General features: G+C 44.9%; 1 protein-coding gene across 1 annotated transcript; it reads left to right on the top strand.

Moving 5' to 3' along the window:
* The first annotated feature begins 15,943 nt into the window (after window positions 1-15,943).
* Window positions 15,944-50,867, top strand: CLEC11A (C-type lectin domain containing 11A). Its single transcript, XM_082273924.1, has 4 exons — window positions 15,944-16,285; window positions 28,106-28,607; window positions 44,548-44,739; window positions 50,458-50,867. The coding sequence occupies exons 1-4, from the start codon at window positions 16,124-16,126 to the stop codon at window positions 50,850-50,852; spliced, it is 1,251 nt and encodes a 416-aa protein (XP_082130050.1). The 5' UTR covers window positions 15,944-16,123; the 3' UTR covers window positions 50,853-50,867.
* Window positions 50,868-72,089: the final 21,222 nt, after the last annotated feature.

Raw genomic sequence — 72,089 nt, 5'->3', positions numbered from 1 at the left:
TGTGATTGACTGGGGGAAGATGCCATAGCCGCCATCGGGCTATCTAACGGTTGTTGAATTCGCACATCGCCACCCTCTGTCAATCACAACAGAGACAGATCTGATAGGGAATTCGTCCCAACTGGCTGCACTCTGACCAATTTGGGCTACATGTCATTGGTTGCTAGAACACTGACAGCCTGCATCCTAGCAACCAATGAAGGAAATACAAAACACAAATATAAAGCAAACCGCCTCCCCCCATCCCTGAGAACTTTGGCTTGTCTTTATATGCCAACCTAAAGTTGGTCTTAATTACCTCCAGTGTCATTACTAGCGGTAATTCTTTTTGAATTTTTTGCAGTCAAAGTCGCTGAAAAGGCAGACATCCTGTACCTCCCTACCTATTGTAAAGGGCCCAGACCTTATCAGTCCAAAAGGAGTGCACAAAACAAGATCCATAAAGACATGGATGAGCAAGTTTTGGGTGGAGGAACTTAACTGGCCTGCAAAGAGTCCTGAACTCAACCCAATAGAACACCTTTGGGATGAATTAGAGCGGAGGCTGCGAGCCAGACCTTCTTGTCCAACATGAGTGCCTGACCTCACAAATGCGCTTCTGGAAGAATGGTCAAACATTCCCATAGACACACTCCTAAACCTTGTGGACAGCTTTCCAATATACAGTAGTGTATTTGCCAGCACATCACAAATCTTCAAAAAACATTCAAGGATTTTATTGAAGTATGATCACACCACAGTGAAAAAAGTAACATTTTTAGGGCCATACAGGACCCCTTCGTCAGGAATGTGCAGAAATATTTAAAGTGTCATCCACCAATCAGAAGCAAGGAAAAAAGGAACATCCCTGCCCAGTATGATGTCACAGGGTGAGGGTGTTTCCTTTTTCTTTGCTCCTGATTGATGGATGACGCTTCAAATATTTCTACAGTACTGCATGCACTTATCAGTTATCACATGTCACAAAGGCCAGCACATCAATGGAACCTGCCTCAGTGACGTGGAACCTATTATCAATGTGGTTTATCGTCACTAAACCCAGCACTGCTGGCTATGCTTGACTGTGTGACAGACAGCGGCTGGGCAGTAGAGTGACCACGTGTCCCAGATTGCTTGGGACAGTCCCACATTTTTCAGGACCGCCCCGGGTCCCAGGCACCTTCAATCCGGGACAATACAATGTCCCGGAATAAAACCAACACAGCCATGGGGGGGCGGAAGCACCGCCACTTTACTAACTCATCATACTTGTCTTGGCCAGCCGAGACCCATTTTACCTTGTTCCACCACTGTCTCTGCACTGCCTGAAATGGTTGCTAGGACCACCTGCCATCTGGCGTCTAGAAACCAGTGATGTCACGTCACCACAGAGCGAGGCCAAGGCCCCAGAATTCAGAGTGGAGGAGGATTGAAACTTCCTCCTCCTCCGTGCCTAGTGCTTTACTCACCTCTTCCTCAATCTTCTCCGGCAGCATGCTCAGCGGAAAGGGAACTGACAGGATTTGAGAGCAACTCTCAATAATCAGAGGTGAGGCCGGACACCGGGGAAGGATGGAACACCATTTGTGTGATGAGGCACTGACTGCGGAGAGGAACTGGCAGCAGAGGACAGATGACACCCTCTGAGAAATAGGAGACATCCTGCTGCTGCGACCCCCCCCCCAAAAAAAAAGTAAAGGACTACAGGTCCCAGCACAAACACCTTAGAACTGAAGATGTACCACCCCCCTGCCCCCCCCCTTTCCCTCAACTAGTGAAGAACTACAGGTCCCAACATGAACCCATGAAATCTATGGGGGTCACACCCTTAGATCTCAGGGGTTCATACTGGGAATTGTAGTCCTTCATTTTTGGAGGGATGTGACCCCCAAAAAGTGAAGGACTACAGACTTGTACAGGTCCCAGCGTGAACCCCTCAGAGATGATTATTTAAGTGATTAGCTTACTGTAATTTTTTTTAAATATAACTTTCACAATATTACAAGCTTGCTCTTTTCATTTTTTTGTTACTGTATTGAATATAGTGATTTGTAGAATATCCACTAGAGCAAGTACCCAGTTGCTCAGCACAATTCAATGTTTTTCTTTCTCTCAGCAGCTCCTAAATTATCAGCCACATGGGGAGTGTATTGTTTTGAATAATTTGGTCGGCTCATAGACTTGCATTGTTTGAAGCAGAAGCAAAAGCACAGCCATTGTTTAAGCCTACAAAGCAGCAAGCAGAGATAATGAGCAAAAAATAAATGCCGCTTTACACATATTCAATTACAAAATATACACAGATACAAAGCTGATCTTTTAGTACATAGAAACCAATCAGTTTCCAGTTTTTTTTTGTTGTCAAAGCTTAACTGAACAAGTTGAAGTTACAAGCTGATTGGCTACCATGCAGAGCTGCACCAGATTTTGCACACTCCAGTTTTAGTAAATCAACCCCTGTGACTGCAACTAATTAGATGCAGACGTGGTACAGTAAAGAACTTTCTACCTGGCGCCTTGTAAAATAAATAATCAATTTTTGTTGAGCTGGGTGGTACCAAGAGGGCCACCCACAGAATGAATTTTGGCTTATTTAGCAGGAATTGGCCTAAATTCAATTTGTGAATAGCGTGCATTATCCACTAAAGAGTTTGCTCTGAGCCAGGGCTTGTTAGAAGGAGCCAATTTGATTCTCTGATGAATTTGATACACTCAAAAGACTATTAATTATTTAATTTCTGGTGCAGCATAGTGACAGGTGACCTATAAAAGAAGATGTAGTATACTGCCATTCTCAGAGGTACTATACTTTCTTATTAGTATGGTATCAAATAGGAATACTGCTTTCTTTTTAAGTTACTTAAAGGGGAACTTCACCCTAAAGGGGAAGTCCTGCTTTATGTCCTCCTCCCTCCTCCTCTAACACTTTTGGGCATTTTTTGGGGGGTTATATAGTTTTGGTAGGTACCCGCTTCCACTTCTAGTCGGATTGTCTAGGCGATTCCACCGGAAGTTTGCATAGGACAATTTAGGGGGTGTGAAGGTTTTTTCGAAAATTAGATGTATTACTCAGTACACAGTACATGCAGCTACAGAGGTCAATTAGTTATTTTACTACTTACTAAGAGTATGTAAATAAGGTAATTTGGGGAGTAGGAAAGGAAGGCTGGTGCAATTCTGAAAAAAATGCATTACCATGCATCCCATCACAGTTGAACTTTAAAAAGGGAGATAAAATGAGAAACAGGATCTACACAATATAAAGTATGTGGTAGGTTTAAAGTGTACAGTCAGGTCCATAAATATTGGGACAGGGACATCGAAACAATTCTAATCTTTTTGGCTCTATAATGGATTTTAAATGGAACAAACAAGATGTGCTTTAACTGCAGACTTTTAGCTTTAATTTGAGGGCATTTACATCCAAATCAGGATGAACGGTGTAGGAATTACAACAGTTTGTATATGTGCCTCCCACTTTTTAAGGGACCAAAAGTAGTGGGACAATTGGCTGCTCAGCTGTTACATGGCCAGGTGTGTGTTTTTCCCTCATTATCCCATTTACAAGGAGCAGGTAAAAGATCCAGAGTTCATTTCAAGTGTGCTATTTGCATTTGGAATCTGTTGCTGTCAACTCTCAATATGAGATCCAAAGAGCTGTCACTATCAGTGAAGCAAGCCACCATAAGGCTGAAAAAACAAAACAAACCCATCAGAGAGATAGCAAAAACATTAGGTGTGGCCAAATCAACTGTTTGGAACATCCTTAAAAAGAAAAAAAGCACCGGAAGACCACGAAAAATAACTGTGGTGGATGACCGAAGAATTCTTTACCTGGTGAAGAAAACACCCTTCACAACAGTTGGCCAGATCAAGAACACTCTCCAGGAGGTAGGTGTATATGTGTCAATGTCAACAATCAAGAGAATACTTCACCAGAGTGAATACAGAGGGCTCACCACAAGATGTAAACCATCGGTGAGCCTCAAAAACAGGAAGGACAGATTTCGAGTTTGCCAAACAACATCTAAAAAACCCTTCACAGTTCTGGAACAACATGCTATGGACAGATGAGACCAAAATCAACTTGTACCAGAGTGATGGGAAGAGTATGGAGAAGGAAAGGAATTGTTCATGATCCAAAGCATACCTGTCAGGTCACCTGTGGCCAGGTGACAACTGCACCCTGTTGGAGGCAGGGGCGCAGCGCAAGGTAGTGAACCCAATAGCAGACTGCTGAGGATGGACCGGAACGTGAGCCCAAGATTCCCCAGGGCGCGGAGTCTAAGACCCAGCAGGTGTTCACCAGGGCCTCTAGTGGTGAGGATGGACTTCGCTGCAGCTGGGGCCAGGTCGCGGCCCCTGGGGTCCCCCAGGTCACGCTCCGTAGGGAGAGAAGGGAAGCAGCCACTCAGGACACACAGAATGGTGATGGGTAAGCTGAGGTCAGGGTAACAGGCAGACAAGGGTAGTCAAGGGACAGGCCAAGGTCAGGGTAACAGGCAAACAGGAATGGTCGGAGACAAGCCAAAGTCGGTACACAGAAGAGTAGTTCAAACACACGGCAAACAGGAAACAGGAAACTAATACTGTTGAACAGCAAAGCAGACCTGCAGTGCATTGGTTAATATAGACTTCCTGTGATGACCTTGGCGGGGCAGGAACAGGAAGTAGAGGTGATAAAAAGGATCCAGAAATGCAGTCTGACCTCTAATACAGACATGAAGGTACAGGTAAGCTTGCCAAGCTCTATTGCAAGTCCATGACAATACCACCTCATCAGTGAAGCATGGTGGTGGTAGTGTCATGGTGTGGGCATGTATGGCTGCCAATGGAACTGGTTCTCTTGTATTTATTGATGATGTGACTGCTGACAAAAGCAGCAGGATGAATTTTGAAGTGTTTCGGGCAATATTATCTGCTCATATTCAGCCAAATGCTTCAGAACTCATTGGACGGCGCTTCACAGTGCAGATGGACAATGACCCAAAGCATACTGCGAAAGCAACCAAAGAGTTTTTTTAAAGGAAAGAAGTGGAATGTTATGCAATGGCCAAGTCAATCACCTGACCTAAATCCGATTGAGCATGCATTTCACTTGCTGAAGACAACACTGAAGGGAAAATGCCCCAAGAACAAGCAGGAACTGAAGACAGTTGCAGTAGAGGCCTGGCAGAGCATCACCAGGGATGAAACCCAGCGTCTGGTGATGTCTATGCATTCCAGACTTCAGGCTGTAATTGACTGCAAAGGATTTGCAACCAAGTATTAAAAAGTGAAAGTTTGATTTTTGATTATGAATCTGTCCCATTACTTTTGGTCCCTTAAAAGTGTGAGGCACATATACAAACTGTTGTAATTCCTACACCTTTCACCTGATTTGGATTTAAATACCCTCAAATTAAAGCTGAAAGTCTGCAGTTAAAGCACATCATGTTTGTTTCATTTAAAATCCACTGTGGTGGTGTATGGAGCCAAAAAGATTAGAATTGTGTCGATGTCCCAATATTTATGGACCTGACTGTGTATATAGGCACAGACAGCAATAAAAACATGACAGGGATCCTAAGTCTTTACTACTCTTTCAAGACCTTAAGAAAAACCTCTTGGCAATACATACACTTTAAGAATAGGTTCACACTAATGCGGTTCGGGAAATGCCACAATCTATGCATGCTTTCCGCACTGTATTCCAATACCACTGGTACGTGCTTGTTCACTAACAAGTGAACAAGCACGTAGCAGTCGTGTGAAACATGTCTACTGTCCTACCCTGCTGTACCTTGTAACACTTATGTGAATAAAGGAACTTTTCTTTATTGGATTCCGTGGTGGTGTGCGACCATTTTCTTTTATGCTTCTCCTGGTTGCGAGCCGAGGTTCAGCACCCACCTTGAATCGGGGACTTTGACTAGCCTGAGCGGTGTTATCTCTCTTCATTCTCCAATACCACTGCCCTAGCGATCTGTTGTGGGTATCAATACAAAGTTAACCACTTAAGCCCCGGAGGATTTGGTTGGTGAAAGACCAGGGGGTATTTTGCGATTCGTCACTGCGTGAGTTTAACGGACAATTGCGCGGTCATGCGACGCTATACCTAAACGAATTTGACGTCCTTTTTTTCCCATAAACAGAGCTTTCTTTTGGTGCCTCACAGGCTAGTGACGTACCGATACGTCACTCTGCTGTGAGGGGCTGACCGCCGCAGTATATGTACTTGCGGCGGTCGGCAAGCGGTTAATGACACTCTAAACACAAGGTTTAAATGCAGTGTGTCGCACTGGATTGCATGATACAAAACGAACATGGGATCCAGTTGTGGTGCGGTTCCCAAAAAGGTGCATGCAGATCTCTCGTGTGATGCGGCGCGATTTGAGGCCATTCAAAATGAATGGGCTCAAATCGCATAGCACTGAATCGCATGTGAATTGCACAGGAGTGCGGTGTGGTTCCTGTGCGATTCCTATTCTACAGTAAGACAATAAATGTTACAGCTGCTTTGAAATTTTTTATCTTTTAGTAATCATAGTGCTTTTTGAAATAAATGGATTACAAGTTGTTGATGAATAAAATATGTTGCACACCTATATAGAGGAGAAGATCGAAGCAGAACCAGAACAAGAACAAGAACAGAATGTTGTCTTTTAATAAAAGTTCCAAGCTGTTGGTTCTCCCTCCTCCACACTTTCTGGGACATGTTTAAGCATGAAAACATTTCTTTATGTGGATGTGCATGATCCTTCAGCTTCACTTATTAACAGCTGTGACTGTCTTCCCTCAAGTCACAAATACTGATCTGCCACTTTTTTGTCTTGAAAGCGGATATTTGTCTATTTGGCATTATGTAAGATATTACACAAGTGACCTGAATTTGCTGCATACTAAAAGGTGCGTTCCAAGCGTTTAAAGAGAGACACTCCAGATAAAAAGCACAGTGCAATTTATTTCATCAGCAAACCTTTTGTTGGTGCACCGTGCACTTTTTTATCACCTTACGTGACTTTGTGGCACTCGCTTTGTATACTTATTCTATTGTGTTGCCATGGTACTGAAACTAGTATCTCTTAATACAAAGGGGCTAAATAGCCCACACAAAAGGAGATCTCTTTGGAAAGACGCTGTCAACAAACGAGCAGATATTCTATGCGTACAAGAGACACACTTTACAGCATTGAACCCACCTAAATGCTCTCACAGATCTTTTCCACATATTTTTCAGGCAAACTTTTCTAAAAAAACAAAGGGGTGTCCTGATGGCATTCAGGGACACTCTGTCCTTTCACTTACTGGACCTAGTTACGGATGTCAACAGCCGGTTCCTGATTGTTGTGGCAACCGTCAATAATATTACCTATACCCTGGTCCCACTATATGCTCCTAATACCCATCAACAAAAGTTTGTTTGGAAAGTGATGAAGAAGGTGAGATCAGTCCAGAGGGGGTATGTTCTTCTTTGTGGAGACTTTAATATCACCATGGACCCATCTATAGATTCCACAGCTAAAACTCACAAGAAAAAGTTGGGTCTGGCTCCCTATGTTTTTCAAGAGGACTTCCACGATCCCTGGAGGTGTTTGAATCCCACTGGACGGGATTTCACTTTTTTCTCTAATCCGCATTCCTCTTCTAGCAGAATTGACTATTTCCTGGTTGATCGTAAGCTGTTGTTGAAGTTATCTGATGCAACAATTGATAACATTTCCTGGTCTGACCATGCGCCGATCTCTCTTGAGATCGCAGATGGTCACCCCAGGTTCAATTTATGGAGGAATAATACCTTTTTGCTGGCTGATCCGGCTTGCACTGAGGAACTGAAGGTCTGCCTTCAGGAGTTCATTTTCTTCAATGCAGGGGGCTCGGTCTATATATTTAATCTATGGTGTGCTCACAAGGCATTCGTTCGGGGATTGCTAATACAGATGAATGCCAGAGTTAAACCTAAAAAAACACAATATGTATCGTCTCTTCTGGCGGAGATTGCTCGGCTGGAGAATTTGCATAAAATTAATTTACAGGACTCGGTACTGACAGAACTCACTAAGGTTAGATCTGATCTTAGATTGGCCCTGTTAGATAACCATGATAGGTACAGTGGGTACGGAAAGTATTCAGACCCCCTTAAATTATTCACTCTTTTGTTATATTGCAGCCATTTGCTAAAATCATTTAAGTTCATTCTTCTTCCTCATGAATGCACACACAGCTCCCCATATTGACGGTAAAACACAGAATTGTTGACATTGTTGCAGATTTATTAAACAAGAAAAACTGAAATATCACATGGTCCTAAGTATTCAGACCCTTTGCTGTGACACTCGTATATTTAACTCAGGTGCTTTCCATTTCTTCTGATCATCCTTGAGATGGTTCTACACCTTCATTTGAGTCCAGCTGTGTTTGATTATACTGATTGGACTTGATTAGGAAAGCCACACACCTGTCTATATAAGACCTTCCAGATCACAATGCATGTCAGAGCAAATGAGAATCATGAGGTCAAAGGAACTGCCTGAAGAGCTCAGAGACAGAATTGTGGCAAGGCACAGATCTGGCCAAGGTTACAAAAAGATTTCTGCTGCACTTAAGGTTCCTAAGAGCATAGTGGCCTCCATAATCCTCAAATGGAAGATGTTTGGGATGACCAGAACCCTTCCTAGAGCTGGCCGTCCGGCCAAACTGAGCTATCGAGGAGAAGAGCCTTGGTGAGAGAGGTAAAGAAGAACCCAAAGATCACTGTGGCTGAGCTCCAGAGATGCAGTCAGGAGATGGGAGAAAGTTGTAGAAAGTCAACCATCACTGCAGCTCTCCACCAGTCGGGGCTTTATGGCAGAGTGGCCCGACGGAAGCCTCTCCTCAGTGTAAGACACATGAAAACCCGCATGGAGTTTGCTAAAAAACACCTGAAGGACTCCAAGATGGTGAGAAATAAGATTCTCTGGTCTGATGAGACCAAAATAGAACTTTTTGGCCTTAATTCTAAGCGGTATGTGTGGAGAAAACCAGGCACTGCTCATCACCTGTCCAATACAGTCCCAACAGTGAAGCATGGTGGTGGCAGCATCATGCTGTGGGGGTGTTTTTCAGCTGCAGGGACAGGACGACTGGTTGCAATCGAGGGAAAGATGAATGCGGCCAAGTACAGGGATATCCTGGACAAAAACCTTCTCCAGAGTGCACTGGACCTCAGACTGGGCCGAAGGTTTACCTTCCAACAAGACAATGACCCTAAGCACACAGCTAAAATAACGAAGGAGTGGCTTCACAACAACTCCGTGACTGTTCTTGAATGGCCCAGCCAGAGCCCTGACTTAAACCCAATTGAGCATCTCTGGAGAGACCTAAAAATGGCTGTCCACCAACGTTTACCATCCAACCTGACAGAACTGGAGAGGATCTGCAAGGAGGAATGGCAGAGGATCCCCAAATCCAGGTGTGAAAGACTTGTTGCATCTTTCCCAAAAAGACTCCTGGCTGTATTAGATCAAAAGGGGGCTTCTACTAAATACTGAGCAAAGGGTCTGAATACTTAGGACCATGTGATATTTCAGTTTTTCTTTTTTAATAAATCTGCAACAATGTCAACAATTCTGTGTTTTTCTGTCAGTATGGGGTGCTATGTGTACATTCATGAGGAAGAAGAATGAACCTAAATGATTTTAGCAAATGGCTGCAATATAACAAAGAGTGAAACATTTAAGGGGGTCTGAATACTTTCCGTGCCCACTGTATATCCTGAAAATTAAAGCATCCTCCTATTCGCAGAGAAATAAAGCAGGGAAATGGTTAGCCAGACAGTTGCAGCAACAACGCACTAGAACCCAGATCTCCCAACTGGCTCATCACGCCAAAGGTACCTTGGCTATTAGCCCACATGACATAGCACAGAACTTTACCCTGGTGTACATGAGCCCTCTCTAGAGGAAATAAACACTTTCTTGGACAAACTGAGGTTACCTACAATAGATGCATCGACCCTAGAATTAGTAAATAGACCTATAGACCCTCAAGAAATCATCAAGGTAATTAAAGATTTTCCATCCCATAAAGCGCCTGGCGCAGACGGCCTGTCCTCGGAATATTATAAAGCGTTCTCTGACATTCTCACTCCTCACTTGTCTAATCTTTTTAATGAGGCAGTCTCCACCGAGCAATTTCCCAAGGAAATGATGGAAGCTATTATTATTACTCTACCGAAACCGGGGAAAGACCCCACTCTCACTCAACACTACTGGCCTATATCTTTACTAAATTCTGATGTGAAGATATACGCAAAGGTACTCGCAAATAGGCTCTTGGAAGTTACCCCGACTCTTATAAGTCCTGAACAGGTTGGCTTTGTTAAAGGCAGACAAGCACCGGACGGCACTAGGAGGATGATTATTTAATTCACCAGGCTGGGACCCATCAATTGCCTTCCGTGCTCCTTAGTTTAAATGCAGAAAAGGCTTTTTATAGGGTCCATTGGCGGTACCTGGACAGATTCTTATATAAATTCGGCATTTCAGGCTGGCTTTACTCTGCCATAATGACCTTATACAAAAACCCTTCTGCAAAGGTATTTACCTCTGGTTCTTTATCTAGATCTTTTGACCTATCCAACGGCACCCGACAGGGCTGTCCGTTGTCCCCAATCATATTCACTTAGCCATCGAACCATTAGCGGCAGCTATTAGAGCAGACCCTCTTATTAGAGGGATAACAATTGGTAACCAGGAGCACAAAATAGGGCTTTTTGCAGACAATGTTATTCTGTCACTTTCCGATCCACAAACATCTCTCGCCCAAGTTCAACCAGTAATAGACACTTTTGGCCAAGTATCGTACTACAAACTTAACACAGCCAAATGCCAAGCACTCCCACTTTATTTAACCCAAGATAACTTGGCCCATTTGAAAGCTCAATTCCCCTTTTAATGGGAAAATAGCACCATTTCCTACCTAGGCATCCAGCTGACACCATTCACCTCTCAACTATATGAGGCTAATTTCCCACCTCTACTCCGTAACATAGAACATGATATGAAGCAGATAAATAAAGCACAATTATCTTGGCTAGGTAAAATGGCTGTATTTACGATGCAGCTTCTTCCCAAACTCTCCCAATTTCACTACCTTCTTTGCGAAATGTAATACTCTTCTTAGGACCTTGATATGGTCTAGCAAAAGACTGAAAATAGCCCTTAAAACGCTGGTGAGCCGGAGAACCCGTGGAGGCGTGGGGCTCCCCAACATCCCCTTCTATCATACCGCCTCACTCCTTGACCAAATGCAATATTGGCTACAGGAACCACCGGACAAACTTTTTTATGGAGGGATCCCTACTTGTGCACCAGGATCTAGGGGCACCGTTAGATGCCTCATCCTTGTCCTCCTCAACCCACCGCATCCAACAGCCTACTATTATTGCCACGCTAACTGCCTGGCGATCTTTACTGTCCATTCGCCATCAGACCCTTGAAAGGCGTAACTTAGATATTCCATTGGGGGCTTACAAATGGCTCATTCCATCCTTCTCGACGTTAGATTGGAAAAAGAATGGCCACAACTATTGGCTCAGCGTTAAGGATAGCTCTCTCCCCACAGACAAATTCGCCATTTTCACAAAACTAACAAACTCGCCTTCCAGTTATCCATCCCTGCTACGACATGGGACTTCCTTAGGGGCCATGCTATATCTGGCACACGGGGCATATAAGGGATCCATCACCCTTAGGATCATCGCATGATTGAAAAGGACTCCTGCACAGTTTAGGTTCATCTACCTTGTTTTCCCTGTAATATTTCCATTGTTATTTATCTTTATTTTATCACATTCATTCATTTCTTTATTCTTATTCATATTTTGTGATCTACATCTGTGGCACCATCAGTCATATGGTTCCTTCCAGAGTGTTACAGTGAGCGCTGATTCACTGACTTAGGTCAGTGTGTGTTTTTTATTCACGGTCAACTATAAACTGTCTAAATGTATTGATCATTGGGAACAATTTCTGAAAACATACCACGGATGGTACTTAAAGCGGAGTTCCAGCCATTCACTCACCTGTCCAACGGTCCAGCGATGCGGCCGCTCGAAGCCTCGATCCTCTCCCTCGGCGCCGGCATCACTGCTGTGGGAACCCGGCTGTGACAGTTTGCGGCTTCACAGCCGGGTACCCACTGCGCATGCGCGAGTCACGCTGCGCGTCTTGATTGGCCGGCAATCTTCTGGGACCTCTGACGTGTCCCAGAAGATTGCAGGGAGGGAGGGGGAGAGGAGAACTTCCGTTCAGGGCGCCGCGGCGCTCCGAGCGGAAGTGGGAGCGGGTACCTGTCAAAACTAGGTACCCGCTCCCCCCCAAAAAAAATGACATGCCAAATGTGGCATGTCAGGGGGTCAGGACTCCCTAAAGCGGAAGTTCCACTTTTGGGTGGAACTCCGCTTTAATGCCTCATAGGCTGTCTAAAATCTATCCCTCCTCCAGTGCGTTGTGTTGGAGACGGTGCAATAAGGTAGGAACACTGTATCATATCCTTTGGGATTGCACCTTTATTCAACCCTTTTGGAAGGAAGTGGAGGTTTTGCTTGGAGTTTTTCTGGGCATGATCTTTTCTATCTGGCCGGCTTTGGCACTTTTGAACTTGGGAATAGATCTTATCCCTCCGAAGTACCAGACTATAGTACTCCACATCTTGTTTGCTGTTAGATTGATCATCATTTACCATTGGAAATCACCTGAGTCACCAAAAATTCAGGAACTTACTTCACGGGTAAACACACAATGTCATTTTGAGAAGTTACTAGCTGTTAAAGATCATAGAATGCCTATCTTTAGCAAACGCTGGATTCACTAGTTAAAGCATCCTAATGCCACTCCTGGTCTCAAGCCCAATTAGCCTGCTTTGATTTACCACCAAAGAGTATTCCCTTTACTTTACCTTTCATATATTCTCTGTTAGTGTCACAAATAACATCTTGTAGAACTATGTACATGTCAGTCTAATATATGGTGGTCCGCGGATGTTTAACTGTTGGAGGGTCTACCCCCCCCCCCCCCCAAACTGGACACAGTGTGTACCCATTTGGGGTGTTCAGGGGGGTTGGAGGTGGCCCTATTAGAGAACGGCCATCAGCGACCCCATGTTATAAGTATTAATGCTATTCGTGTATTTGGATTGCTTAATGCTGTAATGGCTTATCTTCATGGGCATGAAGTTAGATTGCATAACTGCACCTATGTAGTACTGGCCATAATATCAATGTTTTATGAGTTTGTTTTCCTCTGTTTTTATTATGATTTCCTTTCCCTGTTTGTTACTATTTGAAATAATCGTAATAAAAACTATTTAACAAGAAAAAGCACATTGCAATGACTGTAGCAAACTCTGTTACAGTTGCAGATTTTTGACAGCTACTGCTCCAATGATGTCGAAAGAGTTTATGTTCTGAATGGAGAGGAGATTGGGCATCCTCTGAACTCATCTCTGTCTGAACTTCCACGTGCTTTTTTCTAGTCCAATCAGCTATGGGCTGTTTTGAAATTGTTGAAACACATTGGATTTCTCCAGCTTCTTGACACCTAGAATGTGTTGCGTATGGTTGAATATTTGCGTCTAGCTGGGAGATACCAATGTAAAAATTTTGTGTAAAAATTATTTTGCTATTTGCCATAAGTGGATATGTTATATGTACAGTTGTGCTCATAAGTTTACATACCCTGGCCGAATTTATGTTTTCTTGGGCATTTTTCAGAGAATCTGAATGATAACACAAAAACTTTTCTTTCACTCATGGTTAGTGTTTGGCTGAAGCCATTTATGATCAATCAGCTGTGTTTACTTTTTTAAAACATAATGACAACAGAAACTACCCAAATGACCCTGATCAAAAGTTTACATACCCCAGTTCTTAATACCATGAATTGCCCCCTTTAACATCAATGACAGCTTGAAGTCTTTTGTGGTATTTGTGGATGAGGCTCTTTATCTTCTCAGATGGCAAAGCTGCCCATTCTTCCTGGCAAAAAGCCTCCAGTTCCTGTAAATTCTATGGAAGGTCTTGCATGAACTGCATCTTTGAGATCTCCCCAGAGTGGCTCACAGATATTGAGGTAGGGAGACTGATAGACTCTCCTCCTGCAGAGTGATCCATGCGGTTGGCCTAGGGACCAGGAGTGGAGCTGAGCTGCAGAGGATCCAGTGTGCTGACCAGTGGAGCTGTTGGACAGAGGACTTTGGGAAAAACAGTATCGTAAGTACTAAAGGATCTGCCTAGGGGACCCTCTCCAGAGAAGTCAGGGGATCAAGGAGCCAGCTCACTCAGAATTTTACAGTAAAGGTGGTGCCGTGTAGTGAACCCTGAAGATTAGGAACAAAGGGAATGCCAGGAAGGGCCCTGAAGTTGTTCAGCAGTACAGTCAGATTACTTCAGAGTATAGGTTACCTCAGAGAATTCCTTCAGTTCTGCGTCACAGCTCGTGGCAGACTGAAACCAGCGGCCTAGCCGTCACTAGCTCAATTTCAGTGTTACTCAGCGTTACTAAGCGTTAACCAGTGTTAACCAGCATTTATTCAAGGCGTCCCTGCCTATTGTGCATAGTTCTATTCAGTTGGAGTATCCCACTCATCCCTTCTCCTATCCAAGTTCCTAATAAAACATAAAAAATAAAGAAACTGGACTGATCCTTGTCTGAGGTAAAAAAACTTGGAGAAATGCCAGATTGTTCTACTGTTGCTAATGGTAACCCAGGGGAACCTGTAATCAGCAGCTCCCTTGGGAGTAGTGCTACATTTGGGGGCTCGCCCGGGATGTCGTCCTGGGTCGCCTGCCCGGTTGCTTATGGCAACGGCCGAAGGAAATTTTCAAAATTGTAATTTTTGTCTATGGGAATTTGTTCTAATAATCAATCCATGTGTGAGGCCTGCTCTACAGGAGATAAGGAGAGTGGGATGAAGATAGAAATGCACCTTGAAGGTTGCCGGTGGCAATGCAGAGATTTCAGTCAGAACTGCAATATATGTTCACTGATGGCGGGAATCTTCCACTTAAGCTATAACATGTATGCCTCTGTGAAGTACTGGGAGGCGGGAGAAAGGCCTCTGTTTGTGAAAAGGGACTGTATCTGCTTAACAGGAAAAAGTGCCAGGGGCACATGGATCAGTGTGCGGGGGGGCTGTGTGTGTGTCAAGACTACATGGAATGATGTTGACCGTGCATACAACAGCGGAAAATTTATTCTGTATAGTGACATTGTCAGTACTGTAAAGATAGCTGTTGGCCATGCCAGGAAGGGCAGTGGAGCTTTCTTCGGAGACAGTATGGTGATGGGCCTTGCTTGTACATGTGCTGGGAGGAGGACTGTTGACCTACGACAGTGGGACAATTCTCTGGACTGGCAAAGAGGCACAGCTGGCTCAAGGTGATGGAGGCGCAGCTGGGGCCCTGCTACAAGCAAGAAGAGTGGATGCATGTCTGGCAAGGTACATGGTCCGCTTTGCAGTAACTTTCATATTGGCTGAGATGAGAGAGAGCGGCATTGGAGGGGTAACTGCACCGCGCGGGAAAGCGCGCGCTGAACAGTTCTGCCTAGCAGGAGGAGCCACTGCCAAACAAGGAATGTGGGTGGAGACGTCGTTTGCGCCCAGCCAATCAGGAGTGAGGAGGGAAGTCCATAAATTACTTCCTCCTTCGGGTGTGGCTGAGAGGGAGACACGTGCAAGGAGAAGCAACATGGAGATTAAGCTGAAAAGCAATGCTTAGTACAGTTCTGTAAATGCAAACATTTTACATTGTACTAGAGGAATAGGAACTAGCAATTATTTTTAATTAAATTATGTTGTATTGCCTCTAGATATTAACACCCGCATTAAAGACAGGCCCTCTTGACTCAAACTTTTCCCCTTGACTGTGTTTATTGGCCCAAACATTTTCTCTTTCTCCACTGCCAGCAGGCGCTTGGAAAAAAAAAAAAAACTCTGACATTTCCTGTATTTAAGAACAACCTCATGTGAGGAATTCTGCTGAAATAACAAAGAAAGTTCAGAACAGACAAGAAAGAAAAACGGAGCTGAACATCAGAATTCACTGTCTGGAGTCACAAACGTCTGACCAGACGTCCCATTCTATTTGTCGTAGAGGAGAGATCTTTTATTTTCTTGCTGTAAGATGTTATGGAGAAGTATCTTCTTAATGCTATTGTACTTGAGCCAACTCCCCAGCTGCCGAGCTCGAGAAAAGGAGAGTGGGGACAGAATTGCTGAGGAGTCTGAAATGGAAAACCGTATTTCGGCTGAAGATCAAAGTACTGATTTGGAGAATCTGAGAAAGGTAAGATTATTTCAATATAATTGCCAACATTTAAAAAAGCTTCTTGCACACTTGAGTGCAAAACCCACAAAAATGTATCACATTACACATATTGGGTCAAAAAAAAAGGTAACTATTGTGGCATGTTGGTACATGCTTTAAATCCGATACAACATTGTGGTGAAAAGGAGCAGAAGAAACGTGAAATTCGCACATGTAGAAAACGGTTACCTAACCTATCACCTGGTCCCTGGAGGGTAGCCAATATTTGCTATAATGTACCAGTACAGGAAAACTGACAGGTAAATATTTGAATAGCCCTTAAATAGTAATAAAGGATAAGATTTGAAGTCAACGCTCAGAAAAAAACAAAATAAAAGGATCCTTATTGAAAGGTTCAAAAAGATTATTATTGAAAATTATTATTCTTATTACTACTACTACTCTTATTTATAGAGAGCTGTCAATTTACTTAGCACTTTACATATATATTATACATTCACATCAGTCCCTGCCCTCAAGGAGCTTACAATCTAAGGTCCTGAACTCACATTCGTACATACACATACTAGGGCCAATTTAGGAAAGAGCCAATTAACCTACAATGCAAAAGGGAGAAAATGCAAGCGCATACGATTGGGATGGTCATAAATATAAGTCCATTAAAAGTCCATAATACACATCCAAAAAATGTCTGGGCCCTGTCCTGATGACAGCCACACAGTAAGAGAGTAAAGCCTTTATGGCAAAGCTCTTCAAGGAGTGAAGCCAACTCTGTATATCAAAAGAAAACCTAAAGCAGAAAAGCGCCTCCAAGTGTAGCAGTTTAAAACATGTTTTCTTCACACTGAAAAAGGGCAACTCACATAGGGAATGAAAGATCAAGCTCATAGTGGTCAACATGCAGGTGGAACACAGAGGTCCGTTAGTTAAGGAGCCACGATGTGTGAACAGAAGGCTGGCGTTCTCCCGTGTCGCTCCAGGCATACCGCTCGGTGAGGCACAGCCTGGACCACAACGCCAGTGTGTGACGTCACCAGGAATGGGAGCAAACAACGCGTTTCAGAGCATGCGTGCTCCTAACTCAAGTTACGTGAGTTGCCCCCTGTGTGATTAAACGAGCTTTAAATGACTACACTTAGAGACACTTTTCTGCTTTTTCCATTTAATTACCCTGCCAGCATGTCTTTGGAGTGTGGGAGGAAACAGGAGTACCCCGAGGAAACCCATGCAAACACAGGGAGAACAGGCAAACTCCAGGCAGGTAGTGCCATAGTTGGAAATCGAACCGATAACCCTAGTGCAGCAGATTCCCATAAATAACATTTCTCAAGAAAACATCTTCAAACTGCTTTTTACCAATTCATGGCATCCACAGCTCCCAAAATAAAATTGTAATTGGGTTAAGGCTGGCAGTACACTATTATTTTTTTTCCACAACACTAGTATGGAAATTCTGAAAAATCATTTCTCAAAACATTACTGAGTCAACTAATTTTGTTTGAAAGCTCTTAAATTTTCATCCTGCTACTTGAATGGAATCCCAGATAAACTAAACAGGTTTCATTACAATGTGTGTGGTTTTTCCGAAAATTAAAACCGCAAGTTTGTTTGTGCAAGAAAAGTTTTCCTATTATGCATGGAATTTTCTCTTTACCATAATCAAAAACAAAACCCGGGTTTAACCACTTGCCTACTGTGCACTTAAACCCCCTTCCCATCCAGGCCAATTTTCAGCTTTCAGCGCTGTCACACTTTGACTGACAATTGCGCGGTCATGCTACACTGTACCCATATGAAATTTTTATCATTTTTTTCACACAAATAGAGCTTTCTTTTGGTGGTATTTAATCCTCTCTGGGTTTTTTATTTTTTACAAAAAAAAAAAGAATAAAGACAGAAAATTTTGGAAAAAAAAAAATTTTCTTATTTTCTGCGAGTAAATTTTGAAAATAAATGTTTCTCCTTCACTGATGTGCGCTGATGAGGCGGCACTGATGGGCACTGATAGGCTGCACTGATGGGCACTGATGAGGTGGCACTTATGGGCACTGATGAGGAGGTACTAATATGCCGCACTGATGAGCACTGATAGGCAGCACTGATAGGCGGCACTGATGAGCAATGATAGGCGGCATTGATGAGCACTGATAGGCGGCACTGCTGGGCACTGAGAGGTGGCACTGCTGGGCACAGAGGTGGCACTGACGGGCGGCACTGATGGGCACTGGCGGATGGCACTGATGGACACTGACGGGTGGCAATGATGAGCACTGATGGGCGGCACTGATGGGCAGCACCATCAGTGCCCACACTCAGTGCCCATAGTGCTGCCAGTCAGTGCTCATCAGTGCCTAGATGAGCAGGCACTGATGGGCACTGACTGGCAGCACTATGGGCACTGATTGTGGGCATTGATGGGGGGCACTGATGGGGGGCAATTTGTGTATGTTTTTTACCTTTAGTAATCAGGGCACTGGTGATCAGTGCCCTGATTACATTCCTGTGTGTCCCCGGCGCTGTGAGGCTCTCCCTCCTTCCTCACACTGCAGGCTCTGTGTGAGGAAGGAGCGCCGGCGATGAGAGATGATCTCATATGTTTACATATGAGATCATCTCTCATTGGACGGTCCGATCACGTGGTGAATGGCCGATGTGATTGGCCATTCACCAGGATCTGTGATTGCTGTGTCCAAGGGACACGGCCGACACAGATTTTCCCCGATGCGCGCTTGCGGGAGCGCGCGGGGAGCCTGTGTCTTGGAGGCCGTATAAAGACGGCCTCCCGAAAATTCAAGTCCGCACTGCAGCCGTATATAGGCTGTAGCGCGGATGGGAACTAGTTAACTCTACTAACCATTGGAAAATTAAATGAACATTCTGAAAATTATTTTTTTTTTTAAATAAAATAATAATGGTGAATGTCCAGCTTAAATTGGAAATACAAGGCATCTGAGCACCACAAATCAAAAATACAGTTTCATTCTTTTTTAATATTCAAAGCAAACTCACCCATCCAGCCAGGTCTCTATGCTTTATTTTGCGGAGAAATCACTAATTTCTTACTGCGTTCATCTTGAGTAAGGGCAAATGATTTATGAAGAAATTACTTCCTGGAATCCATCTTTCTTAGTTCAGGCATACAGGCAGGAGGGTGGGCTTAGCTGAGAAAACCCCTCCTGAGCAGGCCTGGGATGTGTGACATCATTTGACCAGGAAGTAACTGAAGAAATTAAAAAAAAAAAAAAAAAGTTTAATACAAGTAAATATGATATATCTTATCTATTTACTAATGCTAGCAGCATAAGGCCTGTGCTGTCCTACTATCCATTAGCTGACAGCCAGTTAATAAAACAGACAGAAATAGCATTGTGTTTTATTCCAAAACTGAATTTACTTCTATCAATAGTTCTGTAAACTGCAATACAATCAGAGAGACTAACAATTATGTATTACATGTGACACTTTGCTAATAAGCACAACATTAAACATTACTATGCAGAAAGCTTATATTAAAATGATATATCAAACACACAACAGTGCAGTCCAAGTGTAAAATGAACTTTGGGAAATAATAAATAGACTTACAGGCATTTGTGTATCTAGGGGAAAATATGGAGATCTTCACTTGTCTGCATCAGAACTAAAATGGCTTCTGTATCTGAGGTAAAATCGTTATGTGGTAACCAAGGGGAAAACTTTATGTTATTCAAAAAGAAACTTTATTAACAAAGCCTTTCTGTTTCTTCCTGTGAGGAACTGAACTGCAATTGCAACAGGCTACCACCAGGTGTCCTCAAAATGAAAATATTATAGACAATTCTATAATAGACAGCACATGGCCCCTTTCAGACATGGCGGACTCTGCTCAGCAGGGGATATCTCCACTAATCCCTGTTGAGCTGGCGGATGACAGGTCTGTGTTCACTCCACTATGCAGAGCAGACACAGACACAGCCTGCTGTTCTCTATGCAGCAGTCGTATAAAAATGGACCGCCTGTCCATTTCCATCCAACTGTAATCTGATCCGATCGGTGAATGGGGGAACGGTTCTCCATCTGTCTGTTTTTAGCAGACAGGATTGGATCTAAAGCCCTGTACACACGTACTGATCGTCGGCCGAAACGATCGGCCGTCTTTTGTCCAGGGCTGTCGTGTCTGTTGAAAACTGCAAAAGACTGCACACGAATTTTGTCGGCCAACAACAGCCGACTGCAGAAGTGATGTCATGTGATGGTTAACTTTCCGTGTGTTTTTTCTTTTCTGAGCATGCCCAGTCTTGCTAATCTGCTGTCTGTCGGCCGAAATCTGTACTGACTGGCGAACAATCGGCATTCTGGTGTTGGCCAACAAAAATTTTAATGCCTGCACGACAGATTCTGTTCGGCCGAAAATGCGCTGTCGGCTGTCGGAAGCATCATACTAACAAGCCTACAATCAGCCGATCGGTCGTCGGCCGAATATTTACACCAACAATCGGTACGTGTGTACGGGGCTTAATGCTGGAGGGTGTCAGCGAACACATGTCCGCTGACATCCACCGTTCCATAGGGAGCTATGGATGGGTCCAATCCGGTCCGTCTGAAACCCAATCGTCCATCAGTGTGAAAGGGGCCTTAGGATTAAAAAAAGTAAAAGTTGATTGAGAGTGAAGTTCATCTTTAACGGAGGAATGTGCACAAATTTAATATCCTTATGCCTTGAGAATAAAGGTTTGTTCGGGGTACTTAGCCTTCACTCCATGATTGGGGTTATCCCCTCCTTTATCCATAAGCTGGAGTGAGGAGCAACAATCCTATTTTAATTGAGGGTGATACTGCCAGAAATCTCCTCATATTGCTTGAGAGATGGTGCTGTGGGTGATAGACTGAATGGCAATCCTACCGCACATGCGCAAAGCCATAGCACAATGACATCACAATGCAATTGAGTAATGATGTCACATGCGTCCAGAGCGGGATGACGTCATTGCGCATGGATGCATGTCGGCTATTTTGCTCAAATTGTTCTAAATACGGGGTGATCAAAAAATTAGATGCAATTTTCTTTTCATCACCATGGGCTTTATATGTTTGTTTGTCCCATTTTTGCTTTATTTTTTATTTGATTTGGTGTACTTTTTTTGTATTCCTGAAAGCTCATTTAGGGAGCGAAACATGTCGAGTTAAAGTGATTGTAGAGTCTCATTTTTTTTTCTTTTAAAATAAGAAACGGGTTATACTTCACATCTCTGTGCAGTGCTTTTGCACAGAGGAGCCTGGATCCTCCTCTTCTCGGGTCCCTGGCTGGAGATTTTGGCCCCTCCCTCCTGTTGAATGCCCCCACAGCAATCAGCTTGCTATGGGGGCACCCAAGCCGCAGCTCCATGTATTCATTCAGACACGGAGTCGGGGTTCCCCCCCCCCCTCCTCATTGTCTAACTGAGTTTGATTGACAGCAGCGGAAGCCAACGGCGCCACTTCTGTGTCTCAGCCAATCAGGAGGGAGAGTCCCAGATTACTTAGGCATTCTTGGACATCGCTGGATCAAGAGGGGGCTCGGGTAAGTATAAGGCCTCTTTCACACGGGCATTCCGCATGTCCGTATATCACTCCATCCGTTTGCGGATGATATACGGACATAATGCATGTCAATGGGATTGTGGATGTCAGCGGATGACCATCCGCTGACATCCGATTTTTATCCTTTCAGTTCTGTTCCGTTTTTTTGGAATGGAACAGAACCCTATTTTTCTTCCGTTTAAAAAACGGAAAGGACGCAAAATCGGATGTCAGCGGTGTCATCCGCAATCCCATAGACATGCATTATGTCTGTATATCATCCGCAAACGGATGCGATGACATACCGACTGGATGACACAAGTATCATCCATGTCCGTAAAAAAAAAAAAAAAATTAATAAAAGTGCTGGAGCGGATCGAAATACGGTCCGCTCCGTGTGAAAGAGGGGGCTGACGCACACAGAACTCTTTATCTTAATGCATTAAGAATAATAAAAAAAAAAACCTTTTGCTTTTAGTGCCACTTTAATTTAGGTATTGCACCTTATTTTTCACCTCTTTGGGGGGACATGGTTTATTAGGATGATGAATGAATAATTTTCAATGTAGATATGAGAGTTTGTAATTTTTGACTAACGAGTGGCTTGGATGCATCACACCATTGCACGGTAATTGGCCAGTCAAATTGTCTTAGAGACAGAAATTGTTACTTATCTTTATAGATTTACTGGTTATTCCCAATATAGGGATTGGTCAGAAAACCATTAAGTTAACCCTTTTGTTCTCCCCTCTTTCTGTTCTCTTACCACTCAAAAACCCTCATTTGCTATCTTTTTGATTCACATATAAATATCCTTGGGTGGGGATTTCTATCTCTAAATCTTTTGGGGTAGCAGTGAAGAAAGAGACACATTAGTCATTGCTTAATTAGGGGCTTATGTTTCCCATCCTAAAAGTATAAACACTCTTTCTCGTGATTTATAACCTCATAAATGTGAAGATTTTCTCTCTCCTTTTGGCCATTGGTGTTTGGGCATGCGCAGCCCCGTTTCTAGTGTTTTCAGTGTAAGTACTTGCCAGTAAAAGGGAGTTTGTACATTATAGCAGGCAATTTGTTAAGTAGTAACTTTTAACCATTTGCCAACCGCCGCATTACTATTTACTGCGGCGGTCAGCCCCGTACAGGCAAAGTGACGTAGTTCTACGTCGCTAGCCTGAGAGCCTCTAAGGGGCGAGCGCGTGCCGCCAGAGGCGCGCTCCCGCCCCCGCTCATTCCCTAACAAGTCCACGCGTGTGACCGGCGGACCATGGAAAGGGAGAAAGGAAGGCGGCTGATGTAAACAAAGCCGCCTGTCATCCTCCCTGATCTAACTGCAGAGATCATATGATCCTATGTAGGATCGTATGTCTCTGTGGTTACATCACTAGCCACACCCCTTTACAGTTAGAAGCATGCCCCTAGGGACACACTTAACCCCTGCATCACCAATAAAGTTAACCCCTTCCCTGCCAGTGTCATTTTTACAGTAACAGTGCATATGTATAGCACTGATTACTGTAGTAATGTCACTGGTAATCCCAAAAGTGTCAAAAATGTCAGTCAAGGGTCCGATCTGTCCGCCGCATTGTCGCAGTCCCGCAAAAAAAAAAAAAACGCAGATCGCCGCCATTATTTCCCTTAGTTAGTAAACGCAATAACTTTTGCGCAAACCAATCAAAATACGCTTATTGCGATTTTTTTACCAAACATATGTAGCAGAAAACAAATTGGCCTAAAATGTTAAAAAATTTAGATTTTTACATTTTTTTTTTGGGGGGGGGGAATTTCATATAAAAAAATGTGAAAAATATTGTTATTTTTTCAAAATTGTCGCTCTTTTTTTGTTTATAGCGCAAAAAGTAAAAATCGCACAGGTGATCAAATACCACCAAAAGAAAGCTCTGTTTGTGGGGAAAAAAAGGATGTCAATTTCATTTGGGTACAGTGTCGCACGACTGCCCAATTGTCCGTTAAAATCACGCAGTGCCGAATCGCAAAATAGGGCCTGGTGAGGAAGGGGGTAAAATCTTCCGGGGCTTAAGCGGTTAATGGAAGAACGTCTGTGGTGACATGATAGAAGAAATGGGCAGGGTTGATCTTATCTGCAGTTTCTGGCAGTGTCATTTTTCTGTCCAGGGATTTGATGTTTTTGTAGCGTGTAGAGAAAGGCCCTGTTCACACCCGAGCGTTTTTTTTTCAGCTCGTCAAACGCTCATCTCGGAAGTCTCAAAACGCCCAACAAGCAAAATCGTATTAATTTCACTTGCCCCTGTTCACATATGAGTGTTTTGTCACATGAAGCAAAATGCCTGAAGCTCAGAAAAGTACATGAGCTTCTATTTTGGCAGATTACAAGTTTTTGTTAGATGTCAATGCCTGCCTCCAAACACCTGCAAACAACGCCTGAAAAATGCCTGAAAAAAGCCCCCCCCAAAAAAATCCTGAAAAATAGCTAAAAAAACGCCTAAAAAAACGTCTGAAAACAATACGCTCAGGTGTGAATGGAGCCCTAAAGAAGGTGATGAAGGCAGGACTGATACTTTGAAATGTACCTTTAATGGAATTGAGTACTATATATTATCAGCTGGAATAGTTCTTGCCTATAATTGCCTACATATGTGAACAGTTCTCTTCTGCACTTCAAAGAGCGCCGTGATAAAGCACATTCCAGACATGCTACTATGCCAATACTAACTTCTGACTATGAAGAAGGTGTTTTGGCCCACCTGTTCCTACTTCCTGTTATTCATACTGGGCAGTAATTGTGGCTTTCACATCTACTGGCCCACAGCGTGGAAGAGGTGGGGCTATGGCAAAACTCCAAATTACACATAGAAGGTTGGTATTTACATGGTAGAATGTTTGCGATTTCATGGTCCTGGAGTATTCTAGTAAAGAGCAGGTAACTTAACAGGTAGATTGAGCATGCAGGTAGCTTTAGGAATGTACTAAAAAATACAATTTGTATTTTACAAGTTGTCAGTCCTAGTGCGGGCTTACCAGTGGCGGCCCATCCATTGGGGTGCAGGGGCACCACCCCCCTATCTATGCATCCGGCCCCTTAATCTACATGCAGGGCGCCGGCCGCATGGATTTCAATAGGGTTTTTTTTTTTTTTTAAGCATGTGAGGCTCTAATAGGCTTCAAAAAAGGATGGACTGGGGGTGCAGAGCACTGCGTCCTGGGCCCACCCAGTTGTATGACAATAGCGAATGAATATTCGCTATTATCACACTGATTTTCCTCCCAGCCAATCAGGAAGAAGGTCATGAGACCCTTTTCCTGATTGGCTGTAAAGAGAAGTGATTTTACTGGCCATTGGCCAGGAAGAGGGAGGAGTCGTAGGGCCGGAGAAGACTTACAGCCGCTCGGGGAAGGAGCAGATAAGGATGCCGGCCCCCCCAAATTTTAATTCACCAGCCACCACTGGGGCTTACATTAAACCTCATTCTTTTCTAAAGTGTGAAGTGTAATCCCTGTTTTCAGTGGTAACCCCTAGAGATGGGAAGTCCTCGAAAAGGCAGAAAATTTTAGAAAAAGAAAAAAACCCTTCAGATTTTTTTTTCCAAAGCAGTTTTCTATTTTTTTTTTCCTTTAAAAACTAGAAAAAATGTGGAATATGTCTCTTACAATGATAAATGATATATCTATGACATGTTATTTAAACTATATACCTGAGGACCCTAATGAAAGTTTTCTGAGACTTTATGTAAACTCCTAAATTATTGCAAGTTCTCTCAGGTGAAGACAAGCAAATCCTGGAATACAATTCGAGTAACACTGTACTTCTCAATTCAGTTCTCAAACAAGAGAACATTTCTGCCACTAGGGGGTACTGCAGGGGAAAGGCTTCAGTTTAGTTTGCTTGTGGGCTCCACCTTGAACCTCCTACAGTTTGGTGATTGTTGGGACACAGTAGATGGTAGTTTCTGTTCTCTTAGGCCTTAATTGACAGGTACAGTGCCTTGGAAAAGTATTCATACTCATTGAAATTTTCCACATTTTGTCATGTTATAACTAAAAACGTAATTAATTTTATTGGGATTTTATATGATAGACCAACACAAAGTGGCACATAATTGTGAAGTCGAAGGAAAATGATAAATGGTTTTCAAATTTTTCAAATATCTGAAAAGTGAGGCATGCATTTGTCTTTAGCCCCCTTTTACTCTGATACCCCTAACTAAAATCTAGTGAAACCAATTGCCTTTAGAAGTCACCTATTTAATAAATAGAGTCCACCTGTGTGTAATTTAATCTCAGTGTAAATACAGCTGTTCTTTGAAGCCCTCAGAGGTTTGTTAAAGAACCTTAGTGGACAAACAGCATCATTAAGGCCAAGGAACACACCAGACAGGTCAGGGTAAAGTTGTGAAGTTTAGAGCAGGGTTAGATTATAAAAAAAATAAAAAATATCCCAAGCTTTGAACATCTCATGCAGCACTGTTCAATCCATCATCAGAAAATGGAAATATTATGGTACAACTGCAAACCCACCAAGACATGGCCGTCCACCTAAACGGACAGGCCAGGCAAGATGCATTAATCAGAGAAGCAGCCAAAAGGCCCATGGTGACTCTGGAGGAGCTACAGAGATCCACAGCTCAGATGGGAAAATCTGTCCACAGGACAACTATTAGTCGTGCACTCCACAAATGTGGCCTTTATGGAAATTTGGCAAGAAGAAAGTCACTGTTGAAAGAAAGCCATAAGAAGTCCTGTTTGCAATTTGTTAGAAGCTATGTGGGGGACACAGCAAACATGTGGAAGGAAATGCTCTGCTCAGAGGAGACCAAAATTGAACTATTTGGCCTAAAAGCAAAACGCTATGTGTTGCAGAAAACAAACACTGCACATCACCCTGAACACACCATCCCCACCTGTGAAACATGGTGGTGGCAGCATCATGTTGTGGGGATGTTTTTCTTCAGCTGGATGGATGGAGCCAAATACAGGGCAATCTAAGAAGAAAACCTGTTAGAGTTTACAAAAGACTTGGGACTGGGGCAGAAGTTCACCTTCCAGCAGGACAACGACCCTAAACATACAACCATAGCTACAGTGGAATGGTTTAGATCAAAGCATATTTATGTGTTAGAATGGCCAAGTCAAAGTCCAGACCTAAATCCAATTAAGAATCTGTGGCAAGACTTGCTGTTCACAGACGCTCTCCATCCAATCTAACAGAGCTTGAGCTATTTTTCAAAGAAGAATGGGAAAACATTTCACTCTCCAGATGTGCAAAGCTGGTAGAGACATTCCCGAAAAGACTTGCACTTGTAATTGCAGCGAAAAGGGGGTTCTACAAACTATTGACTCAGGGGGGCCGAATACAAATGCACGCCACACTTTTCAGATATTTGTAAAAAATATTGAAAACCATTTATAATTTTCCTTCCACTTTACAATTATGTGCCATTTTGTGTTGGGCTATCACATGAAATCTGGCTATCACATGAAATCCCACTAAAATATTTTAATTTTAAATGGATGGATTAAATAATAAATTTACATTTTTGGTGGTAACAAGACAAAATGTGGAAGATTTCAAGAGGTATGAATACTTTTTCAAGGCACTGTAACAGAGTGAATATGTCTGATAAATTCGTTTTTTTTTTTTTTTTTTTTAACCTCTAAATAATTCCTATTATTGTTCTCCACCATCACAGAATAATGTTTCCCTATAGTCTGGTCAGTAAATAGTTTTTTCTTTTCTTCCTCTCAATAAAAATGGTAAGACCAACATCTAGAGTTTAGAAACATTTTCACGGTGCAATTTCTGCTGAGAGCAAAGCTGCAATTTACAAATATAGTGAGAAGACATATTCTTTTCCAAATGCTACAAGGATGACAAAAACACATCCTGGCATACCAGAGGAATACTTTATGGAATGAAATGATGAGTACCATAATGAAAGCCCGAGTAGCTTTTTCCTCCAGAATTCCCATTCCAGCAACACTCTTTCTGCTTCTTCAAATATTTTTGCACAAAGTATTTCTTCACTAGCAGCATCTTCAAGTAACCACGGCCTCCCAAACATGCTCAATACTCTTATTTATAGATAAAATGACACCTAAAAAATCCGGAGAAAAAAAAAACTTTTTCCCAAGGCTTAAAATTTTTCGGAAATTCACATCTCTAGTAACCCCACTTAACAGGTTAGAAATGCGGGAAAACAAGTAGAAGAGGGTGGTCTGCGATTTTGTTTAGTGGTCTAAAAAGAAGACCTGAAGGTGAAATTAAAATGTGTGCAAACATCCGTGCACCTTTCAACACTAACATGGTCTTTATTTTTCCAGTTCCTGCTTGGTGATCTCGAAGTCACAGTTCCACCAGAGAAACCTCTGATGCCTCCTAAATCTGCAACAAAATTATCCTTTAACGTCACCTTGATTTCAGTTTCCAAGAAAGAGGAAAAGAAAGATGTGGACCTACAACATAAGGAGACAGAGGAGCTGAACATTGAGATGCAGGAAGAGGAGGAAGAAAGAGAGAGGGAGGAGGAGGAAGAAAGAGAGAGGGAGGAGGAGGAAGAAAGAGAGAGGGAGGAGGAGGAGGAAGAAGAGGTAAAGGAGGAGGAGGAAGAGAACGAAGAAGAACAGGAGCAGGAAGATCTGCTAGAAGAAGAAGAAGAAAAAGAAATAGAAGAGAGGAAGAAAAAGAAGAAGCAGAAGCAGAGGCAGAAGCAAAAGCAGAAGCAGAAAAAGAAGGTGAAATCCAAGGAGAATATGGTAACAGAAGCAATAGGGACAGCACAGACACCAACTACAGTACCGGCAGATGACAACTTGTCCTATATCTGTGAGTAGGTTTACCTTCGAGCTTTCAATGTTTGATTTCCAATTCTAGGGTTATTTTGTAACTTGGTCATTCATGTCATGTGATAAGGTACTCTAAGTCCCGAGACAAAATGGGCTCAAGTAGTACCTAGTAAGAATTATTCATATTAAAGCCGAAGTCAGAATTTGGCAAGGCAACTCCTACCTGCCACCCCCCCCCCCCCCCCAATCCACATGTCATAATAACAAACTTGTTTTATAGGTCCACGTTGGTTTGCGCAGCAGGAGAGCCACACTGCCGCAGTAAAAAGGCGGCGTGTGGTCGGCAACCGGTTAAAGGGTTAGTTCACTTTTTAAAAAGAAAAATGCCTATTCATGTAAGGGGCTTCTATAGATAAAAACAAACTGTGCAGCCTTGACCACAGTTGAATAATGTTCTTGCTATAGGTGTAGGCCATTTCTGTACATCATGAAACCTAGGTTTGCCAGCTCATCCCTTTAGCCAATGTTCACATTGACATGTCAAATCAGAGCCTATTGCTGGCAATGGCACTGTCCAAATTGGTGCGATGCCGACTTTGCGGCACCGCACCCGATCCCCAAAAGCAGTTTCTGCACTACTTTCCTCTCCCTCCCCCCTCCTCTTGTGTTAGGCACTGCTCCCTTTCCTCTCCCCCACTCCCCTTGTGGTAGGCACAGCTCCTATTTCTCTCCCCCCTCCTCTTGTGGTAGGCACAGCTCCTTATCCTCTCCCCCCTCCTCTTGTGTTAGGCACAGCTCCTTTTCCTCTCCCTCCCCCCTCCTCTTGTGGAAGGCACAGATCCTATTTCTCTCCCCCCTCCTCTTGTGGTAGGCACAGCTCCTATTTCTCTCACCCCTCCTCTTGTGGTAGGCACAGCTCCTATTCCTCTCCCCCCTCCTCTTGTGGTAGGCACAGCTCCTATTTCTCTCCCCCCTCCTCTTGTGGTAGACACAGCTCCTATTCCTCTCCCCCTCCTCTTGTGGTAGGCACAGCTCCTATTCCTCTCCCCCTCCTCTTGTGGCAGGCACAGCTCCTATTCCTCTCCCCCTCCTCTTGTGGTAGGCACAGCTCCTATTCCTCTCCCTCCCCCCTCCTCTTGTGGTAGGCACAGCTCCAATTCCTCTTCTCCCTCCTCTTGTGGTAGGCACAGCTCCTATTCCTCTCCCCCCTCTTCTTGTGGTGGGGACAGCTCCTATTCCTCTCCCTCCCCCCTCCTCTTATGGTAGGGACAGCTCCTATTCCTTTCCCCCCTCCCCTTGTGGTAGGCACAGCACCAAATTCTCTCCCCCCTCATCTTGTGGTAGGCACAGCTCCTATTCCTCTCCCTTCCCCCTCCTCTTGTGGTAGGCACAGCTCCTATTCCTCTCCCCCTCCTCTTGTGGTAGGCACAGCTCCTATTCCTCTCCCTTCCCCCTCCTCTTATGGTAGGCACAGCTCCTTTTCCTCTCCCTCCCTCCTCTTGTGGTAGGCCCAGCTCCTATTCCTCTCCCTCCCTCCTCTTGTGGCAGGCACAGCTCCTATTCCTCTCCCCCCTCTCCCCTTGTGGTAGGCACAGCTCCTATTCCTCTCCCCCTCCTCTTGTGGTGGGCACAGCTCCTATTTCTCTCCCTCCTCCTCTTGTGGTAGGCACAGCTCCTATTCCTCTCCCTCCCCCCTCCTCTTGTGGTAGGCACAGCTCACATTCCTCTCCCCCCCCCTCCTATTTTTTTGGGTCCCTTTGTATATATATTATATTGTCAAAAGTATTTGGACGCCTGCCTTTACATGCACATGACCCTTAATGGCATCCCAGTCTTAGTCCCTAGGGCAGGGATCCTCAAACTACAGCCCTCCAGCTGTTGTGGAACTACACATTCCATGAGGCATTGTAAAACTCTGACATTTACAGAAATGACTTAGCATCATGGGAATTGTAGTTCCTGAACAACTGGAGGGCCATAGTTTGAAGACCCCTGCCCTAGGGTTTAATATTGAGTTGGCGCACCCTTTGCAGCTGTAACAGAGTCAACTCTTCTGGGAAGGCTGTCCATAAGGTTTAGGAGTGTGTCTATGGGAATTTTTGACCATTCTTCTAGAAGCACATTTGTGAGGTCAGATACTGATAATGGACGAGAAGGCCTGGCTCGCAGTCTCCGCTCTAATTCATCCCAAAGGTGTTCTATTGGGTTGAGATCAGGACTCTGTGCAGACCACTTAAGTTCCTCCACCACAAGCTTTTCTCATCCATGTCATTATGGACCTTGCTTTGGAGGTTGCTGCTGGAGTCTTCTTCCACTCCTCCACTACGACATCACGGAGCTGGTGGATGTTAGAGACTTTGCGCTCCTACAGCTTCCGTTTTAGGATTCCCTACAGATGCTCAATAGGGTTTAGGTCTGGAAACACGCTTGGACAGTCCATGTTAAACTGCTGTATGGTCTTGGCCACCGTGCTGCAGCTCAATTTCAGGGTCTTGGCAATCTTCTTATAGCCTAGGCCATCTTTATGTAGAGCAACAATTCTTTTTTTCAGATCCTCAGAGAGTTCATTGCCTTGAGGTGCCATGTTGAACTTTCAGTGACCAGTATGAGAGAGTGAGAGCGATAACACCAAATTTTACACACCTGCTCCCCGTTCACACCTGAGACCTTGTAACACTTTTGTTGCCAGTGGTTTAGACATTAAAGGCTGTGTGTTGAGTTATTTTGAGGGGACAGCAAATTTACACTGTTATACAAGCTGTACACTCACTACATTATATTGTAGCAAAGAGTCATTTCTTCAGTGTTGTCACATGAAAAGGTATAATAAAATAATTACAAAAATGTGAGGGGTGTACTTTTGTGAGATACTGTGTGTGTGTGTGTATATATGTATATATATATATATATATATATATATATATATATATATATATATATATACACACACACACACACACATGTATTACAAATCAACTAGGTTTGACATATATTGATAAGATTAGCTACACCAAACAAATTACTTACTTTATATTAATAAGCAAAAACATTGAAAATCCTATAAATTTTTTTGATGTTGAGTGCACCATTGACTTTAGTACAGTTGCAATGATCTCCGTAAAGTGTTAACATTTTACTGTTTTACTGAAGCTGGGCGGTGTGGGACTATGGGGCCGTTGTCAGGGTTACATCTGTACAAAGTACATGTGTCCCTAGAAGATATAACAGTCGGTAGTTGTGTTCCAGCCTTCAGGAGGTAATCTCAGTAAGGCAGTCGGGAAAGGCCCCAGTGGCGTTTATACGAGACCAGGAACATTCAGCGACTCACCTTCCTTACAAAACTCATCAGGACTCCAAGAGCACACCACAAACCACAGAGCCAACAGCCTAGACTCTGAGGTCATAAGCATCTGTTAAGCCACGAGCAGAGATAAAGCTGCATTCTCAGTATATTTATTTTTCCACAGCTAAGCTGGGAAAAAGCCGAGTTTGGTTTTTCAGCATTGGATGTGGAATTAGATATTTACTTTAGTAGTTCCACATCACCTGCTTATTAGAGAGTATAAATGGGCTTTAGAATGATGCTCCTGTATGTCAACTTTAGGACCTATCAATAAAAATAGGAATTTTAAAATTCAACAAACTGAATCGAAACCGTAGGAAACAAAATCACAATGGTTTGGCTATACAGTATTACTACAAGTAAAAAAATAACTATATAGACCAGCCATTCTAAACTAGGGTTCCTCCATAGGTTGCTAGGGGTTCCTTGAGTGATGGCTAACTGACCTGCCATCTGATGGGGCATTCTGGCCACTATTGTAAGGGGGGCATTCTTTCCACTGTCTGCCACCAATGTAAAGGAGCATTTTCCCAATAACCCCCAATGGACTTACCGTATATATACTCAAGTATAAGCAGAGTTTTTCAGCATGTTTCTTCATGCTGAAAATGCAACCCTCGGCTTATACTCGAGTCACTGGCTAGAGTGTCTTTTTAAAAATGGTGCCGCTCGGTGCCGACGTGTCACTGCACATGTCCCGCATGCCCGGAAATAGCCGAACGTGTTCGGCCTTTCCCAAGCATCGGCGGCGCATTTGCGGTGATGTAATGGCGGCGCCAGGTGGCACGATTTTTAAATCGAAGACGCCTCACTGACCGGTAAGTGAGACTCCTCCGCTGCCCCTGCATTTCCTCATGCAGTGCTACGGGCATGGTACAGGACATTCTCCTGTACCATGCCTGCAGCACTGCATCTCCTGTGCCATGCCTGTACATACTGTGCCATGCCTGTACTTACTGTGCCATGCCTATACCTACTGTGCCATGCCTATAACTACTGTGCCATGCCTATAACTACTGTGCCATGCCTATACGTACTGTGCCATGCCGGTACATACTGTGCCATGCCTGTACATACTGTGCCATGCCTATACCATCACCTGTGCTATGCCTATACCATCACCTGTGCCATGCCTATACCATCTCCTGTACCATGACCTGTGCCATGCCTGTACCATGACCTGTACCATGACCCGTGCCATGCCTATACCAACACCTGTGCCATGCCTGTATTATCACCTGTGCCATGCCCTTACCATGACCCCTGCAATGCCTGAACTATGACCTGCGCCATCTCCTGTACCATGCCCGCAGCCCCTGTTTTGTGTTTCGTGGTGGTCCAGTAGCTGCTGCATTTCCCACCCTAGGCTTATACACGAGTCAATAAGTTTTCCCACTTTTTTGTGGTAAAATTAGGTGTCTCGGCTTATATTCGGGTCGGCTTATACTCGAGTTTATACGGTATCCTAACATGGGCTCCCTAAGACCTAAAAATTAGTTCAAGGGTTTCCTTGAGGTAAACATTTTGAGAAAGGCTGCTCTAGACCAGTGTTTCTCAACTTTTTTTTCCATCAGGGCACCTTTTTGAATTATGGACAATCTCAAGGCACCCCATTCTAAAATGAAATGAACTATTCTAATAGTTTTACATAGTTACATTGTTACATAGTTAGGTTGAAAAAAGACACAAGTCCATCTGGCTCAACCAATAAAAGACAAAAAAAAAAAAAAAAAGAAAACAGTAATGAAGACCCAACCATACAATCCCATATACACAATCCTATACCTGCAGTTGATCCACAGATGAAGGTGAAAAACCCCCAGCAAAGCATGATCTAATTTACACAGGCAATAAAAAAATTAAAAAATCTAATTTTTTCATCATTTTAGGCCAATATGTATTCTGCCACATATTTTTGGTAAAAAAAAAAAAAAAATCCCAAGAAGCGTATATTGATTGGTTTGCGCAAAAGCTATTGAGTCTACAAACTAGGGGAAAGATTTATAGCATTTTTATTTATTTTAATTTTTTTTCCTAGTAATGGCGGTGATCTGCGATTTTTAGCATGACTGCGACATTGCGGTGGACAGATCAGACTCCTAAGTGACACTTTTGACATTTTTGGGGGCACCAGGGACATTACTACAGTAACCAGTGCTAAAAATTTGCACTGTTACTGTATTAATGACACTGGCAGGGAAGCGGTTAACTTCAGGGGCGATCAAAAGGTTAAGTGTGTTTCCCTAGGGCAGGGGTGGGGAACCTTTTTTCTGCCAAGGGCAAATTTGGGTATTTATGAAATCATTCGGGGGCCGTACAAAATTATCAACTTAAAAATGTGCCTCTTATATTTGGTCAAACATTTAACTCACCCCTAATGTGATGGGTGCAACTGCTTCTCTTTGGTGAGGTGTGTGATGTTAGCTAGTATTGATGATGTTGCTACTCGCAACTGGTTTTCCAGGTTTGCCTCGGTCAGTCTGGAGCACAGTCGACTCTTTGTGGTGGTAAGTTTTGAAAAGAACTGCTGGCGGGTACTGCTGGTGGGTACAGCTGGCTGGTACAGCTGGCTGGTACTGCTGGTGGGTACAGCTGGCTGGTACTGCTGTGGGTACTGCTGGCTCAGGCTGGTACTCCTGGCTTGTACTGTGCTGTGGGTACTGCTGGCTGATACTGCTGTGGGTACTGCTGGCTCAGGCTGGTACTGCTGTGGGTACTGCTGACTCAGGCTGGTACTGTGCTGTAGGTACTGCTGGCTGGTACTGCTGTGGGTACTGCTGGCTCAGGCTGGTACTGCTGGTTGGTACTGTGCTGTGGGTACTGCTGGCTTGTACTGCTGGTTTTAGGAGGCTGGTACTACTGGCTAGTACTGCTGGCTCTGGCTGGTACTGCTGGCTCTGGCTGGAACTTCTAGCTCTGGCTGGTACTGCTGACTCTGGCTGGTACTGCTGGCTCTGGCTGGTACTGCTGGCTCTGGCTGGTACTGCTGTGAGTACTGCTGCCTCTGGCTGATACTGCTGCTGGCAGAAAATACTGGCTAGCAGCGGCTCTGCGCTGGAGGAAGAGGCGATGTTTCCTGTATTGGTCACAGGCGGAGTGCATTTGATATCACTCCGCCTTTGACTCACTCAGACTGTCAGAATGGAGCCGGAACTATACAGGAAGCATCGGCTCCGTTCTGACAGATCAGCTGAGAGACACAGACTACACAGGGGGCCGGACCAAATGACTTCGAGGGCCGCATACGGCCCCCGGGACATAGGTTCCCCACCCCTGCCCTAGGGGATGCTTTCTAACTGTGTGGAGGATGGACGCACTAGATGAACACAGAGATCTGTGTTCCTGAATAGCAGGAACACAGAATCCCTGTGTTCATTTGTGACAGAACGGCAGTCTGCCTTGTTTACATAGGTAGACCACCGGTCTGTCTCTATGGGGAGCGATCGCGGGTGGCCAGAGGACATTGCGTCCGATGGACCCCCTGATTGGCTCCCCCTCTAGCCAATCAGTGCGCGCCCCCACTGGCTATTGCACAAAACGACGTACAGGTATATGTGCGGCGGCTGGCCAGCAAATGGTTAGTAACATACAATGGTGGAGGATGTTTTTTAAATTTTAACCCTTTGTTAGGACAGGCAGTGTTCCAATCTAGTTTACAGCTGACAATGAAGAACTGCGAACACAGTACAGACATTACAGAGTTAATTATGGTAAACTTTACTCCACAGCCCCTTCCTAAATATTACAAAGCAGGGATAGCATGGGTAGCACCCTCCTAGGTAGGTGCTAGGTAAAGCATAGTTATGGCCCTGTTCTGCTTATCAGGAGGGTCTGATCTGTTAGCTAGCTGTCTCGTTTCCAGGTGTGTCTATTGAGTCTGAGGAGTCTCCCCACTGTGTCCAATGAGGGATCGTGTTGGTCAGTGGAGGAAACCTAGCCAATGGCACATCAGGGTTTATGACTGTCTCAGTGGGCGGGGTCTACCTCAATGCACCCTGGGATTGGATATAAATCTGTAGGAAGCATGTGACAGGGTGTCTTTTGGTGGGAGCATCAGTCCCAGGAGGAGGGGACGGCTGTCTCTCCTCCTGTCAGTGGTAAAGGTGGTCCAGGCAGTCGGCCTAAGGGGATCAGAGGTTGAGCTGTGCTGCAGAGAGGGATCCAGAGTGTTGCTGACTGAGTGGAGCTGCTGGGCAGAAGTCTTCAGGAAAAACAGTACTGTGAGTACTCAAGATCCGCCCAGGGGGTCTGCCTAGGAGAGGGGACCACTCCAGAAGGTCAAGGGGATCCAGGAGCCAGATAACCTGTAGTATTGGCAGTGAAAGGGGGTGCCAAGTGTTCAAAGCCCTGAAGATAGGGAAGTGAAAGGGGGCACCAGTGTGGGCACTGAAGTGTTCGGCAGTGCAGCAAAGGTGTACAAGTAGCTACCTCGGTCAAGAGTACCTCAGGGAGCTAAAAGGGACTTCCACAGTAAAAAGGCAAGTTACAGCTTCAAGTCAGCGTTAACCAGCATCCGGCCAGCGTTAACCAGCGTCAAGCCAGCACTAATCAGCGTCAAGCAGCTTTTATCCAGAGTCCGCGTCAAGTTGTGTATAGTTCAGTTGCAGTAGTATCCCACTTATCCCTTCTCCCATCCAAGTTCCTAAATGAACCTAAAAAACCCAAAGATACTGGACTGGTCCTTGTCTCAGTGCTCACACTTGGAGAAACATGTTCAAAGGTACTTTTGTTGCACCCGGTGACCCAGGGGGACCCACAGCCAGCATCTATAATGGGAATTCCGCTACACATGAAATGATTTTTAATCAAGCAAAAACTTGACTGCATATGAGCACCACAAACCAAAACCCTAATGGCCATTTCACACGGGCTTTCCGAACAGGTCAGTTTTTGCAGGCGGACCTGATCTGATGCTCCATGCACCCCTATGGGCAGCGGATGTCAGCAGGTACATGTCCGCTGACACCTGCTGCTATCTGATCCGATCCTGTCCGTGAAATCCAGACTGATAGAAAACTGAATTTTTGTAAAATCTTACCTGTAAAGTTCCTTTCTCTGAGTCCTCCGACATTCGCCGCCCCCGCCCCTCTTTTGGGGTTTTTTCTTGTACACTTACTGCTATGCTACCAAACTGAGTTGGGAGTGTTCAATGCAGGGTTGTATTGACCAGTGGGACAGCCCCCATGGGTGTGTATATGCAAATGTCTTTGTTCTTTTGACTAAGTCTTATGCCTAGCTACTCCTGTGGAGCGGAAGTCAATACCCAATAGTGATGACGTAGAGGTGGCGGCGACTGTCGGAGGACGTAAGAGAAACCCTATTTCCCATCCGTCTGGAGGATTGGATAGGATCGGATGAAAATGGACAGGTGGTCCATTTTCATCCGATCTCCCATAGAGGAGAGCAGGGATCTGAAAGGTCTGTGTCTGCAAAGTAAGCAAAGTAAGCAGAGACGGACCTGTCATCCACCTGCTCAGCAGGGATCAGCGGATCAAAGCAAAACAGAGTCCGTCGGACGGAAAGCCCCTGTGAAAAGAATCTTTTTAATTCATTTTTAAAATTCCTTTAGGATGTGCCTTTTCACACAGTGGGGTCCCACACCCAAGTGTTACTAAGAGCACCCCTAGGGCGACCACTCCAAGGAGGCACAGACACCATGGATTCTCTGCCTTCCCAGCCCATGGCCAGACAAGGTATATCTGCTCAAATCAGGAGGAACTAGCCTCTTTAGGTTTTCCCAAGGAATTCCTCTCGGGCCCTGACAGTCTGCAGGTGCCTCAATTTCTGTTCCAGCCGGTACTAGCCTTCCAAGCCCCCATCACTCCAGCAGGGGTACAGTGGGTTCCCGAAAGTATTCACAGTGCTTCACTTTTTCCACATTTTCTTATGTTATAGCCTTATTCCAAAATGGACTGAATTCATTATTTTCCTCAAAGTTCTACAAACAATACCCCATAATGACAACATGAAGGAAGTTTGTTTGAAATCTTTGCAAATTCATAAAAAAAAAATTAAAGTTACTTACTGGTAACGTCTTTTCCAGTAGTCTTTCAGGACAGGCACTTCTGAGAGAACCTGGCTCCTCCCTTCTTAGGAAACACCGTCCCAATTTATTGGATTTAAGCCTCCCTCCAGCTGGCTGCCTCAGTTCTTTACGAGTACCTCCGGCCACTGGGGAGACACAAAGATATATCATACTAACCTCCATCCTCTGATCATCTTATATTCAGACCTTCTTCGGGTGGGTATTAGTGCTGTCCTGAAAGACTACTGGAAAAGACGTTACCAGTAAGTAACTTTAATTTTCCCTTATCGTCTTTCAGGACAGGCACTTCTGAGAGGATAAGAGAGTACTTACTTTCAGGGTGGGACTACCGCTTGCAGGACTTTTCGCCCAAAAGCCTGATCTTTAGCGGATAGCAGGTCCAGTCTATAGTGTTTGGAAAAAGTTGTGTAGCTGGACCAAGTTGCTGCCCGACAGATCTGCTCCGGGGTAGCACCAGCTCTTTCCGCCTGAGAGGCCGCCATTGCTCTTGTAGAGTGCGCCTTAATACCCATAGGGACCTCCTTACCGAAAAGCCTATAAGCATCACTGATGATTAATCTAAGCCATCTGGCTATTGAACGCCTGGACGCTTTAGTACCCTTCTTTGAACTATTAAATAAAACAAAAAAAGAGTCTGACTTCCTGAACTCCTTCGTGATGTTTAGGTATTGCAGAATGCATCTTCTGACATCTTAACTATGAAAACGAATTTCCTGTTCCCTCACAGGCTCTGAACAAAATGTCGGTAGCACTATCTCCTGGTCTCTATGGAACCTTGAGACTACCTTGGGTAGAAACGCTGGATCGGTTTTAAAGATAACCCGATCTGCAAAAATTTGTAAAAAAGGTGCTTTAACCGAAAGGGCCTCTAGCTCACTAACCCGCCTGGCGGTCGTGATTGCCACTAAAAAAAACTGTCTTGAGGGTTAAATTTCTCACCGAACAAGACTCCAATGGCTCAAATGGCTCTTTAATGAGAGCCTGCAAAACTAAAGACAAATCCCACATTGGAAATGGGAGATTTCCTGTTGGTCTTTGCCTATTCAGGGCTTTGAAAAAACGGATCACCCAGGGATCTTTTGCTAAAGGTATTTCGAGGAATACGCTAATGGCTGAAATTTGGCCTTTTAGGGTGCTGATGGCTAACCCTTTGTTAGCCCCCTCTTGTAGGAACTCGAGTACTGATACTGTACTTCCTACGTCTAAAGAGCTTGCTTTGCACCAGTTTCTAAAAAACTTCCAAGTTTTTAGGTAGATGCTCTGTGTCTCTTTCTTCCTGCTTCCTAGCAGAGTCTGCACCAGTTGGCCCGAGAAACCCTTGCTCTTTAACAGTTCTTCTTCAGTAGCCAAGCTGCAAGGTTCCAATGTTGTGTCTGAGGACAGAGTACTGGGCCCTGGGAGAGGAGATCTTCTCTCACTGGTAGCAACCAGGGGGGCTCTACCGCTAAGCGATTTAGGGTCGAGAACCACGGTCTCCTCGGCCAATGTGGTGCTATAAGTATTAGCGTCGTACTTTCCTCCTGAAACTTCCTCAAGACCGCTGGTATTAGCACTGGTGGGGGGAAGGCATAGGATTTGGGGAACACCCAGGGTTGAGCTAGAGCATCCACCCCTAGAGCTCCGTCCCATCTGCTCAGGGAAAAATATTGAGGTGTCTTTGTGTTCTGCCGTGAGGCAAACAGGTCGATGTTTGGCATTCCCCATCTCTGGGTAATTCCATTGAACACCTCCTGATTTAACGTCCAGTCTCCTTCTCTTACCGTCTTTCTGCTGAGAAAGTCGGCTAGTTGATTTAACTCTCCCTTGAGATGAACTGCCGAAAGAGAGAGAACTTGGACCTCGGCCCATTGCAAGATCTTCTTTGCCAGACCCCATAGGAGATTGCTTCTGGTTCCCCCCTGTCGGTTTAGATATGCTACCACTGTGGCATTGTCTGACCGTACCTGAATTCGGTGTCCCTGCAAGTCCTCCTGGAAGGCTCTGAGGGCTAACTCTACCGCCCTCAATTCCCTCCAATTGGAGGATTGTTTTGCTTCCTCCAGTCCCCAGGTCCCCTGGGCTAGCTTGGATCCCAGATGGGCCCCCCAGCCTATGCCGCTTGCATCTGTGGTGATGATGGTGGAGGCTATCTGAACCCAACAGAGGCCTTGTGATAGATTTTCGGCTTTTCTCCACCACCACAGAGATCTTTTCACTGCGGTTGGGATCTGTATGAAGGTATCCAGGGAATCCTGGCTGCGGTCCCAAGCTTCCAGGATGAATAGTTGCAGGGGACGAAAGTGCAGGCCTGCCCACTGAACTGCTGGGATGGCTGCTGTTAGTAACCCCAGTATAGACATGGATTGTCTGACTGAGATCGCTTGGTTTGCTTGCAACTGTCCTACTGCCTTGTTTATTTTCTGCTTTTTGTCCGGGGGTAAGAAGATTTTTTGGACCCTGGAGTCTATCTCGTACCCCAAGAACAATATCCTTTGTGTTGGTACTAAGGAGGATTTTTCTAAATTTAGTAGCCAACCCAGGTCTTCCAGAATCCGTGTTGCATCCCGGAGATCCCTGGACAATTGTTCTTGGGAGTGGGCGAAGAACAGCAGGTCGTCTAGGTATGCGATTACCGACAAACCCTGTAGTCGCATAAATGCCAAGGTCTCTGCCATTACCTTCGTGAATATTCGGGGGGACGAGGAGAGGCCAAAAGGGAGGGCCTTAAATTGCCAGTGCTGAATGTCCTCCCCTGTTTTTACGGCTAACCTCAGGAACTTTTGGCTTTTCTCTGCAATGGGAATGTGCAGGTATGCATCCTTGAGATCTATCGAGGCCATATAGCACTGTGGGGGAAGGATGGTTCTTATCGAATAGATAGAGTCCATCCTGAACTTCCTGTATCTGATTGAACGATTCAGGGGTTTTAAGTTTAAGATTAACCTGTAACTGCCTGAGGGCTTTATCACCACAAAGATGTGGGAGTAAAAACCTTCTCCCACTTCCCTTGCTGAAACTCTCCGAATGACGTTTTGTATTTTTAGTTCCTTGAGAGAGGAGAGTATGGCCCTGGACTTCTGTTCGCATTTTGGCAGATGGGTGATTAACATTCTGGCAGGAGGGGGGCTTGAGAACTCCAGCTGATAACCCTGTCTTATTATCTGCAGGATAAAGGGGCTGGAGGTGATCTCTTCCCACCGAGGGAGAAAGGTCCCCAGTCTTCCTCCCACAGTGGTGAGGTTGTCATTGAGACTTCTTGGGCTGTTCAGGAGGGCGAAAAATAGCCCCCCCGCGGCCCTTCCCTCTTTGACTCCAGGATCTTTTCTGTCCTTCAGATTTCTTTGGAGCCGAAAAATTTTTCTGGGGATAGGACTTTCTATTGAATCCCGTCTTTTTCCCCTGTTTAATTGGGAAGGATTTCTTTCGGTCTGCCGTGTGATCCAGGACTGTTTCTAATCCTGGACCAAATAAGCGGTCCCCTGTAAATGGGATCCCACACAATTTGGCTTTAGAGCCCCCTTCTCCTTGCCAAGTTTTTAACCAGAGGGCTCTCCTACCCGAATTGGTTAAGGCCGATGACCTGGCCGTCATGCGCACCGACTCCGCAGAGGCATCCGCTATGTATGCTACTCCCCGTAGTAACATGGGAAATGAGGATAATATGGTCTCCTTACCAGTCTCAGCCTCAATATGTGCCTTTATCTGAGTTAGCCAATACTCCATGTTTCTGGCTACTACCGTAATTGCCATGGCAGGCTTAAGACTTCCTAGAGCTGAGTCCCAGGCTTTCTTCAGGAGGGAGTCTGCTCGCTTATCCATGGGATCAGGGAGTGACCCCATATCCTCGAAAGCCAAGTCCGTATGCCTGGAGACTCGCGAAAAGGCTGCGTCCAGTTTAGGTGATTTGTTCCAGACCGCCGAATCATCCTCAGAAAAAGGAAATCTTCTTTTCAGAGCTCCTGAAAAGAAGGGTTTCCTTTCTGGATCCTGCCACTCGCTCTTTATAGTGTCTACTAGGACTTCGTGTACTGGAAAAACCTTTTTCTTTGGTTTTCCCAGACTCGCGTACATTTGATCATGCAAAGATAATGTTTTCTTCTCTTCCTGGATTCCTAGAGTGGTGTGGATAGCCGCTATCAGGCCTTCCACCTCTTCCAGAGACAGCTTGTATCTAGAGGTTCTTTTGGATTCCCCATCCGACCCCTCTGCCTCAGATTCCCCTGGGGAATTGGGGGGTGTGCTATCGCACTCTTCCCCTTGATGTACAGAACCCGCAGGTGCCTCCCCACTTGTAGAGGGTAGTAACTGCGGTGTTGGAACATTTTCCTGCCGTGCCGACTGGGGGGAACTCTGTGGAAGCTGGGTGTTAGCAAACAATTCCTTAAAGGATTGAAAAGTGCTAGCAAGCTCCTTGACAGAGGTGGCTAAATCTGCGTTTTGACTTTCCGTGTGTTCCTTCACTAAACTCTCCAGACATTCTTTGCATAAGGGTTTAGTCCAAGTTTCCCCCATATTCTCTTTGCAGGAAGGGCATCTCTTCTTGGAAACATGGGCTGGCTTTTTCTCTGAGGCTTTCTGTAATTTCAAATATAAAAGGCATAGTTTAAAATCCACTACCTAATGCTCCCCAGCCTGCACAGCTTGCCCCACCAGAGGGTGTTGCTAGGGACGACCATCACCAAGAAGATCCCACAGTGTGACCCTCAGCCTCCCTACTCCCCTTAACCCTAAGGGAACAGAAAATGGAGCTAGTGGGAGAAGTAAGGGAGAACCACCCCAGGCCTCCTTACCTTATGGTGGCTGGTGCTGTTATCTCCCGGAGCGGTAACTGAGGTATGTGCCTCCGACATGCTTCCTGGAGTGGCTCTTCTTAACCTGGCAGCTGTCCCCCAGCTTGCAGGACGCACCAGCCTTTCATATCTGGCGCGCTCACCGCCGCGACCCGGAACCGGAAGTCGCGGTTTGCCGCCGGAAGTGCCCGCCCCTACCGGAAGTGACGTCCTCCGTCATCCGGCCCGGCTGCTCCACACCGCCGCAAGCGGGGGGCGGAATGCACCATGGCGGACGCTCTCCCCGAGCGTGGTGAGCGCGCCCCCCAGCCAAGAAACTCCGCTGAGCGAGGCTGTGGTGATAAAAAATTTTCTGCGGCCGACAGGTAAGCGGGTCCCCCCCGGTGCTGTCTTTCTTGGCCGCCTTCTGAGAGTACCTGACTCCCTCTAACTTCAGCCTCCTGGCTTCAGCTAAGGCTCCTCTTGGACGGTGTCTCCCCGCTGGAGGAAACACCAGAACTGAGGCAGCCAGCTGGAGGGAGGCTTAAATCCAATAAATTGGGGCGGTGTTTCCTAAGAAGGGAGGAGCCAGGTTCTCTCAGAAGTGCCTGTCCTGAAAGACGATAAGGGAAAATTGCATGTACATAAGTATTCACAGCCTCCGCCATGACACTTACAATTGAGCTCAGGTGCATCCTTTTTCCACTGATCATCCTTGAGATGTTTCTACAAATTGATTGGAGTCCACCTGTGGTAAGCTTAGTTGATTTTACATGATTTGGAAAGGCACACACCTGTCTATATAAGGTCCCACAGTTAACAGTGCATGTCAGAGCACAAACCAAGCCATGAAGTCCAAGGAATTGTCTGAAGACCCCTGAGACAGGATTGTATGGAGGCACACATGGAGCGTAACTACAGGGGTTGCAATTGCAACCGGGCCCCATGCTCCAGGGGGCCTGTGCGGCTCCCCTGTACACCTGGATAGGAGGGGCGGCGGGGGCAGCATGTAGATAAATCACTGTCCTCCTTTTTCCTCCTGTAGCTCCTTTTTCCTCCTATCCAGTTCACTTGTGTTCTGCTGTCTCTGGGCCCCTGTGTACTCCCCTGTCCCCCCCCCCCCCTACTGTGCTGACCCCCCCCCCAACCCCACACTGTGCTTCCTCCCCTCTCCTGCTGGCTGTTGCAGGAGATGTGTCACAATAGAGAACCAGGAAGGGGTCTGTAAATATGTAATTTACCAGCTCCTTCCTTTTCTGAATGGACAGAGTCATAGTCAGTGACAGTGGAAAAAAATAAAATGATAAAAAAATAATACAATTAAAATACCAAAAAATAAAAACTACTGACACCAGTGGGGTAACTTCCAGGATCGCAAAGGTCACATTTGCAACTGGGCCCTGGTATTCCACCACCGTGGGGAAGCCCCAAGATGGCAGGAAGGAGGACCGCTGCAGAACTTGTGAAAAGGCCCTGCAAAGAGAGTAAAGGGCCCCAGGATCAGTGGGAAGAGCCCAAGGCTTGAACGGAAGGGCCCCGGTCAGGGGTCCAGGGGGGGGGGGCCTTCGTGGTTTCTTGCACCAGGGCCCTGAAGGTTCTAGTTACGCCTCTGGAGGCAGAGATCTGGTTTGAATACTTTCCGGATGCACTGTACATAGCCAGCCACTCAGTGGGGATCAGCGGATCAATCCCCCACTGAGCAAAGCAGAATGCCCGCGTGAAAGGACCCTAATGCTTTATCTGCAAAAAATGTGCAGGAATACATGATTTATAGTACCTATAGAGTAAATATATACATAATATTTTTTTCTCATGCTAGCTTTTCTTAAATTCTCGAATACAGTGTCTAGACTGAGCGGCATTGAATCCGCTATCCATCGCCTCAATGTCCAGTTCTATGGCCTGGATGTGAAAGTGTCGCAGATGTATCAGAGTCTCTCTAAGATGCGGAATAAGCTCAGCGAAGCAGAGGATGCCATCACCACTGTGTCAGAATTGAATCTCAGGAACCAGAGACAGATTGGACAGATTGAAGGTAGGAATGCCAAGCAGGAACATGTGTTGGGCTGTTGTTTATCAAGCTAATTTCTTGTTTTAATTATGATTTTTTTTCCACATTCCTACGGGAGACTCTCTTTTATATGCTAAAATAAAATGTTATTATTCAGTTATGCATAACTGACAGCAACTGTGTAGCAAATGGTGTAGACAAAGCCCACTGGGCCATCTGACCCTAGGCAATGACCCTGATCAAAGTGTTCTCCTCTCTTTACCACTTATTAAAACAATGGAAGCATCGTTAAATCTTCTTAATTGCAAGAGAGCTTTTGTGTGTGTTGTTTTTAAACATATTTACTGATAAGTCAGTCCTAAAAGGAATTTTGTCATGAACTACAAAGGCACTTATGCCCCATACACACATGCAGATTATCTGCAGACTTTTGTCTGCAGACTTACCAAAACCATATAATATGAGGTCAAACCTAAACACTTTCAATTTGTATGCAATCCGGCAGGCCCTTGCACTACATAGAAAAGGTAAGTCTGCAGACAAAAGTCTGCAGATAATCTGCACGTGTGTATGGGGCTTTAGACATGTTTCCTTAACCACTTAAGCCCTGGAAGATTTTACCCCCTTCCTGACCAGGGCCTATTTTGCGATTCGGCACTGCGTGACTTTAACGGACAATTGCGCAGTCGTGCGACGCTGTACCTAAACGAAATTGACGTCCTTTTTTCCCACAAACAGACCTTTCTTTTGGTGGTATTTGATCACCTGTGCGATTTTTTGATCATGCGCTGTAAACAAAAAAGTGTGTCAATGTTGCAAAAACAACAATATTTTTCCCATTTTTTTATATGAAATTCCCAAAAAAAAAAAATTTGTTTTATGCTACATATGGTTTGGTAAAAAAAAAAAAATCGCAAAAAGCGTATTTTGATTGGTTTGCGCAAAAGTTGTCGCGTTTACTAACAAAGGGAAAGATTTGTCATTTTTGTTGTTTTTTTTTTTTTTTAACAAGTAGTGGCGGCGATCTGCGATTTTTTTTGCGGTACTGCGACATTGCGGCGGACAGATCGGACCCTTGACTGACATTTTTGACACTTTTGGGGTTACCAGTGACATTACTGCAGTAATCAGTGCTATACATATGCACTGTTACTGTAAAAATGACACTGGCAGTGAAGGGGTTAACTGTATTGGAGAGGGGGGGGGTTAATTGTGTCCTAGGGGCGTGCTTCTAACTGTGATTGGACATGGCTACTGGTGTAAGAACAGAGATCAACGGTCCTACATAGTAGAACTGTCTGATCTCCATTCTTACACAGGGAAGAATGACAGGCGGCTTTGTTTACATCAGCCGTCTGCCTTTCTTCCGGTGTCACGGACGATCGCGAGTGCCCGGGCGGGGGGGGTCCATGACCGAGCGGGAGCGCGCCTCCAACGGCGCGTGCTCACTCCCTAGAAGCCTCAGAGGCTAGCGACGTAGACCTACGTCGCTCTGCCTGTGAGGGGCTGACCGCCGCAGTAAATAGTCGTGCGGCGGTCGGCAAGTGGTTAAGGCTTAATTCACACTGGTGGGACTTGTCATGCAACTTTGGACATCAAAGTTGCATGACAAGTCGTTCCCCATGTTTTCGAATGATAACCATTCATATATGTGCGACTTAAAGTTGCAGTAACTTCATGCACTACTTTGGTCCGACTTTCATTCAGCTTGAGGGCCATAGGCTTTAATGTTAACCCTTAAAAGTTGCATGAAAGTCGTACTTGAATGTTATACAATGCAACAGTTGTCCATTATTATTGGTCAAAGTCAAAGTCGTACCCAAGTTGCACCCATCCAAAGTTGTGTCAAAGTTGCTGCAACTTTGGAGTCGTACAAGTGTGAATGGAGCCTAAAATTTCCAACACATACAACAGATTCAGCTGGTTCTCATTTGTGCCACGTTAAAGCGGAACTTCACTCTCTTCCACTACTTCCATCCACTCCACCCCACCTTCCATTCTCTTTACGTAATGCCCTTTTTTTTTTTTGGTAAACATGTCAGGCCCCGCCTCCCCATGCACGTCAGTCGCCTTAGGCTGTGCCTTCCGGGATATGCACGTCACATATCCCAGGAGGCATAACCTTCCATTCAGAAAAGGAAAAAGGGGCGGGCCTATTGGTGCGTTATCAGGAGGCCTGCCCACTTAAACAGGAAGAGGCGGCAGGCTTCTCAATGGCGTCAGAAAGAACATGGTGGTACAGGACAGAGCTGTGGCTGGGCATGAGAGGATCTCAGCGTTACATGGCTGCATCCACTAGACGGGTGAGTATCTGAAATCTGTAGATGCCATCTGAAGGGAACGGGGGGAGGGGGGGTGAAAAACGGGCCACAACAAATTAAAAAAGAATTACAGTAAATTTACAGATGAGCAAATTGGTGGTAATTAAGACAAACTCTAATAATTGGCTTACAGAGACACGTCACGCATGTTTGCACTGGATAGCTGCCATGAGTGCGAGAGCTTCCTGCTCAGGGATTGGAGGTTGCAAGGACACTGAAAACCACCAGCTTCCTAGCAACCGATAATGCATCCCTGACCCTACACAGCTGCCAGAGAGTCCCTGGCCGACAGCTGAATGTGCTAACTAATGTCATTACTCAAATATGACCATGACCACATTAGGTCAATGGAGGAATATGAATGGGACCAGGCATGCATTATTAATTGCTAAGACACTGTTGGCTGCATAGTCAACAACATTCTAGCAACCAAGGATGCCATTTGGCTCAGGATCTGAACAAACACTGAGGATGGAATATCCAGTATGGACACTCCAGACTCCGTACCGTCCCCAACCATGCCGCCTTGCAATGAATTAATGTGCTTGCTTCTGGCAGGTACATGAATCTGTTGCAGGGACCAATATTTGTCGTGCAGAGACATGGCACATTTATAAATTACAATGACTATGTTCCAAAACCACCACCAGTTAGAAGCCTATTGTCACAGACACAGGAAGAAAAAATAGGGGATCAGTTCCAGTAAATGTGTCCCCCCTGCCCCTCCTTTCTAAGCTCTGCTTCCTTCTGCTGCCCAGGCCCTTCCTTCCCCCTTGCAGTGCTGCCAGCTTCCCTTCCTCTCCTCCCCTGCTGGCTGCTATAGGGATCGTTTCAAGATGGAGAGCAAGGGAAGGGATAGGTAAATATGTAATTTACAGACCCTCTCCTTTTCTGACTGAACACAGTGAGTGATCAGTACCGATTGTCACAAGTTAGCCTATAGTTTTGTATATTCTTACCTCCTTGCTGCAGCTCTTCTGTTTCCTATGGGCGTTGCCTGCTCCACTGTGGGTTATATCCTGTTCCTGTCAATTACTTCCTGGGTCACCTCCCTGTTTGCTTCCCTATATATACACACATGCTCAGTGCACTGTTCCTTGCTTGAGCAACTTTGCTGTTCTCTGAGCTCCCATCCGTGTTTCCCTTGGCTATTGTATCTGATCTCCTGTGTACCGACCCGGCTTTGTTTCTCCATCTATGCTTGTCTGCTGCCTGTCCTGACCTCGGCTTGTCTCTTAGTTCTCCTTATAGTCTCCTGTTTACCCTGCACACGCCAGCGGTCTCCACATTCTCAGCTGGGCCTACCTGGGGGCCGCGACCTGGTTCCAGTCTGCTGCAAGTCCATCCCCACCACCAGGGGCCCTGGTGAAGAAGCAGGCTGGGGCTTAGACTCCGCGCCCTGGGGAATCCTGAGCTGGGGATATTTAAGGGCTCACTACCACAGACCCGTTGACACAAATGCTCACTGTATTCATTCATAACTGAAACATAGAAAACTGTTGTAGTATGCTTCCGTTTATTTGAACAAAGAGACCGTGCAAAGTTCTTCCTGTTTATTCAGCCTGTGCAGCTGAGGCTGCATAGATGAACATTGAGGACACAGTTCTCAATCTAATTTCTCTGTCTCAAAAGTGAGACATTAGTGGTCTGTTTAGATCCCCGATATTTCACCAAAGCCCCCCAACAGTGCTGCTAAAAAAAATAAAAAAAATAAAGTTTTAAAAAACAATTAAATAAATACATTTGTAAAAAAAAAATTAAAATACCAAAAACAAAATACTACTGACTTCGTCCACTGCCCTACTGACACCATCCACTGCCACTGACAAAGTCCACTGCTCTACTGGCTGACCTTGTCCACTGCCCTACTGACTGACACTGTCCACTGCTCTACTGACACCGTCCACTGCTCTACTGACACCGTCCACTGCCCTACTGACACCGTCCACTGTCCTACTGACACCGTCCACTGTCCTACTGACACTATCCACTGCTCTACTGACACCGTCCACTGCTCTACTGACACCGTCCACTGTCCTACTGACTGACACTTTCCACTGCTCTATTGGCACTGTCCACTGCCCTACTGACACTGTCTACTGCTCTACTGACACCGTCCACTGCTCTACTGACACCGTCCACTGCTCTACTGACACCGTCCACTGTCCTACTGACTGACACTTTCCACTGCTCTATTGGCACTGTCCACTGCTCTACTGACACTATCCACTGCTCTACTGACACCGTCCACTGCTCTACTGACACTGTCCTACTGACTGACACTTTCCACTGCTCTATTGGCACTGTCCACTGCCCTACTGACACCGCCCACTGCCCTGCTGGCACCGACCACCGCCTGCAGAAAATGTCCACACATCGTTTACTGACCTACTGACACTGTTCACTGATCTTTTGACTGGCAATGTCCACTTTTCAGGTAGAATACGTTTATATGTTATACAGTGACATTTGTTTTATTATATTTTTCTAAGTTTTCCCTACTTTTTAGTTAGGACTTGCTAGTTAATTTCTTTATAAAAAAAAAAAAAAAAAAGTACCAAAACCAGGTGATCTTTGATCTCTTTTATGTTCAGGTAGATCTCCACCTCTCAAAGCATGCCTACCCCTGCTATAAGTTTTAAGCAGCCTTAGAACTCAAAGATGGCTTGTGTATTGGTATTCACTTGTATTCTCCTCCCTATCAGAGCAGTGTCATACTGTAGGTTTTCCAAATTATGGCTGACCTGTCTCCTGGTGGACACCCTGTCCAAGCTGCCTGAGGATGGTAAAACTGTTAATAAACAAATCCTTTAGTTTTTTATTTTCTTAATGCAATCCTGACCGCACTTTTTCATATAAAAGTTTTTGGTTGTCTGTAATCAGCACTGAGCTCAGGTAAGGCTCCATTCACACTAATATGACTCCAAGGTGGAACTGACTTTGGATAGCAACTTTGATGCAACTTTGGATGGGTGCAACTTGGATACGACTTTGGCTTTGACCAGTGATTATGGACAACTGTAGCACACGAGTTACATACTTGGTAAGGTTGAATAAGGACAATAGTCCATCCAGTTTAACCTATATTGGAGTTGCATTATACAACATTCAGGTATGACTTTCATGCAACTTCTGAGGGTTAACATTGCAGTCTATGGTCCTCAAGTTGTATAAAAGTCGGACCAAAGTAGTGCATGAACTAATTTGAAGTTGCTGCAACTTTAAGTCGCGTGTATATGAATGGGTATCATTGGAACAACTTGTCATGCAACTTTGATGTCCAAAGTTGCATAACAAGTTGCGCAAGTGAGAATGGAGTGAAGCCTTAGAGTTCTGTTTAAAGGAATGGATCTATGGAATAACATATTATTATCCTGATACTAATGCCAATAATTATTGTCCTACTTGTATTTCTTTGTAGGTTGTTTGAAAGGCAAGAGGTACACACGCAAGTGCTACCTCCTTTTCCAGCATTTTGAAGACTACGATACAGCACAAAAGCATTGCTACAGCCGCGGTGGAAACTTGGCAATGCCCATTGATCAACAAGAATTTGCAGCTGTGGCACAATATGTTCGTGACGTCTTCTACCCCTTTAACTGGCCTGTGTGGATTGGCATTAACGATCGCCGCTCGGATGGGCTGTTTTTGTTTGAGAACGGGCATCGGGTTTCTTATTATAACTGGTACAAAGATCACTTAGTGACGCAGCCGAACGGTGGCGTCCAGGAAAACTGTGTGTCTATCTCCTCGAATGATGGAAAATGGTGGGACAATGACTGTTCCCGTAGAATGTACTATATTTGCGAATACTGAACTGCTGAGCTGAGAGTTAAAAGGCCTCTTCAGTTACTGGAATAGCCAAGGCCAAAACTCATATTTCAACTTCAAAAGGGTAATAATAACTGCACATTCACTAGGAAGAATACAGTTGTACTTGTCCCAGCAGCTTCTTAAAAAAAAAAAAAAAAAAACCCACCAGCACCGAAGGATCACCAAAAGATGCTACAGGATTGGTAGTAGGATCACCAACCCACCAGCACCAAAAGACCACCACAAAAAAATGCTACTGGGCTGGTGGTGGGACCACCAACCCACCACCATCACCGCCCAAAGACCACCAAAAAAAAAAATGCTACTGGGTTGGTGATGGGACCACCAACCGACCACCACTACCGCGCAAAGTCCACCAAAAATAAATCCTTGTGCAATTGGTAACCATTTCTAAAAAGAGGACCTATTTCGAGCAATACTTCCTGCAGCCTCCAGGCTCTCAGTGCCCCCAGCAGTACTTTAAGAAATCTGCTTCTGGAAGAGGGGCTGTGCATTCAACCCACCCAGCAGCCACTTACAAAAATGCTACTGGGTTGGTGGTAAGACCACCAACCCACCACCACCAAAAGACCACCAAAAATAAATGCTACAGGATTGGTGGTGGGACCACCAACCCACCACCACCACCCAAAGACCGCCAAAATGAATACCACTGGGTTGGTGGTGGGACAGTCAACCCACCACCATCACCCAAAGACCACCAAAAAAAATGCTCCTGGGTTGGTGGTGGGACCCCCAACTCACCACCACCCAAAGACCACCACAGAAAAATGCTAATGGGTTGTTGGTGGGATCACCAACCCACAACCATCACCACCCAAAGACCACCAAAAAAATGGTACCACAATGGGTAACCATTTCTAAAGAGAGGACCTATTTCCAGCAATACTTCCTGCAGCCTTTCGGCTCTGAATGCATGCAGCAGTGCTTTGAGAAATCTGCTTCTGGAAGAGGGGCTGTGCATTCAATCCAATAGCGAGTAGAGCTCCTGTCCCCTAATAGGGGTGACCAGAAACAGCTTACTAATATTGGCATACGCTGCAGGGACAAGTACAAATGCTCAAAGTGACACTAGACAATATCCTTATTCTCATTCTTATTCTCTGTAATCTATTTCTCATGAAATGGTTCCTTACTGTTTTTTTTTTTTCTACCTACATGTAAAATTCTCAAACTTCTCCTTTTCTCCCTCACGTTCGCACTTCTGTGTTTTGCAGTGCGCTTTCAGTTTTGAAGCAACACACTACAGTCCATTTAACATGATTTCCTATGGGTCACGTTCACAACAGTCCTCTTTTGGAAAGGTCAGGGACTTTTTTGTCTGCAGCAGGTTGCGTTTTTCGTTCTATAGAGTTTAAGGGAAATGCAGCAGAAACACTTAAAAAATGCAGTGACTGCGTTTTTGAAGCATTTGTGTGCTTTGTTGCTGGTTTCTCCCACGTGACACTAGACACCTCCTAAAGATGCAAAAACGCATCAAAAATGCATCAAAACCCTGTCAAAAACTGGGACAGGAAAATGCATTACCTGCAACCTGCCTAGGTGTGAACCTAGCCTTAGTGACACTAATATTTAGTGAAAGGGCAGTTTTATTTCACCTTACAATCTGTATCCTTGTATACATTTAGGAATACAATGATGAGATTTAAAGCGTAACTCCAGGGAAATGACAAAACTGCAGTGCCCCCTTTCCCAGCTGCAAAGATTAAATACATACTTTTGGTCTAGAGCTCAGTGCTTAAAGCCCAACTCTAGGCAACTAAAAAAGTATCCCTAGCAGTAGGGCTGTGCCTGCACGGCACAGGTTATTGCTCGTTTAGGTCTAAACGAACAAAAAAAAATAAAAATAATAATGTACTTACCTGATCCTCCGCTCCTCTCCAAATCCTCTTTTCACTCACACTCTAGCAGTCTAGGATCCTGACGTCATCAAGCCCTGCATTGTTATGTGTTAACCGCCAATGCAATTAAGGGGTGTCTGTAGATAAAAAAACAAACTATGTAGCTTTGACCAAAATTAGAATATCAAAAAACAGTATCTCTCCTGCGCTCGAGTGGTGTGCGGAAAGGTAAATGATCTAGGTCAGGAGTTCCCAAACTTTGGGTCGGGACCCACTGGTGGGTCGCGAGCTGCATTTGAGTGGGTCGCGCTGAGCCGGAAATCACTGAGAGCGGCAGGCCCGCTTAAATTGTGCTGTGCGAGCCCCCGCAAATTACAGAGGGCCAGAACAGTCAAATCGCAATGAATTCAGGACCCCGCCCACGCAGTTTATGGAGGCTGGTCTGCATTCCCCACGAGGAGGATACATGCATCAGTGATTACGTATGTGGGCTGTTATGTAGGATGTGTTCATGGGGTGCAGAGCCAGCTCCTCTGACCTGCTGGTGGCAGCGGTGGTGGCTAGACTGGCGGTGGGATTCTCTCAGCTATAGCGGGCAGAGACAACAGCTTCGGTGTCATAGGAGGACCAGGTGGCCCAGCGGTGTCAGGAGTTCATGGCAGCTTCTGTAACCCCAGTAGAGGATCTGAAGGAGAAGAGCCAGGGCACCAAGACCAGCAGAAAGCTCCTCATCATGGAGACTCTGGGTGAGGTGTGCTGGGCCCTGGAGAGGGCAAACGGGGGCTTCATGCCATATAGCCTGCTGATCACTGTCCTGAGGTGGTTGATTTCTGTCCTCTGCCTGCCTTATACTGTCTATATGAGGGTGCTGATTAGTAATATAATCAGTGATTACTTACAAATCCGCTTATATGCCACACATGCCAAAGGTTTCTGACCCCTCACTTAAAACATCTGGCAAGTGTATTCACTAATAAATTGAAAAGTAGTAAATTGATATTTTTAATTTAACATCCCCCTCCCTTTAAAATATGCATTATTATTATTATTATTATTTGCATTTATATAGCGCCAACAAATTCTGTAGTGCTTTACAATATTCAATTACAAGCAAATGGGTCCCAAAAACTGTATTCAGAAGTGGGTCTCGGCCCAAAAAAGTTTGGGAAGTCCTGATCTAGGTGGTTTTTGGTACAAATGGAGCGGTCTTGCTGCCCTCCTCAGGACCAAGGGTATCCAAAAAGCACTACAAGAAAACGACAAGAGAAGGGCGCACCGACCTTGTGCATTACCACTAAAAAAGTTTAATAAAATCGAAGAAGGTAGCGCACAATATACTCACAAACATAACACACACACTGCTGGCCATTGAGACAAAGGAGGAACATCCATTCCCCGATCTTCTCTAATGGCGTATGAAACCAGAAGGGACTAGGATTTTGTCATTTTCGGTTTCAGTTATTTGTGTACTAGCTGTTAGCAGCTAGTAAAGCAGCTGATCAAACCTATCTCTGTTTGATTGGCTAGAGGAGAGATCTAGGCTCTCAGTTTTTTTTGCAGGAGCCCGTAAAACATTGCACCCATGATCAGCAGGTGCAGATCTCCAGTGTATCTGCTTCCCCATAAATCCCATACGAGGAAACTGATATTCTGACAGGAAGCATGAATGAATTACTGCTCCACAGCACCGTGGTAGTTCACTGAGAACTACAAGCCAACCCGCCGCACCGCTAAGGCCATCAGGACTTGTAGTTTTCAATTCACAGAGCATTGTAAATGAGTGACGCGGCCGGGCTGGCAGGACTTTTTTTTTTAACTTTGACAGCTACTGGGGAGGAGAAGATCCCCTGCTAGCTGTCAGAGCGAGGGCCGGTGCTTTCATACCATGTTACACCCTGAATATGGGAGTTACACCCTGAATATGGGAGTTACACCCTGAATATGGGAGTTACACCTTGAATATGGGAGTTACACCTTGAATATGGGAGTTACACCCTGAATATGGGAGTTACACCTTGAATATGGGAGTAACACCCTGAATATGGGAGTTACACCTTGAATATGGGAGTTACACCTTGAATATGGGAGTTACACCTTGAATATGGGAGTTACACCCTGAATATGGGAGTTACACCCTGAATATGGGAGTTACACCCTGAATATGGGAGTTACACCTTGAATATGGGAGTTACACCTTGAATATGGGAGTTACACCTTGAATATGGGAGTTACACCCTGAATATGGGAGTTACACCCTGAATATGGGAGTTACACCTTGAATATGGGAGTTACACCCTGAATATGGGAGTTACACCCTGAATATGGGAGTTACACCTTGAATATGGGAGTTACACCCTGAATATGGGAGTTACACCCTGAATATGGGAGTTACACCTTGAATATGGGAGTTACACGTAACATGTTATAACAGGTGAACCTATCCTTTAAGATATCACCTATGATTAATTTAATGTACTACAGTTTGTCAACATTCGTGAAATGTTCGGTATCTGTTTACTCAGTGCACCCAACATCATCTTTTATTTTTTACCAAAAAAATTAGTATTATACTGTGTTTGTATGCGCTAAAATTAAATAAAATGTATCTTTTCCTTAAAAAATAGCATTTTAAAAATGGCTGAGCAAAAATGATGTGATGTAAAAAAGTGCAACAATCACCATTTTATTCTCCAGAGCCTCTGCTTAAAAAAAATATATGTTTGTGGGTTGTAAGTCATTTTTCAGCAAAAAAAATACCGGGTTTTTACATGATTTTTGTGATAAATGTCAGAATCGGCCTGGGCAGCATGTGGTTAAGGAATACAATCAAAAATTCTTGAAACTGCGTTGCGAAGTACAGCAAAAACCTTTTACCTAATATACATGCAGGAAATTTAGGAGGTCTGTGCTATAAAACCTTTAGGGCTCGTTTACACAGAACTGTTCTGCTCCATTTAGCAGGGGATCAGTGAGCAGATCCCTTGCTGAATCAGAGCTGAATGGGGCGGCTGTCAGTTTATTTTTATATCCATGATGGTTCAGTTTGTGTCTGCATTTACACAATGGATATGGGCAGACATGTGATGGCTCTATGGGCGGCTGGTTGTAAAGTAAGTTGTGTCCGTTTACATCAGGCTATATTCGATCTGTCACATTTAGGTCCAGACAGACCTGTTTCTGGACTAGGACAGGCTTGGAGGTAGGCAGGTATAAACGTCACAAGAAAAAAGTAATACATGCTTCTGTGCTTGAGAGTTGTTAATGGCTTGATCTTATATGAAAGCGACTCCACTTGTTTGGCCACTGTGTCGGCTGTACTGCCACTCCAAAACAGGTCAGGGAAACCCAAATGGACTCTAAAACGGAAAAATACAGAGGGCGCACCAGCCTAGCGCATTACCTTTGCAACAGTTGTATTAAAAAGAAATTTTATTTGGAATAAAAAAAAAAAATGAAAAAGGAATTTCTGAACATCATACTCACAAATGATGACTGTTTAAGTGTGATAAAATTATATATATATATATATATATATATATATATATATATATATATATATATATATACATACATACATATATACACACACACATATATATATATATATATATATATATATATATATACATACATACATACATACATACATACATACATATATACACACACACACACAAACACACACACAAGTCCACCATACAGCATATTCACTGATCTGAAACAAACAGTCGTGGGATGTGAATCTCCGAATGAAGCTGACACGTTTCGAGGGTGACCCCACTTCATCAGAGCTGGTGTCACGTACCTGGTCCTGAAGCCGAAATGCTGAGAGGGCTCTCCTTGCGGCTAGGTGCTCGGTGTCCCTGAAGGTGGAAACAGGGAACACGAAGCCCAAAGAAGCAGGGATTGCAGGCTGTGCCACGGATGAGAGATGCAGGTGTGGAGATCTCTCCGCAGGTGGATACCAGATGAGGTGAGCAGTAGGACCCAGTGGAGCTGATGATGGTGCAGACTGCACACAGCAGGAAACAGGTTGTAGTGGCTCCAGTAAGCTGGATATGGCAAATAGGTATTGCAGGCTGGAGCAACAGGTAAGTACTGCAGGTGGGTACAGCAGGCTGGGTACTGCAGGTAGGCACCAAGGTGGATCACAGCAGACAGGGTGAAGAAGGAAACGTAGTCAGAGATGGATGCCAAAGTCAGTAAGCCAGTGGTCAGCAGACAGAAGAGCAGGGACGTAGTCAGGCAAGCCGAAGTCATACACAGGACAAGAGGCAAGAGCAGATCCGTGGGCTATCCGAGGTCAGAGCTGGGGGAATAACAAGAGGTATCCAAAGGCAGGCCGGGTCGGTAACAGATGATCAGAAGCATAAGCACACACACAAGAACAGGAAACAGGAAGCTGAAGATCAGTCAGCAATGTCCATGTGCTGCAGTCCCTCTTTTAAAGGCCAGAGGGCGCCAAGATCTGACAAGCATTGTGTGAGCCAGCACACACACGTCTTTGCCATAGTGAACGTGCGTTCGCAATACGTGTGCGTGCATTTGTGCGAGTGCGGCCATATTGGAAATTGGCCACCATGCCAGGCCTACGGGCAACTCTCCTCTGGCTAGTCTCCTGACAGCTGGTGAAGCTTCAGCAGCTGTGATGAAGGGGGGTCACCCTCGAAATGCGTCAGCTTCATTTGGAGATTCACATCCCACGACCATTTCAGATCAGTGACTATGCTGTATGGACAACTGGTGGACTTGTGTGTGAATATATATATATATATATATATATATATATATATATATATACTGTATATAATATCCAATGGTTGCCACTACACACAAATCAGGGATAAAAAATGGCCCGGGTGCACAGAATATAAACCAAAGAAGAAAGCAGCACTCATGGGTCTTGAAAGGTGAATGGACAGTGACAGTTTAATCAACGTTTTGACGAGGCACAAGCTAGTCTTCCTCAGGCATGTGCCTCGTCAAAACGTTAACTGTCACTGTCCGTTCACCTTTTTAGACCCGTGAAAGCCGCACTCTTCTTTGGTTTAAATGCTGTGCACTCGGGCCCATATACACAAACACACACACAAGTCCACCAGTTGTCCATACAGCATAGTCACTGATCTGAAATGGTCATGGGATGTGAATCTCCAAATGAAGCTGATGCATTTCAAGGGTGACCCCTCTTCATCACAGCTGCTGAAGCTTCACCAGCTCTGATGAAGTGGGGTCACCCTCAAAACGTGTCAGCTTCATTTGGAGATTTACATCCGATGACCATTTCAGATCAGTGACTATGCTGTATGGACAACTGGTGGACGTGTGTGTGTGTGTGTGTGTGTATGTATATATATTATATATATATAATTTTATCACGCTTGAAAAGTCATCCCGTTTGTGAGTATGATGTACAGAAATGTATTTTTAATAAAATTGTTGCAAAGGTAATGCACTAGGCTGGTGCACCCTCTGAATTTTTTTGTTTTAGGTATAAACATCAGCCTGCCCATAGACCTGCATGGAGCTTCTGATCAGGTCTGCCTGAAAAACAGACAGGTGACCTGATCGGAAAACTAAAGTAAAGGAGCCCAAATGGACCCATAAGGCTCATTCACACTAGGAGCGGTGACCTGCATTTTCCCACACTCAGGTCACCATTTGCGTACATAGACAAAACTTTTTTTGTATGTGCCCCGTTCACACTGCAATGCTGGTGTAATGTGCGGTGTGGTGAGCTAGGCTACAGTAAATTGTGGCATGTCTGCATTTTTCCAGTGCACTGGATGGCACCATAAGTCTTTGTGGCATTGTGTGCTGCTGTGTAGTGACCTGAATGAAGTGTTGCTACGAGACTCTTCATAAAGTTAAAAAAAATAAAAAATAAATAAAATAACGAGTGCGATTTGCTGAAACGCACATTGCACTGCACCCTGATGGTGCCTGTCACTAGCCTGCACAGTAAAATGCTCAGTTTCACTGTGCGGGCCAGTGTGTACCTAGCCATAGTAAATCACTCCAAAAATTGATCTATAAATAATGCATTGAAACCTACTAACAAAGAAAAGCTGAAATATCATTTTTGGGTGGAGATCTCCTTTAAAAGGGTATTAAATCCAAAACCAAAAATGAATTATCTTGCTGCTTACCAATCATTAGATGTAGTGGCTGCATTGGTCCTTTTTATTTTTTTTTAGAGTCCCTTCACACTATGGAGTTTTTCAAGCACTTTTGCATTAAAAAAAAAAAAAGCACCTGAAAAGCTCAAGAAAAATGCTTCCCATTAAAATCAATAAATGCTTTCGCACTGGGGTGGGGCACTGGCGGGGTGGTGAAAAAAATCTTGCATGCAGTATCTTTGGAGCGCTAAAAAAAAAAGCTCCCCAAAAATGTCCCTCTACATTGAAATAAATGGGAAGCGCCTCAAAAACGCCCCACAGCGTTTTTGAAGCAGTTTTTGAGTCACACAGCAGACAGCAGAATTGTCAGTCTGGGGAGGGGAATGTTAAATGTATTATCAGATTTAAATACACTACCAAATTGAAGAAAAACTTTAACTCCCACTTTATACTCAGCCACAGGTTTTCATTTTGGGATAAAGGTTTTACATTAGGAAATAAAGCTGATCATTGTAATCACCACTGTCAGTGTTAAATGGTTTGTCTCATCCAAGTAAACTGATATATTTTGCTGAAGAAATTGTTATTTTGAAAAACAAAAGACTTCCTGTCTGGATCACTGGGTGAAAATAGAAGAAAGAAAGCCTAAAAAAGAAAACAAATACAGCCATCACATCTAATGATTGGTAAGCTGCTTAAGGGTTTAATACTGCTTTAATATAAAATAAAAATTCCCCACCTTCTCCTTTATCCTCTGTTTACTTATATAGAGCAGATGTCTGCGATGCCAACATTTATGATATGTTATAAAACATCACACAGAGATCTACATTGGAGAGGGTCCTCTGTGGGGAAGCTACTGGTTGTACGACTCAATGTTTTCATTCAAATGCCAACAGAGAGGTCCCACCAGGGCTGGATTAAATGCAAAAATTCACCTTTTCCAGAAAATAGCCTATGCAGTTAAAGCGTTTTTTTGGATGTTTTTTTTTTTTTTTTTTTTTCTCCATTAAAGTTTTTATTTTCGTGAAAATTGAACAGTACAAGTTAAGCGTAATATAACACAATAAAAGAGAATTTTACAAAAAAAGAAAAATTCGGCAGTACAGGTTAACAAGAAACAGAAGAGAAATTGGGCACACCTGAAGTGTTATCACCGACTGTCACATCCCTGGAAGGTGGTAAGGAGACCAGAGCAAAAATTTAAAGGAGGGCCAGACATAACAGAGGGCACATCAGGGTATCAGTTGTTGGGCCCAAGGATCCAATTCTAAATCAATCTTTTGCTTACATAGAGGAATAAACTGTTGGTCAAACTTAGTGCAAAAGTAGCTGAATCGTGGATACCATAAGTAGCAAAGTAAGGTATCAATATAGAGTAAAACATATCATAATATAGTCAACAGTTACAAAGCTTTCAGACAAGTGATGAGATTTGGCCAGTTTAGTTTGGATGGGGCAAGTTATGTGAATCAAAATGCAGAATATTGTTGGGATCCATCCTTTACAGGGACTCCTTCATTCAGACAAGGGAAGGGATTCAGGTGTGACAGCGGGAGCAGCATATGTAGGGAAAAAGAGAGAAAAGAAAGAGAGAAAGTAAGGGGGGTGATGGGGGGGGGAAAAGCAGGGACCTCCCTCCCCCCGGGGTACAGCATCAGTATAGATCCAGAAGAACGATTTGAATTTTTAAGTTACATCTTTTAGGAGGAGGACATAACCGAGTTATAGGACAGAGACTTTTTGACGTTAGACCAGGCCTGCCATTTTGTGGCGAAACATGAGAAGGAGTCGTGAGCGACGCTAATCAATTCCTCCATTTGCTCAATATGATTCAGTCTATGAAACCATTCCTTGATGGAAGGAATCGTGGTCGATCTCCAGTGATATGGGACACACAACTTAGCTGCTGTAATCATATACATGGCCAGTGATTTCCTATAGTTGTGTCTATGTGAAGGTGTCCAATGCAGCAGATATTGCATTGGAGAGAAGTCCAAGTCAGACGAGGTAGTTTCTTTGATCAAGTCGTGGACTTTCGTCCAAAAGGGTCTGAGAGCTGAGCAGTCCCACCAGATATGTAGCATGGTTCCCTGTTCTTTATTGCATCTCCAGCAGACATTTGGGACAGTAGGACAGAACTTGTGAAGTCTATCCGGGGTTTGGTACCATCTGGTTAGGATTTTATATCCATTTTCTTGGATAGTAACGCTAATTGAGGCTTTTTGAATAGTCTGGCAAACAGCGGACCAGTCCATTTCTGTGAGAGCGAGATCCAGGTCTCTGGACCAAGCCTGGACGAAAGATGAGGAAGAGATTGGCGGAGGGGATAGTAAGATGCGATACAGGGCCGAGATTGTGTGTCTCCGCGGGCCAGGTTTCTCACAGAGGGCCTCAATCCCGGTCAGAGGCCTCGTCCAGTCAGATAGAGCTCGCCGGTGGGTCAGGAAATGGCGAATTTGGAAAAATATCCATAGCGGGATTGAGTGAGGTTGAATATTTTGATTGATCTCCTCCCAGGACAGGGGAGATCCCTTATGAAAGAAAAGTCTAGCTGGAATTCTTACGCTTGGCCAGATATCTTGGAGGAAAGAATCAGACATTCCCGATGGGAAAGCAGGGTTCCAGCGAAGGGATGTTAAGGGGCCAGCTGCCAGATTTATTTTCTTGGCCTTGCGCCACACGCTGTGCAACTTTAATGGGGGGGGGCTATGAGAGGATGGCCCCTCAGGTCCTCCTCTAGGACCGAAAATGGGAGCCAGGACAGAACCCGTAGAGGAACAGTCGAGAATGCATTTTCCAGCTTAATGACTGCTTTAGTGGATGAATGAACATTCCAATCTACCAGTCTAGTTAATATACAGGCCTTATAGTATGTTTGAAGGTCCGGAAGACCTAGGCCACCACTTTCTTTGGGAGACGTCAGTTGGACATATCTGATCCGAGGTCTTTTGTCGCCCCAGACAAATTTCTGGGAGCATGACTTGAAAGACGTAAAGAAAGAGTTTGGGAGTTGGATTGGGACTGTTTGGAATAGGTATAGGAATTTCGGTAATATTGACATTTTGAGAAGGGAGGCCCGTCCGAACCAGGATACCTGTATAGCCTTCCATGACTTAAGTGTGTCATTAGCAGAGTTGAGGATTGGTAGGTAGTTCAGTCTGTAAAGATCCGACAGATTTCTGGGAATCAAGATCCCGAGATATGGAATGGATTCAGCAACCCATTTGAATGGAAAATTTGAGGAGCATCGCGTGACTTCCGATTGGGGAAGGGATATATTTAGGGCAAAAGACTTGGTATAGTTGATTTGTAAATAGGAAAGAGATTTGAAGAATTCCAGATCGTGGAGCAGGTTTGGGAGCGAAGTATGGGGTTGAGATAGGAAGAGTAACATGTCGTCTGCAAACGCAGCGATTTTATGAGAAGAGCCCGCAATGTCAATACCCTTTATATTCGGATTGGCGCGTATCATATTCAGAAAGGGTTCAACTGAAAGGATAAACAAAATAGGTGAGAGGGGGCACCCCTGGCGGGTTCCATTGGATAGGTTGAAGGCGTCCGATAGGTGGCCATTGACCCTGACCCTGGCTGTCTGATTCGTATAAAGGGCTCGAATGTAGGAAAGCATCCGAGGCAAAATGCCCACAGACTCCAGGGTAGTCAGTAGATAATCCCAGGCCACTCTATCGAACGCCTTTTCGGCGTCCAGGGAGAGGAAGAACCCTGGAACACCACGAGTAGTAAGCCAGTGGTGTATGTTTAGGGCTCTCGTGGTATTGTCCCTAGCCTCCCTCCCGGGGACAAAACCCGCCTGATCAAGAGAAACCAGCGAAGGAATGTACGGCAGGAGGCGATTCGCGAGTATCTTGGCGAAAATCTTGATGTCGACATTCAAGAGAGAGATTGGGCGGTAGTTCCCAACCACTGCAGAGTCTTTGCCCTCCTTGGGAATCACCGTAATGTGGGCTTCCAGCAGAGTGGAGGAGTGGTGAGAGGTGTCAGCCAAGGTTCGGAACGCTCTAAGGAATTGTGTTTTAAGAAGATCTGAGAACATACGATAGTAAGATAGTGAGAATCCGTCCGGCCCAGGACATTTACCAGGTTTCATCTCTTTAATTGCCCTATCGAACTCCTCCTCTGTCAGGGGTGATTCCAAGACAGAGGCATCCGAGCGTGAAAGGGGGGGAGGGCAATGTTTCTCTAAGAAGGATTTCATCTTCTGTAGGCGGGTGGAGGGGGACAAAGGGCGATGAAGTGAGGGTTGTAGATTGTAAAGAGAGTGGTAAAAGGATTCAAACTGTTTAGCAATGGCTTCGTTTGAACAGTGAGTCATGCCCACGTTATCCTTTATGAGGTGAATGTTGGTCGTCGTTTTCTGTACCTGGACTGCTCTAGCCAGCAATCTACCACTTTTGTTACCTTGTTCGAAAAAAATCCTCCTACTCAACGCGAGTCTACGGTGACTCTGTATGTTGAGGATGTCTCTAATCTCTTGTCGGGTTTTTGTGAGCTCAGATAAGGTATCTTGGGCTAGAGAAAGTTTATGAGTTCTTTCAAGCGCACCCAGTTTGGTAAAGAGAGACTCTAGAGTGGCTTGCCTGACTCTCTTTTGGGCGGCTGCTAGTGAGAGAAGTTTCCCCCTGAGCACACATTTATGAGCCTCCCATTGGCCAATTGGGGATGAGTCAGGTGTATCGTTTTCTGTAAAAAATGTGGATATTGCTTCTTGAACTTCATCCTTTATCTTAGGGTCCCTCAAAAGGGAGGGGTTCAGGCGCCAGGATTTACGCCTAGTGTCCGTGCTTGGGAATCGGATCGTCATTGATATGGGATTGTGGTCAGAGAGAACCCTGGGTTCGATAGAGGTGGAAGCTAGGAGGGGAATATCTGGTTGGGAAATGAAAAAATAATCAATTCTAGAGAATTTGTCATGGGGGGCGGAGTAAAAGGTGTAATCTCTACTGTCTGAGTTTAGAATTCTCCAGGAGTCATGGAGCCTGAGTTTTTGCAGTTGCAGAGTTATTTGACGTAAAGCCCGGAAAGGGAGTACAGAGGAGCCAGTAGACGAGTCCAAATGGGGGTTCAGGGGGGCATTGAAGTCCCCTCCTAATATCAACATCCCCGAGGCAAAGTCTAGTAGCTCTTGACTCATTGAGCGGAAAAAGGGAACCTGTTTGGAGTTGGGGGCATAAATGTTCGCAATGGTTATCGGTCTTGAGTTCATTGTCCCCTTAACAAAGAGGAACCTGCCCTCAAGATCGCGTTTAACGTCAGTAACCTGGAAGTCTACCTGTCTTGAGAATAGTATGGAAACTCCTCTAGTTTTAGAGCCGACTGTAGGAGCGTGGAAAGAAGTCGGAAAATTTTTGTTCGTTAACTTGGGGACTTCACCTTCTTTAAAGTGTGTTTCCTGAATCATGAGTATATGGGCACGCATTCTGTGAGCCTCAGCTAATAGTTGTGACCTCTTCTCCGGTATATTCAGCCCTTGGGCATTGATTGAAATAAATTTGCATGATTGACCCCGGGGGGAAGGAGGAATGTTCTGCATGATTAAAGGAAAAAGGGGGGAGATTAAGAAGGGTTGAGGGGGATGGATAGAGTGATAGGGTGGGGGGAAAGGAAAGTAGAGGGGGCGGGTTGAAGTGGAGAGAGCTCAGCAGGGGCAAAAGTGAGCCAAATGTGTTAAACACTTATGCCTCGGGCCTCTCACAATAAGGGGGGGTTAGGCAGAAAATAGGGCTCAGGAAAAGCTGCGAAAAGGGGAGAGAGATAAGTGAAAAAATGGATACTAGGGTCAAGTGTAGGCAAGAGAGAGAGAGTATTTATAGGGTTGGAAAAGGAAACAAGTGGACCCCGCAGAGAAGGCAGGTTACAAGTGGTCCGCCTGAGATCTGTGCGGGGTAGAAACAATACAAATTGTATTACGGGTCAACAGTAACTGGGAGTCACCGTTGTGTTGGAGAGTGTGTATGACAGTCGGTCACTGACCAGACAGAGAACTGTGCATGAGGTGGGGGAGTGCTAAAGAAGCAAATTTTTGGTGTACAATGGAACAACAAACTGGCCAAAACTCACCATGTTCACACCGACGTGATCAGTTCGGCAATCTTCCAAAAGGATCTACTATAAAGGACAAGAAGACAAAGTGCGATTGTCAATTATATATAAAGAAAAAAGGCAAAATTTCAATGATAACAGAGGGATTATAACGCTCCCCAGCGAGTGACTCCACCTGATTAACTATAAAAGTGAAGGAAATTTCGAAGTGTCAATATGGATAGGAAAAAGGAACAACCTCGAGACTTTAAGAAGAACTGGGTACCAGCTAATCTACCCACTGCTCGCCTCACCCATACCTGGTATCTATATTAGTCTGAACGTGGCAGGATGTTAAGCAAGTCCCCCCCTGGACAGAGCCCCCCAGCACCCTGCGGACCCATGAGGGATGGCGGGGTGCAGTACTAGAGAATATGTAATTCTGTACAGGTTGGGATTGGTGAGAATGTTGACAACAGGCAACAAGCCGGGTTTAGGTAAATGATGGGGTTAAATACGGAATATCAACATGGTTAGACACGCTGCTCGGAGGTACGACAGAGAGACCACTTGCACGGCTTGTGCATGTTACCGTTATGTAAGGTTATCACTTTCCGAGACCCCATCATCGTTATAGAAGCTAGAGTGTACAAGCAGTGCACCATCTATGCAGTGTCATTGCCGTGATTGTCATACAAGCGTGTCGGTTAGACTATATGGGTTCCCAAGTTTTTGCGCCCATCGCAAGAATCAAGAGTAATGAATAAGGCAAAAATCAATAGAAAATAAAACAAACGGCGTGGGGTCAATGCTCTGTACTTTTATAACCTTATGTCTATGTTACCGTGCCAATTATAAATTTCCTGAATGTGCCTGAGCACATGCCTGTGTACAACACGTTCATTCTGCCCTGAACCACTCAAAGGAATCAAACAGGCACATTGAGCATCTCATGTTACTCATTTAACCAACGAGCAGACTGTATCAATTCACGCATGAGCCCATAGCCCATCTCACACATGCAAGTAAGGACTCCTGGCACTTAATCCCTACCCACATATATCAATTGGAGAATAGCATTAGTATAGTAAATGGGGTAACAATGCCTACTATCCCACCCCCTGACTACCCCCATGGAATCTGAAGGCGTAAACAAAAGAGAAAAAGATAAAGTAAAAAAGATAAAGTAAAAAAAAAAAAAAAAAAAGATGATCGTCTATATCCACCATTGTCCATGCAGGAGAACCAGGAGGGGGGGGGCAGCGGGAAGAGGGGGATTCAATGGGCACGTCTCATCGGATCCCCAGATTCATTACAGTGTCCGGTTTGAGTGGACAGATGGGGAGGATGCAGGGATCGGGATGAAGTTCCAGGACTGGGCAGGATCAGTACATAATGCGTTTAGCAACCAGTTCTCAGTGTGTAGAGGTTCGGGTCCCCAGGGGGCAAGGAAGGGCTCAAGGGAGGGGGAAGGGGAAAGCAGGAAGGGAGCAACACTCCTTGTACTTACAGAGTTGGGTGGCAAAACATAAGGGAGCAGGTGGGAATCTCACGGGGGATGAACTGAGTCATTTACAGAGTAAGAGGGCATCAAATTTCCGGGTGGTCTCCTCTTTCATTCGGAGAGCGGCGCGGGGTGCCAGCCTTGTCCCCTCTGGGTCTGGGCGAATTGGTGCTGGATCGGTGGCGAGTGCGTCTATTCTTGCGGCTCTGCCTCTGGGATTTCGGTGTTCCGGTTGTGGATACCTGGACCCAGGGATCCGGAGGAAAAAAAGAGCAATACCACTCCGGGAGGTCCATTTCAGGAATATCAAAAGCTGCGCAGAAAGCGGTGAGGTCATCCGGGGTGCGTAACGAAGCATTCCTGTTGCCGGAGGAAGCAAACAGACAGAAGGGGAAGCGCCATCTATACGTGATTCCCCGGGTTCGAAGAACTTCCAGCAGGGGGCGCAGCGCCCTTCTGTTTTGCAAAGTAATGGCTGACAGGTCCTGAAATAGTTTCACCTCCGAGCCATTAAAGCGGATTGAGTCCCTAGATCTGGCTTTCCTCAATATGGCTTCCTTGAGCGGGAAACTGACCAGGCAGGCTATAACGTCTCTTGGGGGGTCTAAGTCACCACCTCTGGGTCGAAGAGCCCTATGCACTCTCTCAAACTCAATTGGAGAGTCTTGCGGACGATCCATCAGGTCATTAAAAATGTTGGTAAGGGCCGATTCCAGATCCTGAGGCTCGACTCTTTCAGGGAGGCCACGGAGGCGAATATTGTGCCTTCTTCCCCGATTGTCGAGGTCCTCAATCTGGCGGTTGACTTCGATCATGTGAGCGATGTGTCCGTCTGAGGAGCGCTGCAGTTGCCGGATGGCGGAGCCCTGTGTGGCGGTAGCCTTCTCTGTGTCGTTCAGTCGAGCAGTGACCGATCTTAGTTCCGCTGTGAGCTCAGTTATGGCTGCCCCAAGTGTTTGCTTGATGTCCGAGGCGACATTTTGCAGATCCAGAAGGCTAGGAAGCGGGGTCGCCATTGAAGATGTAGAGGCTGACTGGGGCTGCATGGTAGCCTGAAGGCCTAAGGCGGGAGCCGGGGAGGCCGCGCGCTGCTCCAGAGTCTGTGATCGGAGCACTAATGGGGTACTCCCAAAGCCCGTCGATGGATCCAATGACACCCGGTTGGCTGAGGTGCTTCGGCCGGATCGAAGCATGGCAATTGACCGCTGGGAAATATGCGATAAAGCCGGTTTTTGTCCCCCTATGCACAGAGCTGCTCTATCAAGCGGCCATCGAGGTCCGGTGCCAAACCACGCCCCCCTGGATGTTTTTTTTTATCCTGCAAGGTAATGTCATAATGTGCTAGTATGCATAAAAAAATATATATTTTATAGAAGCCTGCAAAGTATTACACCTGCGATCAGTGGATCAGCAGTGCAATGCCAGGCTCCTGCTATTTTGACTCCAATTGTTGTAATAGTGACTTATCACTTGCTGAGACCTATTCCTGGCCTGTATAAGCAGATGCAATCACTGCGGACAATCGTTATCAGATAGCTGAACTCACCCGACACCGTTTTTCTCCAGGTTTTATTAGGTTTTATTGCAATCACTAGGAAAAGAGACAACAAAATGTGGCAGATGATTGAAAGATAGTATCTGCAGGTCAAAACATGGTAATGTGTTCCCGGATGCAAGCAGATTGTATGAAAGGCCTAGACAAATTTTGCCATCTCTATCCCCACAAGCATAAAGAAGCAGGAACAGGAAATACTGTACATCATAAATGGGAGGGGACAGGAGGGAAACACAAAAGGGGAAGACAGAAAGGCAAGTGCAACAACCTAAATAACCACAAGATGGCAGTATAAGGGCCAATTATATAGACATTACAATAACTACGCATTATATTATATCTTACATTTTGCTGTAACAGCACTCCTGCAGACATTTCCTCTATCTCTTTGTTTACTGTCTGTTTCAGAGTACGGGCTTTCAGAGAGAGAGCTAGTGGAAGTGTCAATGGACTACAAGTGTGGTGATTACCACACTTACACTATATTACCAAAAGTATTGGGACACCTGCTTTTACACGCACATGAACTTTAATGGTATCCCAGTCTTAGTCCGTAGGGTTCAAACATTCACATAGACACACTCCTAAACCTTGTGAACAGCCTTCCCAGAAGAGTTGAAGCTGTTATAGCTGCAAAGGGTGGCCCAACTCAATATTGAACCCTACGGACTAAGACTGGGATGCCATTAAGTTTCAGCGGGGGTAAAGGCAGGTGTACCAATACTTTTGGTAATATAGTGTATATTTCATTAAAGACTACAATGTCCTTCTGGCGGCTGCCAGGGAGGAGAACCCCTGCACACTATCATGGGGGAAAGGGGCTTTCTAGGGTGGGGAGGGTTGCTTAGCGACATGTTACACCCTTAATATACGTAGGTGTAACATGCAACATGTTGGAAAAGGTGGAGTTAGCTGTTCCGGGACAAGTTCCCCTAATGCTCAGGACAAAGATGCCAAATTACACCCCCCAAAATGTATGAGCATTAAGTGTCAAATTGAGCACTAATCTGCACGTTTACCCCCCCCCCCCAAACATGAATTCCCTTTGCAAGTTCTCCCCAAACAGAGACTCCCCCTCTTCCAATACAACCCAGCGCAAATCTTTCCTCCCACCATCCCCCTCCCAGCACAAATATTCTATCCCTCAAATTTCCCCACCGAGCATATATCCTATCCCCCTCCAAATCTCCCCTCCTAGCACAAATCCCCCTCAATCATCACTACTAACACAACTACCCCCCCCCCCAAATTCCCCTCCATAACACAGGCTGACACCCTTTGTCCCACCCCTGGGAGTTAGCCTTTTGAGGACATGATGGCTAGCAGGGAAACTGTGGCACACCCGTTCATTTTCTGCCATAAATTAATACTACAGTAGGTCCCATAAGCCTGTGGTCTCCTCATATCCAGCAAGGCAAGGGTCTTGTCCAACATGCATCTGTTTCAAGACAGTTTTTAATACATTATAGCACTCACAGAAGACCCATTACAGAAATATACATGGTGCAGTTTCTGATTTCACCTGCAGGTGGCTAAAGAGAGAACATCTGAATTCAAAGCTACCTTTCCTAGTGTATGGATGGAGCTGCAGAAAGGAAAAGGTTCCTCTCTATTTCCACACAGTTGGCTCACAAAGGCCAGATTTTGCTGTAACAGGAGAACTCTTTCTGTCTAGGTTATCTGTCATGTCCTTCTAACAGTTTTAAAAAGTTTTATACCCCTAAAGCTGGGGTCTCTAAGCTTTCCAAACCAAGAGCCAGTTTACTGTCCTTAAGACATTAGGAGGGCCGGACTGTGGCCAGTGGAAAAAGTCCCAACATCAGTGGGAAAAAATAATGTCCCATTGTTTGTTTCAATGACAGTAATCGCACCCTATTATTGGTGTAAGTGGGAGGAATTTTGCCCCATCATTGATGTCCAGGGCTGCCGCTAGAAATCCTGGGGCCCCATACAGCCTATTTGATAGGTTCCCCCCCCCCCCTCCACCAAAAATATCAAAATTATATTATCATCCCCTCCCCCAATCCCTCTTCCTAACTTATTAAGGTGTTTCTTGAGGCTCCAATAGGTCAAATGTGGCAACAGGTTGGCGAAGGCTCTTTTCTGTTCCAACCAGAAGACATGGCTTGATTAATTCAGTGTAGGGGAACTTGAGTGGCCTGCAGACAACCCTGACCTCAACCCTACCGAATACTTTAATGATGAAATGGATTGCTAATTGCGAGCCAGGTCTTTTTGTCCAACAGCAGTACCTCACCTCACAATTGCTTTATTGGGCACAAACTCCCACATACATACTGTGAGCTCTTGTGGAAAGCCTTTCCAGAAGAGTGGAAACTAATATAGCTGCCAAGGAGGGCCAACTCCATATCAGTGGTCATGGGTCTGGAATAGGATGTCCAACAAGCTTATATACTGTAGGTGTGATAGTCAGTTTTCTACAAGCTTCAGCTTATGGTGTGCTTGATACGTTGGGAACACATGAGAGGTTTTTAATAACAATAAGGTACACTGCTTTTAGTTTCTATGATCTATTTCCATATTCTGTGTAGTCTGTGTCTCAGGTACTTGTATCAAATATTCTAATACATAATATACAGTATTGTTTTATTGTAAATTTAAGTAAATGAATTACAGGTTTGTACTTTGGATCTCTAGGTTCACACCACAGAAACGCAGTCCCGGTGTGTTACTGCATGTGCATTTTGACGCAGTCCAGTGCGTTCTTTATCCTAAAAAAGGACACGTGTATGTTACAGTGCATTTTTGTGCATTTTTGATGAGTTTTACTATGTACCAGTGCAGTTCAGTGCAGAAAAAATGCTGCATGTTCTTTTTCTGGGACTGGAACGCACTGGAACTGACTGCACTGGTGTAAACTATGCCTTTGGAAATTATATAACCTACTATCCATGTGTTTTTGAAGCAGAAAAAAGATGCACTGTTGTAGTTCTAATATACGAACCCCCAGGGCATCAGTAAAAGCTAAGGCTCTATTTACACCTAGGCAATCTGAATCGGGGGCGGAATCGCCAGGAGTCCAAATCGTGGCAAAACGTAGGACGAGTCTGCGATGCTATTACTTCTTAAGGGCACCCCAATCGAGGTGCGATTTTGTAATCGCCAAGGTGTGAATGGTGCCTTAAGGTTTAAGGGTGGTTACCTTCCAAGAGCGCAAAGGGTAGTTATCTTAACACTCTTTTTAGCTTGCATGTAGAATGGGTTATTCCCACCAGTAAAGAATGTTTCAATTTCAGAGGTTTTCTGCATAGTTAGAGTGTGATCTATCTGTCCAAGTAGAGCAGATTTTCTCAACAGAGAAACATTTGAAATAACTTTCTGGTCTTAGGGAACCCCTGCTAAAAGTTACTATATTTACAGCTCATGATACATTAATGTGATGATCAGTGGGAAATTCATAAAAAGGTTCTCTGAACAGAACATTGTGAGGGTTAGTCATGCTGGGACTCTAATGTCCAGGAGTTCTATAGACCTAATCTAACTTTATGGGTTCCCAACTTGCCCAGGGGTGTATTTAGGTTGACCTGTGCTTTATAGTCCAAGTCTACTTAACTGGTAGCTTTGGAAATGGCAAAAAAAGCAAACATTGTTTTGACAGTTTCAGTCTTCAATGTTGGCAATATGGGTTCAAAGAGCTTGTAAATACTGTATGCATGTTATGTAGCAAGCAGATCTTATACCTGTGCCGTTGCTTTATGCAAGGTGGCAGAAGCTGTCTCTATAGATTCCAGATGCCAATGAAATCTCAAAGGGCCTATCTCTATGAGTTGCTAGTCCGGCAAAACAGGCTCAATGTTCTTTTAAATCAGAAATTCAAAATATCTTTGGGAGGTCAAGTCAAGAGTGTCCGTTTCATCTCCTGATGTGAATGTGTCTTGATGTTAGGAGGATAGGCTTTTATTTAGAGATGTGAATAGAGGAGAGAATGGGGAATTTTATTCTTTCCACTTCACCTCCATCTTTGGTGAGTGGTGTAGATCTGATGCAGGGATGCTCAAACTACGACCCTCCAGCTGTTGCAGAACTACACATCCCATGAGGCATTGTAAAACCCTTGACATTCACAGACATGACTAGGCATGATGGGAATTGAAGTTCTTGAACAACTGGAGGGCCGTAGTTTGAAGACCCCTGATC

The sequence above is a fragment of the Pelophylax lessonae genome (assembly GCF_965119305.1).
Source record: "Pelophylax lessonae genome assembly, chromosome: 12".
NCBI classification, from domain to species: domain Eukaryota; kingdom Metazoa; phylum Chordata; class Amphibia; order Anura; family Ranidae; genus Pelophylax; species Pelophylax lessonae.
Note: the sequence above shows the minus strand (reverse complement) of the source record. Positions and strands in the feature narration are given on the sequence as shown.

Bases quoted from the DNA above. Each gene is read 5' to 3' on its own strand.
- CLEC11A (XM_082273924.1), top strand. From the start codon at position 16,124: ATGTTATGGAGAAGTATCTTCTTAATGCTATTGTACTTGAGCCAACTC. The intron at 16,286-28,105 runs GTAAGATTATTT...TTATTTTTCCAG, and splicing joins ATTTGGAGAATCTGAGAAAG to TTCCTGCTTGGTGATCTCGA. The intron at 44,740-50,457 runs GTAGGAATGCCA...ATTTCTTTGTAG, and splicing joins ACAGATTGGACAGATTGAAG to GTTGTTTGAAAGGCAAGAGG.